The following is a 72,089-nucleotide window of genomic DNA, read 5'->3' on the forward strand; positions in this document are numbered from 1 at the left end:
TACAGATTTACCAATCTATAGATCACTACAGTATACCAACATCCTACACACAAGGACACATACTACAGTACAAAGTATAGTTAGAAAACTCACATTGTAGCCTAGAAGATAACAAAACTGATCACAGATCCAATAATCAGTCCTACAGGTCACCTATACAACAGATAGAGACCAAAACTCAACTACAACCCAAAACCCTCAATTTGACCTAAATTCAAACTAGGTTAACCAGTCAACGGTCAAGGTCAAGGTCAACATTCAAAGGTCTCTACAGTCGCTCGCCACATCGTGACCATCCTTTGGTCACATCATGGCAGGGAGAGGAAAAATAATCGCAAATCAGACCACGACGTAACAACCAACCTTTCACGTAATGGGGTTCGCTCTGTATAGCTTAAGTCTTTAAGCTCTTAATCCTTCCAGCCAAGCAACCAAACTTTCCAGAAGACCTTCTACATCTCAAAATACCATAAAAATCATTAATTTTTAGACATGCATGTCGAATTAATGTCTTAAACACCAACTAGGTCAAAATGAAGGGAAAATGAGATCAAATCCCATGCATGGAACCCAAATCTCACTAATAATCCAGATCTGGGACAAAGGGGTACAAAGGAATCTCAAGAACTCATAAAGTTGCCAAGTTTATGATATTACAACACTCAAACTTCCAAAAATGATGAGAAAAATTGACTCAAACTCTAGATCTAACGTTCTTCAGCTAAAAAGGCAGGAACTTGAGGACTTACAAGAGTCCTAATGCAAATCAAGATGATGAGGGGGTAGCTTGCTAGCTGGGACGATGCACCAAATGTCTTCTCTTCTTCTTCAAGGATTAAGATCACCAAAAAGGAGCTCAAAGATCAATAATGGAGGATTAGGGTTTTCTTGAGGGTGAAGGGAAGTGATGGAGGCTAAAGGTGTGCAAACCCTAGCCCTTACTTCCTTGAAATAGGGGCATAATCCCTAAAATTAGGGTCTTGCTCGCAGGGGCTGTCACGTCGTGACCAACTTAGTGTCACATCGTGACGGCCAACGGAATGCGCATTTTTCCCTGGTCGTTACCATGTCGTGACACACACATGGTCACATCTTGGCCAAGTATTTATCCATTAATATTTAATTGATAATTAGGAGTGATGCTTACCTGGAACTGGGTGTTATACCTTAGTCCATTCACATATGTATAATATGTATGTAACATGTGCATATAAAATTTAGGGGTTGTTTGATTTCTTGATGACTGGGTCCGGTCAGTGTGTTTGATACCATCTATTTTGCCAGAGTTCAGACTCTGATATTTCATACAAATTGCCAGGAGCCTCCTCCTGGTCTTTCATACAAAATGCCAAGGGTCACCCCCACCCCCAGGTCTTCCTACCATCCAGAAACCAAATGGGCCAGCATTGGTGCCTTCGACGCATAGAACAATGAGGAGACTCACCTCGAATGCAGAAGTTCACTGAAAGAAATCCTTAGCTGCTGCCCTGACGACTTCCCGAGCTATCAATACCAAAATATCACCCATTTAGAAATTGGGTTCCAAACTATGATCTATAATCCATATTTGGGGTAAAATGACCATTTTACCCCTGACCCAACATGAACCAAAACTGAGGCCCATGCTCGAAACCAAAAAGGCCCAAAACTATAAGATCCATAAAAGCCCACTAATGGGGAAAATTGGGCCCAACCCCATATGGGCCTTATCCTAAAGCCCAACAATTTCTGGTCCAATAATAAATCTCTGATGGCCCAAAGGCCCAAGCCCATTGGGCCCACTAAAGTCCAAAACCATTGGGCCCACCAAGGCCCAATACAAAACCTTGGCCCAACTAGACATGCCCAAACAAGAGTCCAAGACTATAAAATTCCTCTGACCAATAAGCCCAACTCACAAGGCCCAAACCCAAGTCCGAAACCCAAACGAGAACAAGGTCAAAAGCCCAACTGACGATGAACGCGGGGCTTACGTTGGGTGTACACGACGAAATCTGGGTCGTGACCAAAAGAAGGTACGCTGGGCGTACCTCTAGTTACGCAGGGCGTAACCGCAGTTTCTCCAATACTCGATTTGTGACTTAACCAATTAATCACTTTACACCCAAACTTCAGGGAACCTCAAAATAAAGCTCTTAATGCATAAAGTCGGCACCTTTATGCTTTTGCATGACTCAAGGGGACCCAATGACCATCTTAATCCATAAATACCCAACTTAATCCATCTAGAACATGCATGGATGATTTTTAATCTAAAAAGTGGCAACTTTATGAACTTATATCCTCAGAAATGCTAAGAGTAGAAATTCCAAGCTCCTTGAGTGGTGTCCAACCACTAGATCTCACCTATGAGGTCAAAATGGGACCAAGACCCACATAATCTTAGATATCAACTTCTGATGAGCAAGTTTAGAACTTTTTATCTTTTATGAACTGAAAATGTAGCAAATAATCCAGATCCACAAGCCTTCCCCTTGATTCACCACCTTGCACAACACTTCCACTCTTGAATGTACACTAAAACCCACCAAATATGCACATAAAAAGGCTCACAACACTCTTGGATGAGGCTACAGCTCGAGATTAGGGTTTAAGACAATGGAGAATGAAAGAGAGGCTCACACCTAGGACTTAAGGTGTTTAAATAGTGAGCCAACCCTAAGATTTAGGGTTTTGGGATCCTGCACGTACGCTGGGCGTACAGCTCCAAACACCCGCGTTTCACTTTTCCAATATTACGATGGGCGTACTCACGCGCATGCCACCTTTGCATGCATGGGACCGAAATGCAAGCTTTTTCCACCAAGGGTCAAATCTGCCAATAACTTCAAAATACCATAACTCCCTTATCCTAGGTCCATTTCCAACGAACCTTATATCCACGAAAAGGTGGCGAGAAGCCCTACGCTCCTAACAACACACCCAAACCTTAAAACTTCCCGAACAAAACCCAAAATCCATAAAAGATCGAGATATCCAATTACAATTATACATTTGGCCTCCGAAGACACAATCAAACACTTGGATCACTTATACTATGACACCCACATCCGAATTAGACCAAATCCTTCCTTTCCCAAGGCTTTAAGCCTTTTGACAACTGATGGTTAGGCCGCAGCCCCGAGCAACGAAGCAAATCCAAAACCGAGTGTTACAGTATGGCACCTTGGCAATCAGAGCCACACCTGGAACGAAATCAATTCTGAACTCAACCTGCCTCTCGAGAGGCACATCAGGTAACTCCTCCGGGAACACAACTACAAACTCTCTAACAACAGGCACATCTTCAACTGAAACCTGCTTCCTATCTCGAGTATCAACCACATACGTAAGATAGCCCATACAACCATGTTGAATATACTGCTGAGCCCTTGCAGGAAAACAAAAGGCTGACCCAATCCAGGTACACTCTCCAAAAATTACCAGTTCTCCCCTACTTGGGGTTCTAACTACTACCCGCTGACCCTCGCAGTCAATCATAGCCCCAAACCTGATCAGCCAATCCATTCCTACTATCACGCACATATCCCCCGTGGGGATAGGAATCAGATCAATCGGATAAGGCATCCCAAAAATCTCTAGGACACAGACCTGGTAAATGCGCGATGTAGATATCCCATGCTCGTTGGCGATAGAAATCCGCAACGGAAACTCCGACTCTCCAAGAGTCATATAAAAACCCTTACTAAAAGACTGAGATACAAAGGACCGACTCGCACCCGAGTCAAAAGGCACAAGAGCAGACAAGGAATTCAGTAAGAATGTACCTAGCAGAATCATAAACATAAACATACCATAAAATAATTGATAGAAAAATAAGAGGAAACATACCAGTAACGACGTTCGGCGCCGCCCTGGCCTCCTCTGTAGTGAGCTGGAAAGTACGACCTTGAGCCCTCGAGGTCTTCATCCTACCCCGGCGTCCATCGGTGATCCTCAAAGTGGTTGGCGCTAGAACCTACATCAGCCTAGCTGCAAGAAATGGGCACTGGGTCTTCACATGGTCCACCTGATCACAATGATAACAAATCCTGGCACTCGGTACTGGGTCCTGCTGATGGCAATCCTTGGCAGAATGCTCCTCCTTGCCACATTTGTGACATCCAGATGATGATCAGCAAGCACCCTCATGAACCTTGCCGCACTTGCCACAAGTGCGGACCCTCTGTCCCCCATATCTCGAATCAGCGGGCTTGAACTGCTTCGCTGTAGGATGTGACTGAATAAGATTCTGCCTTAAATCCTTCGTTTGAATCTCAATCTCAATCTCCCTCCTTCTTGCGGCATCCTGAAGCTCGGCTAGGGTAGCATAACGTTGGGTGGACACGAACTGTCGAATATTCGTCTTGAGCATACTCAAGTACCGAGTCATCTGAGCCTGCACAAAAGCAACAAACTTAGGGCAGAAAGATCCCTTTCAGTAAACATCTTGGTGATCTTTGTCACCGTCTTAGTCGTATGTCGCAGATCCAAGTACTCCTGAGCCAACCTCTCACTCTCCACCAAGGGAACGTATCTCATACGGAACATCTCCGAGAACTGCTCCCAAGTAACAACAGCTCTCTGTTCAGGAGTGTAAGCACCACTCACCAATCTCCACCAATCTCTCACCCCTAACCGAAGAAGGTTTAGGGCGCACTTGACCTTCTGGTCAGCAGGGCAAGAGCATGTGTAGAAACAACCTTCCACATCATACAGCCACCTCATCGCCACAATCGGGTCCCTGACCCCATCAAACTTTCGGGGCTTCGTATCGTCGAATTCCCGATACTGGAAGGATCTCTCTTTTCGGATCCCCGCCGTAGAAACAGTCGCGGTAGCTACAACAACATCAGCCTCCGAAAGAGCAGGATAATGATCATCAAAGAGCTTAATCATAGTGGTCTTGATAGACCCAAACGTCTCTGGCATAGACCTCCGGACAACAGCAACCACCTCAGTGGCGATGATCTCTCGAATCTGATTATCAGTCAAACCGGGCCTATCCTGTCCACCCGCTTCAGATCCTGATCCTCTCATCTCCACCATTTGGAAATTAAACCAAGACACATCAGAAAAGCCACAATACACATTGCTACAATCACGAGACGAGACTAAACCCTTGGGATTTGTGACTTCCTTGCTACGCGTAAGGGTCATGTGCTTTTAGTAGTACGGGCCCATACTACTTTCCATACCTGTAACTATTGTAACTCTTTTAATGTAATAAAGATGAAATATTTGAGTATTTTGTGAATTATGTGAATTTATGTGCTTATTATTTAATTATAAATGTATAATTAATAAAGAATAAAAATAAGCGTCAAAATTAAAGTATGAGATAAGCCCGATATCTTTACATAAATGTGTAGTGGTCGAAACAAGGATTCCGGAGATATAAAGAACTCCGAAATACGAGTTATAACGAAGAAGTTATGACCCGTCAAAGTTTCGTGATGGAACCGACACGATACCGGGAAGCGTAAATAGTGAATTTACGATAGAGCGACTTTTAGCCTTAGCAATCTAAATGAAAGTCGTAGAATACATTAAACCGAGAGCGTCCATAAAAAGAACGCCCAAATCTGACTTCGTATGAGGAAGTTATGATTTTTCGAAGTTTCGGCTTAGCAGTGTACAACCCGAAGTTCGAATATTAGATCGAGCGGTTTTTAGCCAACACAACCTAAACGAGAATCGAAGATCTCGTTAATAGTAGAATAACGATAAAAAGACAGACGAAAACGGACGTTGAATGAAGAAGTTATGAATTTTTAACGGACCAATCATGTTCCGGCCTGTTAAAAATATAACTTTTAAAATAAAGTCAAAGTTAGCCGACGGAGTCTAAATGAAAGTTATAGAGTACGTTACCGCCTACGCGTGGATATAAAGAACGTCAAAAACGGAGCTCGTATGCAAAAGTTATGATTTTTAGAAGTTAAGTGTGCAATTTGCGAAACTGTGATGACGTGGCAAGATCCTAGCCGTTGCTTGCTCCCCACGGTCTCGCATCCGATGAACACCACGTCGCCTCGCGTTCAAGGCTGGTACGCCCTGCATCCAAGGCTCGTACGCCCAGCGTACCTTCGGACCTGATGCTCTTGCGAGTGCGAGCCAGCTGTGCGAAGCTGGCACCCTTATCCGAAGTTACGCCCCGCGTAACTTGCTGAACGCCCCGCGTAACTTGCTGAACGCCCCGCGTAGATCCGAAGTTCCGACCCTATAAATACCCTGCGAGGGCTGCCGAGGAAATCACACATTTTCACAACTCTTTCTCTCTCTACTTTCTCTCACTACCCCCTTTAACCCCCCCGCCCCCTAAACCCTAGGAAAAATCACTAGCACCCAAAGGAAGCCCCGAGGCTCCCGGAATCCCGAGAAAAATGGTCTTTCGATTCGGAAACGCTGCTCCGAGCAAGGCCCGGTTTTCTTTAAAATTCGCTGTAAGTAAGCTACGCCTACGCAATTTTTAATATAACTTTTAAATAATTATAGTAATGTTATTAGGTCCTTAAAATAATTATTTGGGCTATTATTATGAGTTATATTGGGTGTTATTTAACGCTTATATAATAATAATAATAACTAGACTATTAATTAGCCGCGGTTAACGTTAAAACTAAACTCTAGTGTTTGATCAAGGAAAATTTGTTTTGAGATAACGAAGTGCTGTTCGAGTACCGAGTCACCACCTAATCAGGTGAGTGCATAGTTACTTTCATCTTACACATAGATATGAAGTATTTTATATAAATTACGTGCTATGTGTGCATATTATCTGAATACTTGTTGTCTATGTTTGATGAATGATTTTCATACACGTTTTTCATGATTTAAACTGTATATGTGTTTTATATCTACAAAAATATTGGGGTAAAACATGGGTAGATGTAATAAGACGATGTGTGATAAAATGATGAGAGGCCTCGATGTTGTTGGTGATCCAGTCATCTAGCGGAGTATAGATGACGACCACGGACTCTTCTAGACAGTCCAGTGGAACGCTAACAGGCTCGCAACCTGTATGTGTTTGTGAACGATGTGTTCACCGGTGTACTCCATCCCCCTCATGGTTGCCTTTAGGACATTTATTGCTGAGGAACCCCCTTAGCAGTAGTGTCCATCCCGATGATGATCCTTAGGCTAGGTCCCTTATGATAGGTGTTTAGGGACGTAAAGTGAGGATAACGGGAACGGGTAATCGGGTTATTGTTGATTGATGAAATCAATAAACTTATTTATTGTGGGTTGAAAACCCTATGTGCTCACCAGGCTCCCAAGCCTGACCCACTCAGTTTCATGTATTACAGGTAGTGGCGCTCGAGCATAGATGTGATGTTTTGGATGAGGGATTACGGATATAGGCCTGTAGATATGAAATGATGTAGTAAGGCTTATGTTGTACTGTTTATGCTTTTGATCTGTATCGAACATGACATCCCGAGTCTTTTAATGAAATACATTTCCTTGGAAATGCTTTTGATAAATCTTTATCATATTTTGTTTTGGGACAAATTCCGCAACACTTTTATTTAAAATGTTACTCTAATTTTCAAAAAACCATAAACAAAATCGGTCTTTTCTGGCCGTGAAAATGGGGATGTCACAGTTGGTATCAGAGCATTAGTTTAAGCGAACTAGGAGTTTGTAGGATTTCTAGACTTAACCTTAGAATGCTAAGCGATGATTGTGAGGTGTGAGCACTAGCTTATTTTAGGAATTATGCCTAAAATGCTTTTATGTGCTAAATGCTTTGTGCCTGATATGCTGTTATTTGTTCGGATCTATGGTCTGTTGCCGACCGGATCTGGAAACCTTATGTGTTTAGGATTCTAAACGTACGACTACGATATTAGAACTAGCATGTGAACGTTTCGGAGAGATAAAGATGATTTAAACGTCTATCCTGAATAAAGATCTAAATTCACCTTATTCGGTGTATAGATCAAAATGGCAAGAGCCCGCAGTGGAGCTGGGAATGCAAATGGGAATAGGAATCAACCCTCAGTGATTCAGCAAAATACCTGTTGTAGCAGATGTTCCTGAGCCAATCACGATGGCCGGAGTGCAAGCGATGATCTAGATGATGTTGGATCGTCAAATGGAGGAAACCAGGCGTTTGCTCCAACAAAATTGCGAGGAAGCTACCATACCAATCGTAGAGCTCGAGCTGAATGATGGGCCATCTAAAGGAGGAAACTACATTGGGACTGTTGGTCAAGCCAACCCACCGATAGTTAGGCAAAACCACCAGGATGGAGGAAATGACGGACGTTGATGCAAATACAAGGATTTCATGGCATCTAAACCACCGTGTCTATCTGGAAGCCCGACGCCGGTGGAAGTCATGAACTGGATCTCCGAGATGGAAACGATGTTTGAAAGTTGCGAGTGTAGCAACAGGCAGAAGACCGCTCTCGCGGTTCCTCTGTTGAAATCTGGAGTACTAAGCTGGTGGAAGCTACTAGCTGATTCAATGCCCAAAGGAGAAGCGAGCAAGATGTCGTGGGAGGATTTTCTAGTGCAACTAAAGATGCAATACTGCTTTGAGCAGGATCTTCTGGAGATCAACAATGAGTTCCAGAATCTGAAGAAGGGAAGAATGAGCGTTACTGAATACGCTGCAAGCTTTACAGAGAAAATGAAGCTTGTTCCTCACCTCGTCCCAACTGAACTCTCCAAGGTTAACAAGTTTTCCCTCGGATTACCAGCGGACTTCGGTCCAATGGTCAAGCAAACAACCACTCTGAAAGCCGCCATCTGGGCTGCTAAGAATGTGGAGACCCAGATACGAGAGAAGGGTCTGGAGAGAGCGGAGGTAGGAGAGAAAAGGAAATTTGATGGGTCGTCGAAATTCAGTAAGAAAAGCAAGTTCTCAAGGTCTGGTACGCAGAAGTCTGGAGGAGGTGAAGCCAAATGGTGTGACAAGTGCAAGAAGAAGCACCAGGGGAAATGTGACGGAGAAGTCACTTGTTTCAAATGCGGAAAGCCTGGGCACTATGCCAATGAATGCACCCTCACCAAGAAAGTTTGTTATGGGTGTGGCGAGGAAGGGCACATTTCGAGAGACTGCCCGAAGAAGAAGGAAGCAGGAAGACCCAACATTCCACCGAAGCCGAAGGCAAGAGCCTTCCAGATGACGCTCGAGGCTGCAAAGGAGGCAGCAGACGTCGCTTCAGGTACCTTTCTTGTAAATGGATTGCCTGCCAATATACTGTTTGATTCCGGAGCAAATTACTCCTTTGTATCGCATAAATTTGGTGGGAAATTAGCATTGCCTGTAGAAAAACTTGATAATGCCCTAATTGTGGAAGTTGCCAGTGGCAAGTTCGTACCTGTTAGTAATCGTATTAAGAACGTCGTCATCGACCTAAATGGAAACGAATTCCACGAAGAGTTGTTGCCCATAGAGTTGAACGGTTTTGATATCGTTTTGGGAATGGATTGGCTTAGCGCCAACGATGCTGAGATTCAATGCCGAAAGAAGATAGTAAGAATAAACTCACCCGGAAAGGAGTCATTTATGGTGTACGGGGACAAACACAGAGTGAATTCTGGAATTATCTCCCTGATGAAAGCCAGAAAATATTTGTCCAAGGGATGTGCATCATACTTGGCATTCGTTATCGATGCTAAGAAGGAAAAGAAGGAGGTGCAGAGTATACCAGTCGTGTGTGATTATCCGGAAGTCTTTCCCGAAGATCTTCCCGGATTACCACTGATAGACAAGTGGAGTTTCGTATAAACTTGTTACCAGGAACGACACCGATAGCAAAGGCACCATACCGATTAGCACCGACGGAGATGAAGGAGCTTATGACTCAACTTCAGGAGTTGTTGGACAACGGTTTTATTCGACCTAGTTCATCACCATGGGGAGCTCCGATGCTATTCGTGAAGAAGAAAGACGGAAGCATGAGAATGTGTATAGACTACCGAGATCTGAACAAGGCAACAGTGAAGAACAAGTATCCATTGCCAATGATTGATGACCTATTCGATCAGCTGCAATGTTCGAGCTATTTCTCAAAGATCGATCTTAGGTCAGGATATCATCAGCTGAAGGTGAGAGATCAGGATATCGAGAAGACTGCGTTCAAAACGAGATATGGACACTACCAGTTCTTGGTTATGTCGTTTGGACTAACCAATGCTCCAGTAGCATTCATGGATCTGATGAACAGGGTTTGTAAACCATTCCTCGATAAGTCCGTGATAGTATTCATAGATTACATTCTCATCTACTCGAAAAGCCAGAAGGAGCATGGCCAGCATCTACGAGAAGTGTTGGAAGTCTTGAAGAAGGATAAATTGTATGCAAAGTTCTCCAAGTGTGATTTTTGGATCCGAGAAGTCCAATTCTTGGGTCATGTGGTTAACCAGGAGGGAATAATGGTTGACCCAGCAAAAATAGAAGCTGTAATGAAGTGGGAACGACCGAAGAGTCCCACAGAGATTCGAAGCTTTCTAGGATTAGCCGGATATTACCGACGATTTATCCAAGGATTTTCTTCGATAGCTGCTCCATTGACTGCTTTGACCCATAAAGGAGCTACTTATACATGGAGCGAGAAGCATGAAGAAGCATTCGAGAAGCTAAAGAAGAAGTTATGTGAAGCACCGATTCTTTCTCTACCCGATGGAGTTGAAGACTTCGCAGTCTATAGTGACGCACCTGGAGTCGGGTTGGGTTGTGTTCTGACCCAAAGAGAAAAGGTGATAGCATACGCATCTCGACAATTGAAGGAGCACGAAAAGAACTACCCCACTCATGATTTGGAGCTAGCAGTGGTAGTATTTGCCTTGAAAATATGGAGGCATTACCTCTATGGTACGAAGTGTAAACTTTTCACTGATCATAAGAGTCTCCAGTATCTCTTTAATCAGAAGGAATTGAACATGAGGCAACGACACTGGCTAGAGTTACTCAAGGACTACGATTGTGAGATACTTTACCACCCCGGTAAAGCAAATGTTGTTGCTGATGCTCTAAGTCGAAAAGTCAATCTTGAAAGAAAAAGGCCAAGAGCGTTGAGAATAAAAGTTGTCTCGACGATTGTGGAAAGTATCAAGAAAGCTCAAGAAGAAGCTTTGGAAAAGAATGACCGAAAAGAAGAACGTTTGGGAAAGACGTTGGTATTCGGTACAAACCGTCAAGGACTGAAGGTATTCCAAGATCGGATTTGGGTACCTAAGACGGGAGGAATAAGAGATCTTCTGATGGAAGAAGCTCACAAGACCATGTACTCGATTCATCCCGGTAGCACTAAAATGTATAGGGGCCTAAAACCCTACTTCTGGTGGCCGACGATGAAGCTCGATGTTGCGAAGTATGTGGCCGAGTGTGTAACATGTGCGAGAGTTAAGGCACAACATCAGAAACCGTATGGGAGTTTAGAACCTTTACCTGTACCCATGGGTAAATGGGAAGACATCACCATGGATTTTGTGACTAAACTACCCAGGACGAAGAACGGTCACGACATAATTTGGGTGGTCGTGGATCGTTTCACAAAGAGTGCACACTTCATAGCTGCCAACGAAAGGTGGTCTATGGATAAGCTTGCAAATGCTTACGTGAAGGAAATTGTGAGACTTCACGGTGTTCCTCTAACGATTGTATCGGATCTTGATAGTCGTTTCACGTCGAGGTTTTGGAGGAGTCTACAAGAGGAATTGGGTACGAAGTTGTGTTTAAGTACGGCATACCATCCGCAGACTGGTGGTCAGAGCGAAAGAACGATTCAAACGCTTGAAGATATGTTGAGAGCATGTACCCTCGAGTTCCAAGGTAACTGGGATGAGCACTTCCCTCTGGTAGAATTTTCCTACAACAACAGTTTCCACTCGAGCATCAAGATGGCACCTTATCAAGCCTTGTACGGATAAAAGTGTCGTACGCCGTCTTGTTGGCTTGAGGCTGAAGAAAAGCAGTTTATGGGCCCCGAGATAGTCCATGAGACTGCTGAGAAGCTGAAGGTGATTAGGGAAAGAATGTTAGCAGCTCAGGATCGTCAGAAGAGCTACGCTGATAAGAAGAGACGACCGATGACCTTCGAAGTTGGAGATTCGGTTTTGCTTAAAGTCTCACCGTGGAAGGGACTTATAAGATTCGGAAAACGAGGAAAGGTGAGTCCAAGGTTTATTGGACCGTTCAAAGTTCTTCAGAAGATTGGGAACCAAGCTTACAAGCTGGAATTGCCCGAAGAACTCGATGGTATTCATAACACCTTCCATGTGTGTTATCTGAGGAAATTCACGGGAGAAGTTCCCGACATAATTCCGATCTCAGAGTTAAGAATGGATGAAAACAAGAGGCTGATTGAAGAGCCCGATACAATTGTTGACCGTAAGACTAAGAAGTTACGGCGCAAAATGGTCGACTTAGTGTTAGTCCAGTGGAAACATTCGAATGGGCCGAATCTCACTTGGGAAACAGAGGATGACATGATGAGTCGCTATCCGCATCTGTTTGCTGACGCATGATTCCGGGACGGAATCATCCTAAGGGGGAGAGAATTGTAACGCCCGGGTTTCGAGGCTAAACATTTTAGACGATGTAATAGTCTAGGTCAACTATTGTAACTCTTTTAATGTAATAAAGATGAAATATTTGAGTATTTTGTGAATTATGTGAATTTATGTGCTTATTATTTAATTATAAATGTATAATTAATAAAGAATAAAAATAAGCGTCAAAATTAAAGTATGAGATAAGCCCGATATCTTTATATAAAGTTGTAGTGGTCGAAACAAGGATTCCGGAGATATAAAGAAAGCCGAAATCCGAGTTATAACGAAGAAGTTATGACCCGTCAAAGTTTCGTGATGGAACCGGCACGATACCGGGAAGCGTAAATAGTGAATTTACGATAGAGCGACTTTTAGCCTTAGCAATCTAAACGAAAGTCGTAGAATACGTTAAACCGAGAGCGTCCATAAAAAGAACGCCCAAATCTGACTTCGTATGAGGAAGTTATGATTTTTCGAAGTTTCGGCTTAGCAGTGTACAGCCCGAAGTTCGAATATTAGATCGAGCGGTTTTTAGCCAACATAACCTAAACGAGAATCGAAGATCTCGTTAATAGTAGGATAACGATAAAAAGACAGACGAAAACGGACGTCGGATGAAGAAGTTATGAATTTTTAACGGACCAATCCTGTTCCGGCCTGTTAAAAATATAATTTTTAAAATAAAGTCAAAATTAGCCGACGGAGTCTAAACGAAATTTGTAGAGTACGTTACCGCCTACACGTGGATATAAAGAACGTCGAAAATGGAGCTCGTATGCAAAAGTTATGATTTTTAGAAGTTAAGTGTGCAATTTGCGAAACTGTGATGACGTGGCAAGATCCTAGCCGTTGCTTGCTCCCCACGGTCTCGCATCCGATGAACGCCACATCGCCTCGTGTCCAAGGCTGGTACGCCCCGCGTCCAAGGCTGGTACGCCCAGCGTACCTTCGGACCTGATCCTCTTGCGAGTGCGAGCCAGTTGTGCGAAGCTGGCACCCTTATCCGAAGTTACGGCCCGCGTAACTTGCAGAACGCCCCGCGTAGATCCGAAGTTCCGACCCTATAAATACCCTGCGAGGGCTGCCGAGGAAATCACACATTTTCACAACTCTTTCTCTCTCTACTTTCTCTCACTACCCCTTTAACCCCCCTAAACCCTAGGAAAAATCACTAGCACCCAAAGGAAGCCCCGAGGCTCCCGGAGTCCCGAGAAAAAGGGTCTTTCGGTTCGGAAACGCTGCTCCGAGCAAGACCCGGTTTTCTTTAAAATTCGCTGTAAGTAAGCTACGCCTACGCAATTTTTAATATAACTTTTAAATAATTATAGTAATGTTATTAGGTCCTTAAAATAATTATTTGGGCTATTATTATGAGTTATATTGGGTGTTATTTAACGCTTATATAATAATAATAATAACTAGACTATTAATTAGTTGCGGTTAACGTTAAAACTAAACTCTAGTGGTATTAATACTAGGTTTTGATCAAGGAAAATTTGTTTTGAGATAACGAAGTGTTGTTCGAGTACCGAGTCACCACCTAATCAGGTGAGTGCATAGTTACTTTCATCTTACACATAGATATGAAGTATTTTATATAAATTACGTGCTATGTGTGCATATTATCTGAATACTTGCTGTCTATGTTGGATGAATGATTTTCATACACGTTTTTCATGATTTAAACTGTATATGTGTTTTATATCTACAAAAATATTGGGGTAAAACATGGGTAGATGTAATAAGACGATGTGTGATAAAATGATGAGAGGCCTCGATGTTGTTGGTAATCCAGTCATCTAGCGGAGTATAGATGACGACCACGGACTCTTCTAGACAGTCCAGTGGAACGCTAACAGGCTCGCAACCTGTATGTGTTTGTGAACGATGTGTTCACCGGTGTAGTCCATCCCCCTCATGGTTGCCTTTAGGACATTTATTGCTGAGGAACCCTCTTAGCAGTAGTGTCCATCCCGATGATGATCCTTAGGCTAGGTCCCTTATGATAGGTGTTTAGGGACGTAAAGTGAGGATAACGGGAACGGGTAATCGGGTTATTGTTGATTGATGAAATTAATAAACTTATTTATTGTGGGTTGAAAACCCTATGTGCTCACCAGGCTCCCAAGCCTGACCCACTCAGTTTCATGTATTACAGGTAGTGGCGCTCGAGCATAGATGTGATGTTTTGGATGAGGGATTACGGATATAGGCCTGTAGATATGAAATGATGTAGTAAGGCTTATGTTGTATTGTTTATGCTTTTGATCTGTATCGAACATGACATCCCGAGTCTTTTAATGAAATACATTTCCTTGGAAATGCTTTTGATAAATCTTTATCATATTTTGTTTTGGGACAAATTCCGCAACACTTTTATTTAAAATGCTACTCTGATTTTCAAACAAGCATAAACAAAATCGGTATTTTCTGGCCGTGAAAATGGGGATGTCACAATACCTACCCGTATTTGTCTCAATGATCATCCCAAACGCCCAACACAAATACAACAACTAGGATATGCATACATCCTATCCTCACTCTCTCGAGAGTAGCTAAACATTCCTCATCTGGACGACTGCTCACATAAATACTCATCCATGAAACTTCCACCAACCCTGAAACACTTGTGTATGCTAATCATACATAACATTAGATCCTATAGAAATTCGAATACTTGATTCTACCCTAAGCCCACAACCAAACGAGGAACAGGAAATAAGGCTAAACTAAACATTCTTAGGCTATAAAATTTTAGTTATGTACAAATATGATGCATACAGTAAGCAACTACAGTAATTATGTCAATTTCATACAAGAAATAACCCTAGGCAATCATGCATCATACGTCAGGCAATTCTATCATGCAATTCCTGAAGATCCATAACCTATCACTAGCATGATGTTCTATCACAATAAATTTTAACTTTTCAAAAACAACCCAAAACCATAATTGTTTACAAAACCATTGTTTCAAAATTTTATTTCAGTAATCAGAGTATCCCAAAATCCAAATAACATAAAACCGAAGGATGTGCACGATCACGCCTTCGCCTTGCCACGACCATTTGAAGTACCTGAAACAATAAACTGAAACTGTAAGACAAATCTTAATGAGTTCCCCCAAAGTACCACCACACAAACTTATAATCAAACAGATATCGGGTCCACAACCTCCTGGTTGGATTACCCCTGGCCCACAACCTTTCGGTTGGCTTGACCAATACATAACGGGTCCACAACCTCCTGGTTGGATTACCCCCGACCCACAACCTCTTTGTTGGAATGCCCCGGTATGTTGACTGACAGCACAAAGTAGCACAATCTCAACCCCACATACTATGTCAACATATATATAACAATTAACATGTATCTAACAACAGATAATCATATAACCAGTCAGCAGACAAACAGGCAGATCTACAGATCACTGCCGCATAACAACATCCTATATACCAGGATACGATCTAATAGATCACTATAGCATAACAACATCCTATATACCAGGATACACAATTTAATGGGTCGGCATTGGTGCCTTCGACCCACGAGTACCGTGAGGAAAACTCACCTCTCAGTTCGAACAAGTAGTTGAATAGGTCTCTACTCCAAATATCAGCTCTACCCGTCACCTATTTATCAAATAGTGACTAATCTCATATACAAATCAAAATACCCTTAGGTCAAACTTGGTCAAATTCTGGTCAAGTAAAAAAGTCAAAAAGTCAAAAATGGTCAACACAATTGAGTACGGCCAGCGTACGGAGCTTGTACACTTGGTGTACATGAGCATTGACCAAAACGGGTCGAGTTGACCTCGAACGCTAAGCGTTCCAGGGCTACGCCCAGTGTTCGAGATGGACTTCTTTCCTTTCTTATTAAGAGCTTAATCGTTAAGCTCTTTTACCCATATTCCAAATCTAGCCGTAAAATAACGTCCTTAACCATAAAGTTTCCAACTTTATGGTCTTGCATGACCATTAAGTGCCCAATATCAAAAACTCTAACTATTTAACCCATTAAGACCTTGTAACTCATGCATGGAAGGAAACTAACAATCAAGATTATATTTTTATGCTTCTAAATGCTAAAAAAAAAGTCTGAAATGACAGCTTATATGGATTAGAGTAATCCGTACTCATAATACCAAGCTTATGGGACCAAAAGAACACCATTTCATAACTAAAAAAGATCTAAACACCTCTTAATCAAGTTCAGATCTTTTTACCTCCAAATGATGCCAAATGATGTTGTTGTTCTAGATCCAGAGAGTCTCACTCCTCGAATATGATCTTCTCTTATTCCTCTCCTTCAAGGTTACCAAAACACATACAAATGCTCAAGAATTATCTAAAATGGATTAGGGTTTGCTTGGGGACGAAGGTGAGTTGGAGGCTGATGAAAAAATGCAGGTTTGGGACTTAAGGATGCTTAAATAGGGTTCAAACCCTAAAAATTAGGGTTTGCACTCTGGCCACCTACGCCCAACGTTCCTAGGGGAACGCCCATCCTACGTACCAAACTCCTAAAATTATGAAAATGCCATTTTGGTCCAATTTTGCAAATAATTCACATCCAAGGTCTAAAATGAAATAAATTCTCATACTTAGGGTTTAAAATGAAAATACCTCAATATCAAGATGTTACATTGAGTGCTTATTTAAAATAAATGAATAGTAATAAGTTATAAAAAAGCCCCCATTTGACATGCCCTTAGTCCCAAATAAGTCGAATATCGAATAAGTCTCATTTTGTGGTAGAGTGTGAGATCAGAGTGGAGTGTAGTAGTCCTCCTCTTTTTGAATGAACATTAATGGTGGGTCTAGATCATCCAACTAGCAAGTTTGTTTGGGTTATCGACCAGAGTAGATGACAACATTTAACTATTCTAGGCTGCCCAGTGAATTACGTTGCTAATGTAGACTTATAACCTACAGACATAGATAAAATGGGATACCAGATTTATCAAATACTTTGTACATTGGTTGCCTTAATATAACTTACACGGGCCAAGGACTCCCCTAGTTATGTAGTCAAACAGTTGCTCAGACGATTCATCAGGTAAGGTGATTCTTCCATATGATCATCGAGTTAGGATTTGTGAGAATCGATTGGGCATGATAGGTGGTTTTACATCAGATTATATACACCTATAATATTTGTTTGTAGGAATGTTATTATGATTTATAACTATTAAAATATTATGTGCTTAAAAACCTTATGCATCTCACCAGGTTTCTCAAATCTTACCCACTCAGTTTATATGCATCACAGGTAGTGGAACTAAGACTATTGGAAACTAATTAGGATGCTGAGTGAAATAAGAAATGAGTCTGTAATAGTATTTCAGGACCTTTTTATTATTTACTTTATAACCTATGTTTGGATATTAATTGTGACACCATGGAATTTTAATATAATGACATAACTTATGTTATCTCAAATTGTTTTAATTAAACTGAGATTTTCCGTAACAATAACTTAAAGCGTAAAGAAAAAGTATTAATTGGTTATGAAAATATGGGGATGTCACAGTACACATGTGTCATCTCTTTAAAGATTTACAAGTTAAAAGGCTAAAGGAACCTAAGTAATTCATTCTTCTTCATTCCCAAAGCATAAGTCTTAGAGGTTAAGGAGGATTAGAGTTGCTAAGCAAGGTTTAAACAAGGGGAGTATGTTATATGCTTTACTAGGATACATATATGTTATATAAATGATTTATGTGTGAAGAAAGTTTTATGATAATTAATTGTCATGTTTTTTTAATAAAGTAATGCTATGATTATGTTTTTCTATATGGCAAATATGTAGATGTTATGACATGATATTAACATGTCGTTTACATTTACATGTTACACATAGAAATCATTTTTTTACATGATAAGTAAAGCCATTAAATATCGGGATAATATTACTATAGCCCTATAAAATCTTCACTTAGTTTTAAAAGGTCCCTAATATTTTTTTTGTTGTAGTTTAAGGACATAAACTCTATATTTACCTGTAAAAAAAGGACCATAACTTGTAATAGTGGATGTATATTGATATGTGGCTTAATCTTGCATATGTGTCCATTTTATTGATTTTTTATTTTTTAAAGTTTGACATGGTTAAAATATATGGACTTTCTTTTGTGCTTGTGTGCAGTGGCGGATCCAGCCTAGAACCCAAGTGGGGTGCCCTGTTGACTGTTGACCGGTCTATTGACTGTTGACTGTTGACCCAGTCTGTTGACCAATCTAATTCCATCCAATCTTTGGCAACGGAAGTAGAAGCATGGTAAATGAGCGACTATGTTTAAGGAAGATGAAAGAAGAGGGATAATATTGGTGAATATTAAACAACAAAATAAGCTGCTAAGCTTTTGAGTATTCAAATGGGAGGTAAGTGGGTGCAGCTGAATTTCCAGTGGGAACCATGCACTTGAAAATTTTCTATTTTTTTTTTTATGTATATAACTGGTAGGACCCACATTTAAGTGGGGTCCATGCACCCCACTAGTAATGCATTGGCTCCGCCACTGCTTGTGTGGACTGCATAGAAAGAAAGACTAGGGAAATAGAGAACACAGAGAATGAGATTACGAGTAGATGTTCTACGATTGCAACAAGGAAATAAGAAAGAAGGTGAATCCAAATAAAAGAATGAGTTTACTAGATACATCAGATGGAGAAAAAAACATCAGACATAGCCATGGCTGCGACTTATGGCATCAAGGTTGTTGTCAGAGGTGTGGCCATAAATCTATTACATATAATCGACTTTTCACCGGATCTGAGAAGACAATGATCATTTCTATTCATCTGTTTTGTTTTCCACAAATGGTCGAAGCAGGGAACACGATGATCTGAAACATTTTCGTTTTTTTTTCATTAGAGGGCCTGATCTGGAAAACCTTTAGTTTTTTTCGTGTGTGTTTGTGCTTGGTTCAAAACCAGTGGGGGGACAAAGAACAACAAAGATCTAGATTGGTTTTTAGATTTTATACATTTCGATTTTGTGTTAGTTTCGATTTTGTGATGTTCATCTTTAGGAGATCTGGTAACAAAGATCTGAAGACGATTCGTACAATGTTGGTTCTGTGATGTTCATCTTCAATAAAGCTGGATGATATTTTGTGATGTTCAACTTAGTCTCATGGGTGAGCGATTTTTTATTCTAAGTTTCTAGATTTCAATCCTTAGATGGTTGAAAGATTTGTTTAATGTTGGTTTTGGAATGATGATAACTACAAAATGATTGGTATCTGATACTACATTGATTGATTTTGGGATGCTTCATCTTGTCTCCATATTTTGATTTTGGGTTTGTTTTTTTAGCGTTTCTTGTGTTTTCTTTTTTCTTTTGACCTGGGTTCATGGGTGGGTGATCGATGGTGGTTGTTGGAGATAGATGATGGATAGTGGTTGTCGACGATGGTGTATAATGGTAATGGTTGAATATTCATCAAAGAACAACAAGAAGACATTGAATAATGATTCACGTTTCACATGAACACAGGATGAAAACCTGTTCTTTTTTAAAGTTAAAAAACAAACACAAAATACCAAAAAAAATCCATGTGGCTGCCATGTCAGCACCACACGGACCAATTCCACTGACAAAATACCAAACAAGGATGTAACTTGTTTACCCCTTCACATCTAAATGAATGGTGTTTTTGATAACTCAACAATGTAACGTACGACAAAGTATAAAAGACGGTCTTGCAAACGAACCTTTTTAGGTAGCCCTAATATGGACCCAAGATTAAAGAATCTCTATGCTTATCATGTAACAATGAGATCTCAAACAAATATTTTATTTATATTTATCCTTTGATAAAGTATTTGGAAATTTTGTTTTTGATCATGAAACAATAACTATGAAACCATAACTGCTCACGAACCTTAAAGCTTATATATATATATATATATATATATATATATATATATATATATATATATATATATATATATATATATATATATCAGTAAACAAAGAATATGGACCACAAAAATATAATTATCTTACTAAACTAGATGTTTTGTTTTTATACCATCTTCGGCTTATGTAAAATCTCTGGTTTAAGTTATGATGAAATAAAAGTTTTAATATAAGTTTTTCTTTTATTCACTTGTATTAAAGGCAAGAATAAGTTACCCCCAAAATTTGGACATAACAATAACTCTTTAATTATAAGAGTCGCTTATCAATAAAAAAATATATATTATGTAATTTTCTATCTTTAAAAACTGTTTTAAATATCTTAAAAGTAAAAGGATTTAAATTATTTTATCTAATTGGGCCAGTTGTAAAAACATTGCAAGCTAATTTTGAGTTGAGTTTTGTGCTTACAAAGTCTAAACCCGTTAACCCAATACAAACTTGATACAAAGGTTCAAGTAAGAGGTCATTTACACAATGCGACGAGAATTAAACAAATAAGTTCTTTCAACCAGTTTAATTTTCAACTTGACATGGTTGCCAAAGATTAGATATATATACTCCAAAAACAAATGGATGAATCTCTAAGAGCCTAAGCTTTAAGCCATTAATTATTTCAATGCATTCAAGCAATGGCATTCACAATTCAAATGAAAAAAGCATGCCCCAAAATCCACAAAGAAAAATCAAATCGTATGCATGCTCTGCTTCTCGACCAAAAACCAACATGTTTAAAAGTAAATTATATGAAACAAACATAACATAACAAAACAAAAGACAGGACCTGTTAAATCCTGATGCTGCAGTAATCTCACCAGATTTTTATTCCGGCATATTTTTTTAAAGGTGGAAAATTCAATCAGTGATGATGATGTTCATCCTCGTCTAGTCCATCTGGAAGTCCTCCTGGGCCCACTACTTCCAACTGCAAAATACATTTATAATGTATGAATAATTAAATACACAACAGTTTAATCAAATGTCACAATGTTTTTATAAAGAAATAATTTGCACTCACCTTGAAATATTGTGAGCAGACTGGGCATTCATGTGTTTCTCCTTTCTTTAGCCAAAACCAAACAACATCATGCTCATCCTCTTTAACAGAAAAATTATATAAAATGAGATATTATATGATACCACTGAAGTCTCTAAAATTACAGAAAAATAAGACTCACCCCCTTCTGCACCAGGGCAACCAACAATTCTTTGGTCATAGTAAGATTTCACAATAGCAGGAGCTTCCTACAGCCAAACACAAAACAAAACATGAGATCACAGCTTCACCAACACTTCTGATATAGGGCTTTCATGATACCTTTATACATGTTAGGGTTATGAATTGTGATATGTTAGGGTTAGGAAAGATATGGGGTAGAGCAAGAATACAATTCATAGCACGTTTATTAGAGTAGAGTATCCCCAAAGGCCAACACAGCTAAATCATAAACTAATTTTCATGTATATGTTGCAAAGTGCTAAAGTTATTTCTTAGATACCTGGCATTCAAAGCAGTATCCAGTATCCATAGAATAAACATAAATCTTTATGTGTACTGACATTATATATTGATGATATTAGGGATAGGTGTAACAAAAAGCTATAGTTCAATACAAGGTGTTGACATTGATTTGATGCTTAGACCAATTCAAAAAAATAGCAAATAGCTAAATTTCTGCAGTTATCTTTCTAATCAATATTATTGAAGCATATCATTATCATAAAAGTTAGGACTATCTGTATCCAATGAAAACAATTTCGCCTCTTTTGACAAAAGAAAAATATCATTTGAAATAAATTAAAGATGTACTTTACCTTGGTACCGAATGGACCTTCAGGAAAATTGATATCAAGAATATCCCGTCCCTAATCACACAAAATAACAATCAAGATTAATCTCAATGACTGAAATTTAACAAAAAGCTCGACAAATCGAGCACAGAAAACTGACCTCAAGCTCGGCTTCAAGCTCCTCACGCTCGTGACCAGTCGCAATAGGCATCACATCTTCGACTTTCTTAGAAACGCTTCCTACAATTAACAATCAACGCACATCAAAACCACAAATCTCGAAACAATTGCATCCACAACCAATAGACAGAGCTGTTAAACAAGAATTAAATTCAGATCTAAACGAAGACGATAGAAGAAAAAAAATACCTGAATAGTGACGAGCGATAACAGTGGCGGATGGCCGATGAGTCGCCGGCGATAGTGAAGAGGTAACGATACGATTAGGTCTGGCAACAAATCGGAGTGCTAAGATCTTAGCAGAGGCTCGTCTCCACATGGTTTCACCTTCACCGGAACCCTAGGTTTTCGGCTGTTGATCTGAATGGGCGACGGGAACTTTTCTTTTCCAACACTATGTAGATGAAAATTTTCGTACAACGTGAAACTGAAATATAAAATTGGGTGTGAAATAATACCTTTATGCGAGGAGTGTGGGATGATCCTCTACCCGAGGGTGCAGGGAGCTAGCTGCTTTCTTAAAATCAGTTGTCCTACATGCATACATACTTGTACATATCCCTCTAATTTAGCAAAGTCAACTTTTCGTATTTTCCAACCTAATTGGGCCTTCTCTTATAAAATCCGCCTATTTGTCTCAAAAGAACCCAATTGAATATCTAACATAAAAATATGTGAAGGGCCCAATTAATAGTCCTGATTAGCCTAGGCCCGGTTTTATTCCTGTCTTTTTTTTTTCTTTTTTTTTTTTTTTAATTTCTAGATTATGTAAAACTACTTTAAAAAATATTAAATTAGAAATCACTTGAGTTTTATTTCTGCAATATGTCGAGACTAAAATATAATATGAAACAATAACATAAACATGTAAAATAATACCTCGTTACAAATTTATAGATAATAAACAAAAAGGTATATAAAATAAAATTATGATCTAACTAAAAACATTGTTCTTTAAATAGAATTTTTCAATGTTTCATTGTGTACTTATGTCATACATATGTAAGTTTAATCCCTCAGACATTTTCAATGATTAACTTCTTAAACGTTTATTATTTTTGTTATATCAGATTTCCATTAACTTTTATTTAACAAAAACTTATTATCATAAACTATCTCAAATAATTTTTTTTTAAATGCTTTTTCTTTAATTTATTAAATTTATTTTGATTTTTCTTATATGTTATATGAAGTCCCCGTATAAAATTTGCATTTTTTTAATTATGTTAGATTTCAAAAAAAATATATTAATTTACATTTATATTTAATTAAAAAACAATAAAATATTATATTGTTATAACGTTTTTTAAAATTTGGTATTTGTTTTGTTTTTAAAGTTTGGACACGTGATAAATATCTATAAAATATATTTATTTTTATTTTGTATATTTTACCTATATATAGGGTGTAAAATTAAATTTCATTAGTTAAAAGATCCTCTATAATAAATGAAGTGTTTTTTTTAGGGGTGAGCAAAAACCGCACCGCAACTAAAGTTAACTGCAAAAACCGCATAAACCGCAACCGATAAACCACAACCGCAATAAAAACCAATGGTGAAGTTTTCTGTTTTTCAAAAATCGCAAATTTGCGGTGCGGTGCGGTTATTAGCTTTCAAAAAACCGCAAAAAAACTGCACCGCACCGCATATATTATATACATTTTTATTATTAATTATTAATATATTAAATGTTAAAAATAAGACAAGTTTCATGGAAGAAAAATGGATAAAATACTAGAAGACAAAAGTGTTGGTTTTTTGTTATGTTTAACTTTGAAAAATGATGAAATTAAACAATTTTAAGATATTTATTGTTAATTACTACCGATTTGACGTTTTTAGGATATTAGTTGTTTGTGATTTAAGTTAATTGTCTTATACCTTATGGTTTTTTTATTACAAGTAATATGTTTGAACTCTTAAAACCGTTTGAGCTCTAAACTGTGGTTAAGGATCACACAAAATAACTGCACCAAATCCATGCGGTTAATAACCGCAACACAGAAAAAACAAAATTGTACCGCAAAAATAACCGCCTAACCGCACCGCAAAAATAACCGCACCAAGCGGTTTTGAAAATGTATTAACCGCATTTGCGGTTAGTGGTGAGGTTTTAGCTAATAACCGCACCGCGCTCACCCCTAGTTTTTTTTGCCGTTTGTCACACTCTTATTCAATTTGAGAAATATCATTTTATGATTATTTTGAATTGATTTTTTTGCACATATCATTTTGAGCTTTTCTATTTTATCAAATTTCATATAATATTTTAATGTAATAATCATAATAAATGAAGTAATAAATTGATATCAATTTCATTAATGAACTTAACTTTTCATTTCAAAATTTCCAAAATTAAAGGTCATTAGTTTCTTTTATTTATTTAAATTACTAGTTTATAACCCGTGAGAACCACAGTTATAAAATTAATTAAACTTTCATAGTAAAAAATCAAAATTAGTAATCAATTATTTTACATAAATTATTACTTAAGAGATGTTTTTTTAGTTATATAAAATTATGATCGTTGATTTAAATAAATAGGTGAAGTTATATCACCTTATAATCTATATTAATTTTATTTTATTTTTTAATCTAATGTTATTAATTTAATATAATTAGAGTGAAAAGTTTTAAATTTTGAAATTTAAAATAGAGAATCAATTATTAATTTAATGTAATTAGAGTGAGAAATTTAAATTTTAAAATTTAAAATTTAAAATTAATAGGTTGACAAGTGGCATGATAGATGACATATAATATTAATGAGGAGTTCTAATAGTATGACATTTGTCAATAGAAGAATAAATCTATTCATTTAATAGAATAGGGAGATTTGTTTAAATTTAAAAATAAAAAACATTTTAATTATAATAATTCATTATTTTTCTTATTTTCATATATCTTAAAAGTTTTCAAATGTTTTGACATTTATATTTAATTTTTTTTTAAATAACTCATATAATACATGGGTCTCACAACTAGTTAAATATACAAAACATAAAAACAATACATTACATTATTTTTCTTATTTTCATATATCTTAAAAGTTTTCAAATGTTTTGACATTTATATTTAATTTTTTTTAAATAACTCATATAATACATGGGTCTCACAACTAGTTAAATATACAAAACATAAAAACAATACATTACGACAGTTGAAGTTTACATGTGTTGATTTCAAAAACCTCCACATTCCAATGGTAAAAAATATACAATATAACTTATTTAACTAGTAATAAGTTTTATAAAATCTACATGGAGATGATCTTATCAATTTCTGGTTTCCAATTTTGAAGTATAAAATAAATTGATAAATACAAACATCTTAAAATCAATAAATTAACTTACTAAAGATGATTGTTATAAGAATTACCTAAACTTGATCAAATTCCACATTGGTATATCTACCGATAACAAGGCAATGATACCAAATGTATCGAGTTTTTTCTTCAACTTCATTTGCATATATGTTTCTCCTTTAATTGCTTCTATTCCCTTTGTTGATGGTCGAGCCTTACAAACACACCTATACCACATGTTTTTCCTCTTTCTTTTCGTTTTAAGAGAGCCATTTTCAATCGTACTGCACAAACACCCTTGTACTACTTTCCCAAACATTTGTACTAGCTTATCCATTTTTATCATTCATCATTATTAATTATTATTAAATACAATTTGAGCCCAATATTTAGTCTCTAGATTATTATTTTCTTAAAGGACTGATATCGACAGCACTATTTCTTACTTTCATTGTTAAGATTTTTTTCAATATCCTCTTGTGTTAATTGACATGATTTTGACAACAAGATATTTGTCCTTTTCTAATTATATTGTTCACAAATAAGTTTACAAATAATATTAGTCGTCAAGATTCTTATACACAATTTTAACATTATCATGTAAAAGATTAATATTTCTATTGTAATAATGGGTATTAGAGAAATAAAAAAACTACAATTATCACATTATGACATTTACCATATAAATTGGTTAAAGACTAATGTTTATCTAAGATCGTATGGAGTACCGGCAACGAAGAGGCTCATGGTCTACGTGGCCACAAGCGTTGTGCGTGCACACCAGCTCGGACCTTCGTGGTCGGACATGATCGTGGTGATTTGTAGTGGGGAGGACGAACGAGCACGACCAATGAGAGGCCGTCTCTGTGTGTGTGTGTGTGTGGTCGTGGAGAGTACTTCATGGCTTTATGGTGGGTAGTGGTGATTGATCTGAAAGCTCTCCACGACCGTTGTCATGGAGAGTATTGCAGATGGTCTAATCAAACACTTTTAATAATTTTGTTTGAGGATTCGGGTTCTCCTTGATATGTTTACAAGATATTGCTCGATCATGTGTGACATTTAAGGTGAGTGGACATCACACGTATAAGACTAAGAGGTATGGTCAATACCAACCCATTAGAAAAAGTGTTGTCACATCTGTGTTACATCATCTCCACTACAAGTTCACTACCACACTACCACCCCTTGCAATGGTTACCATTCCACATTAATTATCTTTTCTTTTACATTAGATTAAATAAAAAAACATAACTACTAAGCATAAATAAATATTTTACATTGCTCAAAAACATAAAATTTTAAAACCTAAATTATTAAAAAAACATAAACGCATGGAAATTTAAATCTAAATTACTAAAGAAAACATTGAAAAAATAGAAATTTAAACCTAAATTGCTAAAAAAACATAGAAAATAAAATATAAATATTAAAAAACTTAGAACCTAATTTCATATTTGCCGCGGACTTGTTGTTGTTAAGTTATTAAAAACTTTGTTAGATTTTTCGGTTCGAGATCCGATTGGGGCTTTGTGTTTATAGTTATAAAACCGATAAGAGTTATTTTTCGGCGACAAACTTCCTCTATTGATTCATATTTTTTTCTAGAAAAAATAGAGTTTTGTCTATTTTTTTCGCAAGTATATATTCGCTACTCGCTTTTCTAGATAAATACCCCGCCGGCTTCGCTTTGTCCCTTCCCGGTGGTCGACGAAGTTGGACTTCCGGTGGACCCTCGCTTTTGGTGTCGTCGAAATCATCATTGAGGTCGAGACCACAACCCACATCCGACTCGGAAGTTCTCGGCCTTTTGTTGGAGCCGGTTGTCGATTCCGAATACGCGCTCTCCAGATTAAGGACCCATTTTGGACCCTTACGACAAATATCTCATGCTTTTTGGTGGCCGAATGGTTTACCATTGTTGGTAAGCTTTGTATTTGTAGCATGCAGTTGTAAGAATATTGAAATCGTTGCTACCACTTTTGTGCATATTTTTAAGATTCTCAAATATATCATTAAATTTAGTGCAAGTCGTTCGTAGGTCACTCCATTTTCCATTGACAACGTCGTCGGTCCATTCCGTTTGCCTTCCTAATAGCTTGTGAAAGTGGTCCAAAACACGATTCTAAAAACTTTCTCCCAATTATGAGTTGCCTCTTTTCGTGTCACACGATATGAAAATCCAAGCTTTCGATAAAACTTCCTCCTCTTCTTCACTCCAACCCCTAGCTCTTTTTTTTACCTTTTTCATTACGTTGTCTTCTTCTAGATGATGGTTGTGTTTCTGGTACCCTTTCTTCGTCGTCATTGTCGAGGTTTATAGGTTGGGATTGAGAAAGTGGGACTTATGATGGTTGTGCTTGAGATTGTTGAGGTTGAGAAGGTTGGGGTAGAAATTGTTGAGAATAATGTTGTTGATAAATTTGGGATTAGGGTTGATTAAATTGTTTTGGTCGTTGTTGTTAGTAGTAGTTTGGGTGGTATTGAAGGTTGGCGAATAGAGATTGTTGTTGGATTGAGATGTTAACAATTACATGTAATTAAGATGTGCATATAGATCATTTTGGGTGTTTGGGGTGTTTGAAGTGGGTGGGGTATTTTGATTTGGATCTATAATTTGAAGAAAATATGAGAAAAATAGAAAGATGTTGTGTGTTTTTGTAGCTTGAAAAATGTATATAAAATTGTTGGTATTTATAGTTGTAGAATGTATGGTTAAATTTAAAAAATAAATTTTTTTTTTTAAACACAAACGTTTACATGCATTGATTCAACCGACAAATTTTCAACCGTTTGCAAAGTTGCTCTCTTATTGGTTGTCTTCGTGCGTAGAGTCGGTCACGTCACAAAATATCTACGCCCATTAGGGGAGATGTTCAAGTGTAGCCTGGCTTGCCACATCGGACATCACACGTAGATTGACCTCCCATACCCAACAGCCTAACAATAACACTAAAAAAAGAAACAATAAATAACACAGAGACACGATAGTTATTCGTAGGACTTAATAGAACCAATAATAAACAAGCTCCAAACTAAAAGTCAAATTTAGCCACAAAGCGATATATTGTAATCAAAGTTCACAAAGGGAAGGCAGTAAGATTGGTGCACCCTTTTGGGTTCTACATGGATAAAACAAAAGCCATGAAAAAGGAAAGACAACCGATATCCATCATCTTCATCTGTCATTAAACTCCATACCTTCTAACATGCCATCGAAAAAAACCACAACTAAAGGAGTCCCTTGGCAAAATTTACTTAAACATCGTTAGAATTTTCCTCGTCTAGATTATCTTATGCCATCCAACCATATTATATTTGTTATTTATATTGTTTTCTAAAATCATATATATATATATATATATATATATATATATATATATATATATATATATATATATATATATTCTAATAAATAAAGGTTTTTTTTACATATGTCACATTCTCATTCCATTTGTCAAATGTCATTTTTTGATTATTTTGAATTAATTTTTTTCCACATGTCATTTTATGAGTTTTCTTATTTTATTAAATTTCACATAATCTTTTAATGTAATAATTATAATAGATGTAGTAATAAATGAATATCAATTTAATTAATGAACTTACCTTCTAATTTTAAAATTCCTAAATTAAAGCTCATTAATTGATTTTGTTTATTTATTTAAATTATTTGTTTAAGTTATTTGTTTAAATTTAAATTATAAAAAAACATTTCAATTTTAATAATTCATTATTATTTTTTTTTCTTATAAATTTAAAGTTTTCAAATATTTAGACTTTTATATCTAACTTTCTTTTTTAAATTAACTCATGTATTACATGAGTCTCACAACTAATATATATATATATATATATATATATATATATATATATATATATATATATATATATATATCTCCCTTAATAAATAAAGGTTTTCTGCCACATGTCACCTCCTTATTCAATATGCCACATGACATTTTTTTATTTTTTCAATTCAATTTAATTCCACTTGGCAAATTGTGGATTTTTTGGTTTTTTATCAAATTAAAAAATGTCAACTATTTACCGCACCGTATACAATTACTGCATCTTATACAAATAAAGGAAACCTGAATATCACTGAATATCTCCTCCCGATTTTTGTCAATGAATACATTAAATCCAAATATATCTTCTTAAATTACATACACAACTGTCGGAATCACCACTCAAATTGATTCTTATTTGCAGGAACTTATCAAATTTCAATTCATTCACAGCTATTCTTCATATCCTTTCCAAATTCAATTTTGAAAAATATATACAGCTACAATCTCATTCATATGTCGCCGTTTATTGAGAGATTGAAGATTTACAGCATCACCAAGTTCATCATCAGAGTCCATTATCAAAAGTATCTACTACATCATGTTAGCATATGTAATGATCGATACAATTAGTTTAAGCATCACGAAAATGATTTGATTCTTTTTTATTTGAACATTTCATGTTTTCCTCTTCTCCTTTCCATGATATGGTCGAATTGTATATACATTTATGTACTAATAATTTACTCATGTTTCATTGCATATAAGCTGTTCGATTAAATACCTCAAATAAGTTTTTTTTTTCCTTGCATATAAGCTGTTCGATTAAATGCCTCAAAGAAGTTTTTTTTTCCTGTCACACACCCTGCTACAACTGTGATATGGTCGAATTGTATGAAATTATTTTTGTTCTCTGTTTGGTTTTACATATCTTTCAAAAAAAATTAGAATGCAGTATAAAGGACTAAAATAGAAGCTCATAATTTTGTTCTCTGTTTGGTTTCACATATCTTTCAAAAAGTTCGATGGTTTTATGTAAATTGGAATTTGATTCAAAATTTATGCTAAACGGGGGGTTTGCAACACGTCAATAGTTATTTTTTATTAATTTATTGTGTAATTGCTTTTTTATTTTATAATAATAACATACTTGCTTTTTTATATTATAATAATACCAAATACTAGATTTTGTGCCTGTAGGATTTAATTTCAATGATTTGGGAATCCTAGACTTTATCCACTTTGTTTTGTATATTCTGAATGATTATGATTCCATTCCAGAGGATCTATATCCTACCTGTCACTGTGAATCTTTTTGATGATCTGGAAACCAGATTTTGTTATTGGATCAAAAGGAAATTCCAAGCCATTATTATATTATTTTGGATTTTATTGTGGAATTAAGGTTAATTACCATTGTCTGTAACTTTAATGTAGTTGGTCCCAAGACCTACTGCTACAATCACCTGAAAGAGCAATTGTTGACTTAATCAATTAAGTCGACTATATTATGCATAACATATCTCTATGAACTTGGATTACCTTTGTAGCACCAGCATCAAGGCTGTTGAACACCAGCTCTTCCAAGCCATTATTATATTATTTTGGATTTCGAAATTTTGTGTTTGGTAAACTATGAATATTCATTCCTGTTATCTTTTACTTTTTTAATTAAATAAGGGAATTGGGTTTTGGTTGTTTATTTGTGATAGCTTTTACTAAACAACAATATTGTTTTCTTTGTGTTTCTTTATAACATAATGTTAGTTGCTAATGCATCGTGGTAGTTGCTAATGGTCTGTTATCATCGTGTTTTTAACATTGTTTGTAGTAATCTTTATACTTTGTCATCATGCTTTTGAAAATTATTTTTATCATTTATTTATCATACTTTTGTGTTATATAACAACTGATCTTCGTTACTACATTTGGTTTACAGGTTAATGGGAAACACCAATCTTACCATGATCAATGACTTGACACTTGCACAAGATGACTACACGATCAAGGTTCGAATCATTCGTCTGTGGAAACAGATTCGTATGATTGGAATGATATTGATGGACGAAATGGTATTTTGGATTTTTTTTAGTTTTTTTTTTTAATATTATTAATTTATACAAGTTAAGTTATGATTATTTTTATGTGTGGTATAACTTATTATTATATTTTTTTCATCTATTTATAGGGCTCCAAAATTGAATGTAATGTGGATAAACCATTTGCATCATTGCAAGGAAAAACTTTGGAAGAATATGGTGATTACTACATTCAAAAACCCACAATAGGGTTAAATAATGGTGCTATAAAGTTTGTTGATGGACCACATAAACTCTATTTCCAATATAGCACTAAGGTTATTAGATGCAAAGACTTTTATGGGCCCCACAATTCCTTTGCTTTCATTGACTTCAAACAACTTCATTCTAATTCGATCCAACCCAATGTGTCATTTGGTTAGTGTATTCCCTCAAATCCATTTGCTAATGGATTGAATTATCTAAATTTAATTTTTTACACCATAACAGATACATCCTTACACTTTTCGTTGTCTATAATATAGATATTATAGGAAACGTTTTCCAATGTTTTCCATTGGAACCTCCAAAAGACAAACAGGAGCAGAAAATCACACTAAAAATGGAGGATTTAGAGTGAGTTTCATTCTTTATACATATTTTTATTATTCTAATGATGCTTTGTTTTTTAATTTTATTTCTTTTTACAGAGGACATGAAGTTTTTGTTACTCTATGGGGACGTTATGCTGATGAAATTGTTGCATATGTTTCAAAGCATCATGGTCATTTTGTAATGATTATTCAACTTGCTAAGTTCAAGAATATCCGACGTACGTATTTACCATGATACTAATTTGTAATATTTATATTCTTAAAATTTTGGTTTTATGAAATTATTAACATTCATACAAAAATTAAAATTTCCATTTCAGAGCGTCCATATGTCAACAACACGTACTTGGCTACAAAGCTTTTTATTGAGGATGACATTGAGGAGATAACTGAGTTCAAAAAAAGGTGTCATGAATTTTCCAAATGATTTCTCATTTCAATTTAATATTTCTCATTTCAATTCAATATTTTATTATTTCATATTTATTATATATAATAATTATTAAATGCTAAAATAATAGTTTACAAGCAAGAAAAAACTCTTCGTGTTCTTCGGTCTCACGTGCATCCGGATCATCGATCATGTATTCACTACATGATGATTTTGTTCAAAAGAACGCCTTTTACAAAATATCCGCGATTCACGAATTGAATGAGGTACATAATTGATCCCCCTATTAATTTAATTAATCAATACTAAAATATTAACCAACTCTAAATACACCTACTATCATAGGGAAGTTGTGCAGTAATTCTTGGAACAATAAAGATGTTTGAAGATATACGGAATTGGTACTATAATGCATGTACAAAATGCAAGTCAAAGGTTATTTTAATGGATGTTCCAAATGAGACGGTCAATGGCTTGGACCGGTTTGAAGAGAAAAAGATGATGTTTTCTCCAAAAAAAGATTGCAATGTCACACATGTTATTGCTGAACCAAGGTATGTAACAAATAAAAACTTAATATATTATTATTCAATAATTTTATATTTATTTTTAATGTTACAAATTTATATTTATATATATATATTTTTCAAGTTACATGATCAAAGTTCGAGTTCAAGGTTTAGTTGGAGTGGTGAGTCTTACAATGTTTGATCGTGAAGTAAGAAATCTTCTGAAAATATCTGTTGCTGAATTAATATCAAGATATAAAAGGGTATATGTATTTTATAATCAATACCATATTGCTAAATTAATGTTGTTTTTTAAACATTTATTTAATTCATATTGTTTACTAATAATTTTTTTAGTTCGACAATCCAAGTGACTTTCCAAATGAGTTGAATGCCATGCTCAATAAAAAATTGGCTTTTAAGATCGTTGTCAAGACTCTCAATTTCTCAAAATTTGGTCGTTCTTACAACGTTTCCAAGCTAACAGATAATGTCGACATTATTTCTGCTTTGGAGAACATTGAGAAGAAGAATATGATTGAACAGGTAAAAATACACCATACTAATTACTTTACTACATAATATTTCATAGAATCCTTAATGTAACAAACTTTTTTTACCCATAATATTATAGGACATGGATAATGATTCTGTTAATGTAATTGACTCAGAATTTGCATCTCAAGACATAGTGGGTTGTAAGGTAAACTACACTTTTATGTCTTTTTTTATATATATATCATCATTTTCATTAATAATTTATCATATTTTCTCTTTTTTAATTTTAGGATGTTAATTCCCACACTGCTGATAATACGCCTGGGTCAAATATTCCATCTGGCAATAGTACAAGTCCATCATCAGTAACCGCCACCAACAACCTCAATTCTCCACCTACAAGTGTCAAACGTAAACTCGTAGATATTTACGATCTTGATGATGACGTTTATGAATCGTCAACAAAACCTAATGCACCCCGTGTTGACAATGGCAAAGCTGGAATAACAACCAAATTGTTGATTCCTAAGGTGGAAAAATGATCGTAAACAACAATCTTTCTTTGCTACTCATTGCTTTCTTCTAAGATATATATATATATATTTTTATATTTCCTTCTTTTACTTGCATATTATTTTGGATTTCTAAATTTTGTGTTTGGTAAACTATGAATATTCATTTGTGTTATGTTTTACTATTTTAACTGAATAAGGGAATTGGGTTTTGGATGTTTGTTTGTGATAGCTTCTACTAAACACAAGTATTGTTTTCTTTGTGTTTGTTGTAAACAATATATGGTTTTGATCCATTTCTGTATATTGCTATGGTATAAAAATGGTCAAATGAAGGTTGAATTTTCGTGTAACAATACCTTTTGGTTTTGGTTTTTTCTCTGCCATCAAAATATAAAAAATAACTCATATAAATTTGCATATATAAACTGCGAAATTCTTAATATTATGACCTGCGATTTTTTTTTGGTAAATGTGAATATTCTTTTTTTTTTTTTTTTTGGAAAATGATAAATGAGATTACTCTTTATTGTCTTTTTTCTCTCTATTATTTATGTTATGATTTGAAGTTGTTGATATTTTTAAAAATTGGAATCTTATTAATTTTAGGATGACAATGTGATTAGATTTTAGGTAATAGAAATACCATAGTCTGATGATTATTTAAATTTAAGGAATATGTACAAGATTTAGGTAATAGAAATACCTCTGTTCCAATACTTCCTTTATAGGAATAAAACTGCATAATTCCCAAACAATTTCTAAATTTCTTCTACAAATTATATTCAACTAATAATAAATGACTCTTCCTACCTGCCCTTTTTTTTTTGTCGTTTATCAATATTACATCTTATACTAAGGTTCCTATCATTTCAATTTTCAAATTTCTAACTCCTTACATCTCCAATAATAGTCATCAACACAATTTTGCTTACTTTAAGAAGGAACCCATGAATGACTAAGATTTTGAAAGGTCATTATGTTTCAATTTCTGTAGCCCCTGAAATATTAACAATCACGAAACTTTATCACAATGACATATCCTTGTGGAAATAACACTTCACCCTACTCAGAAATGATCTATTGCATTACATTAACTGTTGTGAAAACATCTTGTCGTTCATCATCGATTCCTAGATATAAGCATTTGGAACACTGAAAATATAAAAAAGAATTAGGAAAAGCAAGCTGCCATGAAATGCTAATATAAGAAGGGAGGTGATTCTTCCACTCTGTATATATATATTAAAGGAAGTGATACCTTTATTCGTTGAATCATCCATTTGGCATTCCATGACCCTTTGTAACAACTTGCAACAATATATTGTTTAGAAACACAATGTGATGAACATACATTCATATGCATAATGTGGATGGAAAATATACTAATTTATGAGAGATTATTCTGATTACCGTATCTTTCTCCAAACAACACCAACCCATCCCTTGTAATGCCACAACCTGCATAAAATTATCCTTTTAGAATAAAAAGATAGAAACAAAGATGGGAGATACATCACACATACCACTCTTGTGGAATTAAGGTTGGTTACCATTGTCTATAACTTATCAGTAAAATCATTAAATACATACTTAAATCGACATTATTACTCACAAACCCTAGAACAAAGCCCTTTAACCCAAAAAAGTTTAGCCATACCGTGTATCTTTAAAGTCATCATCTAAGTATGTTATATGGTGCGACATAGACTTGATGGATTTTATTTTATTTCCTTCATTACCCTTCATTAATGACTCAGAAAATAAAGGTGGCTTGTATTTGGAGTTGTTTTCATCTTCGCACTGACAAAAATACACCGACGAATTAGCACCATCCTACATTTGTTGCTAACTTTATGGCCCCTCCATTTATCATTATCATTAATAAAAAGCAAATTATACAACTATGCAACACAATCTCATAAATTTACTGAAAAAATCATAACCAAATCGTGATTTTTAGAAACTAAATCTCTACAAATAAACCCAAAAAAATGTTCTATTTTACTTTCTATTAACGCAATACTTCATAAACTATTAAGCCCTCAACTTAACAATAATCGATGATCAGAAAAATTGAGAAGCTAATCTCGAAGAAAAAAGATGAAACCCTAATTAAACAAAAAATACCTTTTGTTTTCGTCACCGACGTTCTTGCTGAACCCATCTCCGCTCCGATTTCTTTGTCGGCACCACGTCGGTGCTCAACATCATCCTGCAGCTTGGTACACATCTCCTACACCTGACCAGTTCTTCCATTTCATTGGATCGGAGACGGCTTCCTCCTCCCGTGTCTCCTCCCGTGTCTTTTATTTTCAGGTCTTATTCTCACACTCTCATTTTCTCTCTCTTTTACTATTTAATCCTTTAATGTCTTCCTGGTAAAATAAACCAATTGTGTCTATAGCCTATTATCTATCGGTCAAAGTCTAGAAACTAAAATGTAATGTAGCAGTTTCGTAATTAACTAGACATATATACAAACAATATTTTCTGACTTTTGATCGATCAACAAATTTTATGTTATGTGATTTTAGAATTTAATTATTTACTTTGGAGTAAAATAGTTAGAATAAACAATTTAAATTAGTATCAAAATGTAAATATTTTATTGATTTAGTTTGTATATGATGTTAGCTGTTTATAATCTCGTTTATTTAGCAATTAAAGTTGGGTGATAATTAGGAGTATGTGCTTGCAAGACATTTACTAGAATATATTAATTTTTTCTATCATTGTTATATTATAGTTGCATTAAGTTGATTATTGACAACCCGATTACATCACCAAAATTTTATAAGTCGTTTATTTTGATACGTCGTTCAATTTTGGACACATGTGAGTTTCAATCCTAATATCGCCACTGTCACCAACGGAGTCCTGAAATTCATTGGAATTGTCACCGGTTAAAAGCGCTGCTACCACCGGAGTGCTCATCAATCCCTCTATCCTCTTTGCCCTTGCCGAATCTGTTCTTTGTCGAATATTATTAGTAAAGTTTTTCTATCTTTCTTGCTCTCATTATCACTCTGGCTAACTATCTTTCTATTTCTATCTTTTTGTCGAATATTATGGTCAATATAATTTTTTATTACATAAATTGCTTTTTGTTCTTAAGCTACACAGACGATATGGATTCAAATGAGCATAAAGACAAACACAGACATAGAAAATTATATTCGGAAAAAAGAAGATCCAATCTTATGTCCACCACGTTAATTGGTAATTTTTTATATACAATCCAATTTACTTTTATTTTCAATCATGTTTTATATTTGACTTATGTTATGCAAATATTATTTTATATCTTATGACGTATTATGTCACATAATCATCACATCATGTAATAACGCATTCTTAATATTATATATTCATTGTAGGTATTCTTCAACAACATTCACCATCTTCAACCAATTCTACATATATTCGCATTGATAATGAAAATGTCAATTCAAATATATCATCTGCATATCAACATACGACTTTCCAATCTACTTCAACTTTTAATATTAAAACTCCATTGTGTGTTGCTGCCAAAGAGAACAGAAAACTTAGAAAATTATATTTGGATAAGAAAAGATCCAATCATTTGTCCACAACGCCTTCTGGTATGTCTTTTTATTCCTATGTCACCAGTTTTTATTGCATTTTAAAGATAGAAAATTATATTTGGAAAAAAGAAGATCCAATCTTATGTCCACCACGTCAATTGGTAATTTTTTATATACAACCCAAATTACTTTTATTTTCAATCATGTTTTATATTTGACTTATGTTATGCAAATATTATTTTATATCTTATGACGTATTATGTCACATAATCTTCACATCATGTAATAACGCATTCTTAATATTATATATTCATTGTAGGTATTCCTCAACAACATTCACCATCTTCAACCAATTCTACATATATTCGCATTGATAATGAAAATGTCAATCCAAATATATCATCTGCATATCAACATATGACTTTCCAATCTACTTCAACTTTTAATATTAAAACTCAATTGTCTGTTGCTGCCAAAGAAAACAGAAAACTTAGAAAATTATATTTGGATAACAAAAGATCCAATCATTTGTCCACAACGCCTTCTAGTATGTCTTTTTATTCCTATGACACCAGTTTTTATTGCATTTTAAAGATATTTTATTTTATCCACAATCCTCTGAATCTGAAATAGTTTTCTCTTTTACCTAGACTCTTTTATACATTACAATTTATATTTAATTAAGATATTGTTATAATTTCACACCTAATACCTAGCACGGTCAACATTTATTTCAAATTTTTTTACATTGGTATTTCATAAATCCCTTGTATAGTAGGTGTAATTATATCATTACATTTATTTTTTTATATTTTTCTTATTGTATCTTAACTTAAAATAAATGTTATGTGTACTATAACTTACATATTCTTTATTTTTTTTACAGTCATTTCTAATATAACTACCAACATTCAAACACCAACATCAAACAAGTTTGCATATCATGGTGGTAACAATCAAAATGTCACCCCAACTTCTTCATATGGATATCAACAAACACGTGTTCAATCTATTTCCAATATTTCTATCGATAGTCCATTATCATACAACGCCAAAGACAAACGAAAAGAAAGGAAAATTTATTTGGATAAAAGAAAATCCAATCACATGTCCACCATACCAATCGGTATATAATATATATCATCTTAATTCTTTTATTTTATCCATCTACAGTTATTATAAATATTTTAATAAATATTATGTTCTTATATGTGTTTCTTTATTGTTCCATAATTAATACATATTTATATTAACATATATTACAATTATAGGTAATAATGGTCGTCATCAAGAACGTTTTGAACATGCTTCTAATTTTACTACAAGAACTCCGTTGTCCAACATTTCCAATGGTATAACTACGTTTTTATCCGGCATATTGTTTCTTACTATATATGGTATACATATTATTATAATATGTATGCATTTTTTTATTTTTTTATTTTTATCTATTTACTTTATAAATTTAATACTAAATATCATACTTTTAATTTTAGTAAATGGAGAATGTTCAGTCTTGTGTCGTGACATGAGACCTACGACTTCATCTTCAATCACTCGAGACTATTCCAACCATTTATTGTGCAAAAATATAAATAAAAAAAAGGAAGTTTCTAAATACAGCTCGCATACCCATTTTCGACCTAACATCAGAAGAAGAGTTACGTGATCAACAAATCCATAAACAATTAACTTTAACTTCAGGTGCCACAAAAGGTAAGTTTTAATTTCAATTTATCATCCACCTTTCTTTATGAACTATTACTCATCTCAACATTAATTTATTTCAAACTTTAACATACATTTTTATTAAACAGATTACTTGGACCATGGTGATCAGACTTTTGTGTGTATGATGTGTCATGCACAGTTATGGAGGGATGAAGCACTTAAAGGCAATACTTCTGGAAAGAAAACTTCTTTTTCCCTTTGTTGTGGCAATGGAAAGGTCGAGCTTACTCAACTAAAAGAACCGCCTAAAAATTATGAAAATCTCTTTCGTGATGTTGATCCAAAAGGAAAAAATTTCATGAAGAACATTCGTCGATTCAATTCGATGTTTTCGTTTACTTCAATGGGTGGAAAAGTTGATTCTTCAATTAATAAAGGCAATGCTCCATATGTTTTTAGACTTAGTGGTCAAAATTATCATTGCATGGGAAGTCTTCTACCTATAGATGGATCGAAACCAAAGTTTTCGCAATTATACATATATGATACTGAAAATGAAGTTTCAAATCGACAACAAGCTTTCAAGTATTTCTTTATACGTTTTTTATACACCATTAATTTTATATATTTCATATAATTATTTAGTTGCTAAATTTTACATATAACCGTTATTGTTAACAGTACACAAAAAGAAGGGTGCACATCAACTTCTCATTCTTTTGATGTCGAACTTATACGCTTTTTGAAGGACATGTTGGATTCAACAAATGAGTTGGTTAAGTGTTATAGAATGGTCAGAGATTGTTTTGATGAAAATCCTCATATAGATGTAAAGTTACGTCTTATAGGAAGAAGGCAACAAGATGGAAGGATATATAACTTACCTTCTGCTTCTGAAGTTGCTGCTTTAATTGTTGGTGATATTGGTGATGCAATTGATAACAGAGATATCATCGTAACAACTAAATCAGGAAGTCTACAACGTATAAACGAATTACATCCTTCGTACCTTGCTCTTCAGTACCCACTACTCTTTCCATATGGGGATGATGGGTATAGAGTTGACATCCCTCACAGAGATTTTTGATGATTCAACGAATAGCAAACGTCGTAACTGTATAATGAGAGAATTCTTTGCTTATAGAATTCAAGATAGAGTTAATGTTTTTTCATTAATTCTTAATTCATGAAGGCTTTTTCAACAATTTTTGGTTGATGCTTATACGATGATTGAAACTGAGAGACTATATTACATACGCAATCAACAAAAAGTTCTTAGATGTGAATCGTATGAAACATTACGAAACGTACAAAGTGATGGTGGTACTGATATTTCCAACATCGGAAAACGTGTTATCTTGCCTTCTTCATTTACGGGTGGTGCGCGCTACATGATGCAAAATTATTTAGATGCAATGTCGCTTTGTAAGTGGTTTGGATACCCAGATTTTTTCATAACCGTAACATGCAATCCAAAGTGGCCTGAAATTAAAAGGTTTCTTGCTGACACCACACTTAATCCCGAAGATAGGCCCGATGTCCTTTCCAGATTATTCAAAATCAAGTTGAATTCTTTGATTAAAGACTTAAAGAAAAATGCGTTATTGGGTCGGGTCCAAGCAGGTACCTTATAATCCAATAATACTTTTATCATTATGTTTTTTATTATATTATAATATTATATTTATTTTAATAATTTACAGTTGTTTATACTGTGAAGTTTCAAAAGCGCGGTCTGCCTCATGCACATATATGTTTATTCATGCATTCTGATTACAAACTCCCAACTGTTGAACATATTGATCGAGTTATTTCGGCTGAAATTCCAAACAAAGAAGATGATCCAGAATTGTATGCACTTGTCAGTGAGTTTATGATGCATGGTCCATGTGGTTCTGATAATCCTAAATGCCCATGCATGAGTGACAACAAGTGTTCAAAAAATTTCCCAAAGTCATTCTTAGAAAATACCTCAGTCGATTCAGATGGTTATCCTATATATAGGAGACGTAATGATGGATCTTTTGTTGAAAAGTCTGGTGTTAGGTTAGACAACAGAAGTGTCGTTCCATATCACAAAGCCCTTTTGAAAAGATATCAGGCTCACATTAATGTTGAGTGGTGCAATCAAGCGGCTTCCATCAAATATTTGTTTAAATATATTAACAAGGGTCCTGATCGGGCTACTGTTGCAGTTGTACAAAACAACGGAGATGATAATGATGATGTTTCCGTTGATGAAATACAAAACTACTATGATTGTAGGTATTTGTCTGCATGTGAAGCTTCATGGCGTATATTTGCATTTGATGTTCATTACAGATATCCTTCTGTTGTAAGGCTTCCATTCCATCTTCCTGGAAAACAAAATGTTGTATATGGAGCAGACGATGATATTGAAGATGTCCTCAACAAACAATCTGTTTCTTCTTCGATGTTCTTATCTTGGATGAGCTGTAATGAACATAATGCTGATGCACGAAAACTTTCTTATGTTGAGTTTCCTACAAAATTTGTATGGAAACAGGAAGATCGTTGTTGGGAGCCAAGAAAACAAGGGTTTTCTATTGGGAGAATTCACACAGTCTCGCCTAATCTAGGTGAAGCATATTTTTTGAGAATTCTTTTAAATAAAGTCAAAGGGCCGAAATCATTTGAAGATATTCGTAAGGTTAATGGACAAGTTTGTCCTACTTTTAGAGATGCATGTTATGCGCTTGGACTTTTAGAAGATGATAGAGAATATATTGATGCCATCGAGGAAGCAAGTCACTCAGGATCTGGTTATTATTTACGGTTTCTATTTGCAACTATGCTAAAGTCTAATAGTTTGTCTAGACCATATTATGTCTGGGAAAATACTTGGCAATACTTATCTGATGGAATTCTCTACAATCAACGAATAAGATTAAAGACTCCAGGTATTATTATTTTTTCCATTATTTACATTAGACACATTATATATATATTTTTAACATGAATAATTATACAATTATTTTTAAATTAACTTTACTATTGTACAGGTTTATCACTTAATGACGATCAGATTAAAAACTTGACGCTATATGAGATTGAAAAAATTCTACTCCAAAATAGTTCAAGCATAAGAGATTTTGTTGGGATGCCTTACCCTGATCATGATTTGGTATCTTCTACAAACAATCGTTTAATTACTGAGGAGTTAGATTTTGATATAACGATTCTATAAAAAGAATCTCATCGGCTACTTGAATCATTAACAGTTGAACAACGCTCAATTTTTGATGAAATCATGACAGCTGTTAGACAGAAAAAAGGAGGAGTGTTTTTTGTTTATGGCTATGGAGGTACTGGTAAAACTTTCCTTTGGAAGACTTTATCTGCATCTTTAAGATCTAAAGGTGATATCGTCCTAAATGTTGCTTCAAGTGGTATTGCTTCGTTGTTACTAACTGGAGGTAGAACAGCACACTCACGCTTTATAATTCCTCTAAATCTTACAGAGGATTCTTTTTGTTCTTTTGGGAAAGACAGTGATGTAGCCGAATTGTTAAAAAAAAAACATCATTGATTATATGGGACGAGACACCTATGATTCATAAGCATGCATTTGAAGCCTTGGATCGTTCTATGAAAGATATATTCACTTGTGATCTTCGTACCAACTCAAAGTTGCCATTTGGAGGAAAAACAATTGTTTTTGGAGGAGATTTTAGACAAATTCTACCTGTTATTCCTAACAGAAGCAGGCAAGAGATTGTTAATGCTTCTTTATGTTCCTCTTACATTTGGTCAAATTGCAAAGTGTTAACATTGACAAAAAACATGAGGTTAAGTGTTCTCGCATCCAATATTCAAGAAACGACAACTTTTGCAAAAATGGATTTTGGATATAGGAGAAGGAAAGGTTGGTGGTTTAAATGATGGAGATGCAATTATTGATATTCCTGATGATCTTCTCATTGTTGATTCTACTGATCCTATTGGTTCATTAATTGAATTTGTCTATCCTTCTATCGTTGAAAATGCCAAGAATCCGATTTATTTTCAAGAAAGAGCAATCATTGCACCGAAGAATGAAGTCGTTCAAGAGATTAACGAGCGTTTGTTAAAATTATTTCCGGGAGCCCAACAGGAGTATTTAAGTTCAGATAGTCTTTCACATGCAGATTTTGTTTATGATAACATTGATGAAACTTTATACTCCCCTGATGTTCTAAATGGTCTTAGACCTTCAGGTATGCCAATTTATAAGTTGGTATTAAAAGTCAGCGTTCCAGTTATGTTACTAAGAAATATTGATCAAAAATCTGGATTGTGCAATGGAACAAGGCTACGGGTTATTGCATTGGGCAAATGTGTTATAGAAGCTGAGATAATATCTGGAAGTAATATCGGAAATCGTACGTTTATTCCAAGAATGTCTTTGACGCCTTCGGATAAAAGGATTCCTTTCATATTTCAAAGACGACAATTCCCGCTGGCTGTATGTTTTGCGATGACAATAAATAAAAGTCAAGGACAGTCACTATCAAAGGTGGGGTTGTTTTTGAGACAACCAGTATTTACTCATGGGCAGTTGTATGTTGCATTGTCGAGAGTGAAGAGTAAAGATGGATTAAAAATATTAATTTGAGATAAAGATGGTAAACTTACCAATAAGACATCTAATGTTGTATTCAAAGAAGTCTTTGGAAATTTGTAATTCATAAAAATAAGTCTCAATATTTCAATGTTTGTTTTTATTATTATACATTATCTTACCTACTTATTCATCATTTTGTTTTTATATAATTAGCAATTTTTATTTAATTAATGTTTAATGTTTATAACATTATTGTCATCATCATTTTATAAATACGTACGTTTTTATTTTATTTATTTATATTTCGAAATAGTTAATTTATTCTTTATATATTTTTGTCTTTATGTTAAATTAATACTAAAAAAACATGTAATGTTTAACAAAATATATTAATTTTTTTTTTTAAAAACCCGTGTATTACACGGGTCTCACACCTAGTGTATATATATATATATATATATATATATATATATATATATATATATAGAGAGAGAGAGAGAGAGAGAGATGTATGTTCCGTTGAAATTCAAAATAAATAGAGATCTCGAGATTCAACATCAGCCACATAATTCACATTTGCCGCTCTAAGCCTCCAGCGTACCGGCGCGGCTGGTCAGTAATAATCATAAATGATTATGTAGCACCGCTCTTTCCTTTCACCTCCACCACCTCCCCCTACCACCATAGCCGCCACCGCCACCACCATTACCACCACCTTTGCCACCAGCCGACCCCATCACTGTCACATCCGTCACTTATACCACTTCCACCTCTATCATCACCACCTCTTCTGCCACCAACTACTATAATCATATATGATTACTCAATATGTGAACAGACATATATGTATAATCATTTATGATTAAGCATACCCTACTGCTGTCGGTGCGTTGGAACGTTAAAACAGCAAATGAGAATCATGTGGCTGAGGTTGAATCTCAAGATCTTTATTTTTTTTAAATCTCAAGTGAATCGTCCATATATATATATATATATATATATATATATATATATATATATATATATATATATATATATATATGCTTAGGTTATTTATTCTAACTAATTATTGTGCGAGCGTATACAATGCTATTATTTGATAATGATAAAGAAAATATTTGTTTGATAATATAAATACGTTCAATCTTACATAACTATTGTCATTAACACACATTCTCACTAATTAAATCGTCTATAAGGTTATTATACACTAATTATTATTATTCTCATTTATGTCAGAATGTTGTCAGAATGTGTATTGGGTCGTATTCTGTCAGAATGAAAATGACTGAAAAGCGATGTGTGAGAACAAAAATAAATAATAATTAGCGAGAATGCATGAAAATGACGATATTTTTGTAAGGTTGAACGTATTCGCATTGCTAAACAACTTATTCTCTTAGTAATTCTCATAGAATAACATTGTCCTCACATCCGCACAATAATTAGTTAGAATACTTGAACCTAGCTATATATATATATATATATATATATATATATATATATATATATATATATATATATATATGTGTGTGTGTGTGTGTTCAAGAAAATAAAGAAGGTTGCAAATAAAAGAATTAATCTCAATTCATCATTTATTTTTGCCATAAAATGTTCCATCGTACTGACACGACGAATGATGAGCAATATGAATATATGAATATAAATGTAAGTGTGTTCATATATGAATCCACCACCTACACTCCGCCACCAACCACCACCACCTCTGCCATCAACCACCACAACCATCGCCACCTCCACCATATTCATATGAAAAACCACTTTCTCTATATTTATTTATATATGAATACACTTATTCATATATATAAATATATGAACATAATATTCATATATGTATTCAAATATGATCTATTCTGTCGGTACGGTATGCTGGAGCATTTAAGCAGTAGATTCGAAATGAGTGACTCAGATTCATTCTCTTATTCTCAACTTTTTTTTTTCAATCGAACCTCTCTCTTTATATATATATATATATATATATATATATATATATATATATATATATATATATATATATATATATATATATTCGTTTCTTTTTATAAAAGAAATTTCCAAGGATTGCTAATAAAATAATGGAAATAAAATTTTCTCATTTTCATCCGTTTAATTGACATGTCTAATGCATTATTATTATTTCTCATCTTATCTTTTAATTTTAACATCTTTTTTTAATTGTCTTTTTCTTAAAAGTAATGTTAACCGTAAAACTTGACTAAAATACAATACATGTTACTTAAAATATCTCGTTCCTCATATTATGCATTCATGGCAAGATTCTTGTTGTTCTGTACACTGCAACCGCGAGAATGGTATTTGTATTCCCAAGAGGGTCTTAGTATGCAATTGTCTATTTCTAACTTTAAATAATTATAATAATGCCTCTTTATTTTTTTCATTATCTGAAAAATATTTTTAAATTAATAGAATATTTGTATTGCTTATCACTTACTAGAAAGATAAGAGACTCAATATCCTTCTATTATATACTACCCGTTTACCCGCGCTAAGCGACGGGTATGAATAGAGGGGAGGGAGGGGTGAGTAATCTTGTTTTCGACGAATTGTTTCATTTTGACGGGAATACATTGTTATATAAGTGGCCTAGGGAAATAGTTTCCTTTTAGCAATTAGATTCTTTTCGGCATGCAGACGGTGGGTGGTAAAAATTTCGTTTAAGTGAATAGTTTTCTTTGGTAAACCTGGTTTTAAAGCACAAATAATTTAGTAGTCTAAGCGACGGTTGGGAATTGTTTTTTTCAAAAATTAGTTTGAAGAGTTATTATTTATATTCTGCAATGAATGTTTAGAAAACCTTCTATCATCTTTTAATTAAATCAACAACATTTTGATTTATTCCATTAAGTACTGGATTTTTTTTGCCATTAATGTTTTAGATTTATTCCATTATTTTAAAAATAAACTTTTATACCCTAAATAGTTAAAAGGTAAAAAATAATAATTTTAGCGATTGAAGAATTGGCTTACCAAAATGCATGTAAATTCCATTTTCTTTTCTCATCTTGATGTTATACACCACTTTGTGAAATTAAATGGTTGAAGTGGTAACACGATGAACAATCCTTACAACCATTATTAAAACCATATAACTAACCGGAGCATATCACCACAAAATATAGAACACTCTAATTCTTTTTTTTTATTGTTATTTTTCGTGTATATAAGCTAACCGAAGCATATCACCATAAAAGATAGTATAAGGAACTAAAAAGACCACATACACAAAAAAAAACATTACTAAAACCATATAACTTTTTTTGTGTGTGTGTGTGTGGGGGGGGGGGGGTTGTGATATGCAAATTGGCAACAACCTCCACCATAAATAAGTTTTTTAACATGGAAGGACATAGTGAACACAACACCTTTTAAAAAGACATATATTTATCATGCAACCACCCCATCAGAAGAAAGGTCCCAAATGGTCTCCAATTGAGTGAGGCAAAGTAACAGAAGAATGAAATTAACCAACTTTAACATCAGGGACAGCAAAAATCGTCCGGTTCATTGTCAAGGTCAACATCATTTTGATTAACACATACCTAAAAAGAGAAATAAACATTAATCCATGAAATTAAAAAAATCATATGTACCCAATTCTTTATAAATGATTTAGTAAATTTTAGTAGATGTTTCTACTCTATTACTTTATAGCCCAAGGCTACCATAGGATTTGTGTGTGCAAGATAAAAGCAAAATACTTTCATTTCTCCGATGAGGTCAAATGCAACAAAAATTAATGTATTGAGGGTTAAACAATATCAGTTTTAGTTCGATTCTTGTTGATTAAAACCCAAATTGAAAAGAAGAAAGCATTTTGACCAGAATCCCTATCAGGATTGAAAGCTTTGATATCCTTGAAATATATAGCAGCGGGGAAAAAAACCACCAACATGATTGAATATGAAACCTAGAATTGATGGGAAATGCGAATTATATCGACTTTGAGTAAATTGAGAAAGGAGAATAATTAACCTGGATAACGCTAAGCCTCATTTACATTTCTCATTAATGGGGATAAATGTAAGCACCAGAAGACGACAGTGGTGGTCGTCGAATTCCATTCGTCTCCTCTGGAGAGAGAGAGAGAGAGAGAGAGAGAGAGAGAGAGAGAGAGAGAGAGAGAGAGAGAGAGAGAGAGAGAGAGAGAGAAGAATATGCCGTCAACTTGCATCTTCATTACCATTTCCTTGAGCAGAGACACAAGTGTAACATCTGTACATTGTAGTTTCTTATTGGTCAGGTGGCGATGGTGATTTAGACTAAAGAAATTGAGGAAGAGAGATCGAGAGATTGAGAGAGAGAAGAAGTTGGTGACTGATGAATGGTGCGATGACGGTGGCTAGATTAGGGTTTGAAAAGTAGGATATTTGTTACCTTTTTCTTAAGCAGAGACACATGTTCGGTTGTAGTTTTGTGAAGAGAAACAGAGGTAGAGAAGGTTAACGGAGGAAGGAATGGTCGGTTACCTATTCTAGGATGTTGCGGAAGCGTAAGGAGGGTGGTGATACCGGAGGGCTGCCAGAAACTTGAGAGAGCAAGGAGAGCGACAAAAGAGGTGTGTGTTTTGACGGCTAGAGGAAGTTAGGGTTTAGGGGGTGTTTGGATAAATAGTTTTTTTTAGCTTATTAGCTTATTGCTTATTTGCTTATTGCGGTGGGAATAAACATTTGTTTAAAATGTGTTTGGATTAGCTTATTGCGGTGGGAATAAGCAATAAGCAATAAGCATTTTAAGTGTTTGGCAAACAAAACAACTTATATGAGTAAAATGACCAATAAGCAATAAGCATTCCCCCTCCCCTTGCTTATTAAAATCAGCTTATTTAGCTTATTCCTACCGCAATAAGCTGATTTTTAACGACTCCTATCCAAACACTTAAATTTGCTTATTGCGGTGGGATTAAGCAATAAGCAGCATATTTTTTCCCTATCCAAACACCCCCTTAGTGTTTTCAAGATCTAGAGACAGCATAAAGATACAATGAGGTATACTGTTAGAATGGAAGCTTGATAAGATTGTACTTTATGTTGTAACGGTTATACCTCTTAATTTTCAAGAAATGAGTAATATGTTTAATAAGATAGTAAGATTATTATTTATTCTCCTATTAGTTACATCATGAAAAATGTTAAAACTAAAAAGATAAAAAATAATGATGCATTACATATGTCAATAGAAATATGAAATATGAGAATTTTATTTTCCATTATTTTATTAACATCCTTAGAAATTCTTTGATACCAAGAAATGACTATATGAGAAATCAAATATATGTATATATTTTTTTCACCCCCAACTTCCTATATTTAAGATTGTGATACTTGTCGTATTTAATAAAATTAATAAACACTTCTCATCATTTAAAATTGGTAGGGGATATGTAGGAAAAACAAATAGGAGGATATTTATTTTTTCTTAAAAAAATCTTCAATTTCATATAAATCTGAAAAAAAAAATTAAAAAGGTAATGAATTCATAGTAAAAGTTACATGTTTATTAAGTTCTTACATATTACAAATGCAAAGTTGGAGTTACTATGCAACTCAAGGGCAACACCCAAACAATTTAAAAACTGTAATGTTTCGAGTTTCAACCAAAAAATTTCAATTTTATTGACTCAAAACATTCAATTACATTAGAGTATTTATTACATTAGACGGAAACATGATTTTAAATACGTGCATGTACAGTCGAGCCTTACCCTTCTCAAGAACCGAGGAAGTGTCTGAAAAACATTCATAAACAACTGGGTAAACGCTAGGCTTAGTGAGTTCCCACAATATACCATATCCTACAATACATATACAATGCAAACAAATAATGGCTCACGGCCTCTTTTGTCGATCCACCAATAATACACATAATGACCTTCAACATAAAGATGATCCGCACCTTTTGCCTATAGCATATAGCTGGTTCGCACCTTAGCCTTCAGCATATAGCTGGTCCGCCCCTTTTTCCTATAACATATAGTTGGTTTGCACCTTGGCCTTTAGCATAAAGCTAGTCCGCCCGCAACTCCCCACATAATATATTAACACATATAGCACTACATTTAATAACTACAGGCAACTAACTAATCTAGTCTAACTGTTTAAGTGTATACTACAGGGTAACTATATCCTAACATACAGAGGATACATACTAGAGTATACAATATAGTGAAATGAACTCACCTCGACAAATACTTCGAATATTAACAGCTATTCGGACGATCGCACTGACGAGAAACGAGCCTAACGAGTATTAACCTATAATACTATAACTTATTAGATCCTAAGGGAATCTGGTAATACAGGATAGACCTATCACTAATCCCAATAAATACTGATAGTTCTATCAAGTAAGGAGCATCCAGGTAGGACAGTTGGGAGGCAGGATCATTTCGGCATATAGCTTTTCTGAAATCCAACAACCAAGCCAACATGACCATTCTAGACACCTCTCCCGTAGGTAGATCAATCAGTATTATAACTTGGAGTTGCTGATAGTTCTTATTTATAAGTTCATAACAACAACGTATGACTATAAATATAAGTTACACTGAAAAGACTAGAGTGTAGCTTAACTTACAGAGATTCTTGATGATAACCAAAATCTAAACGGGCAGAATACTGACTCGGGATCTCCTACTCGAAGGCTACTACTCAGATGAATATTCAGGGGCTTCGCCGCAGACCAGAAACAAAAGAAAAGGGGTTTACATGAGGGAGAACCGAGAGAGATAGATGAGCTTTAGGGGTTGGATGTGAGGACTGTATATAGAATGAACTCTATTTATAGGAACTAGGAAATACGCATTGGGCAAGGCATGGTGCGTGTCGGGCACGTCAACCTTGTTGGCTCCTCTAGTTGTTTGCCACATGTCGCGATACTAGTGGTCCCCCTCATCGCTTTCTAGAACATGACATGTGTCACAAAACTATGATGCCATGTGTCCGATTTTCGTGGTTCCATGTCACCTTGACTCTTAGAGTAGGGGAATGGTCGACTTGCCATGTGGCGCTCTCAGGTGCTGCCACATCATCAGTGTGCGTCAGGCTCTTTGCGCGCCCGGTTTTCTAGATTTGCGAAATGGCCTAACTTATTCATACGAACTTTGTTTTCGACGTTATTTATATTTTTGGAAAGCCATCGACGAGATCTACAACTTTTCTTTAGACCCTAACAGCTAAGTTTTACTCTATCAAAAATTTATATTTTTGATAGGCTTAGAGTGTTAGAGATTATTGCAGAGAGCATAACTCCTACATACGAACTCTATTCCCGATGTTCTTTATATCGACGGACTCCTACAGACAAGATCTTCAACTCTCATTTAGATTACTTTTCCTAATAATCTACCATTCTAAAATTCGATTTTTGTGCACACGTTGTTGCATTGAATCTTAGAAAAATCATAACTTCCTCTAAGGAAGTCAGATTTGGACATTCTTTATATGTATAGATTCGCTTTTCCGATTACTACGAACTTTGTTTAGATTATTTATCATAAATATCTTCTATCTAAAATGTCTATTTTAGATTATACTGTAAAGAGAAAACGGGGTGTTACAAAAGCCAAGTCACGAATCGATGTTCTCGGTCTCTATTATAGCGTATGCCAAGACCCCAAATACAAATATTAAGTTAGGAATTAAAAACAATAAAAATAGATTTACAAAAAAAAGTATAATCTTACGACTGCTGTGAGGACTATTCCTGGATAAGGACCCTTCATATAAGTCTCATCCAAGCCAAGATAATCTCATTTTCCAGCTACAAAACCTTTCTTCAACGACCCTAAGCAGATGTAAATCCTCTTGAATATTATTGATTTACAGTGGGGATTGGGTTCAGTTTCAACTTTGATTTCACGGTGGTTTGTGGGTTTCGTGTTTGAAGTTCTAAAATATAGTCTCTTAGTATAGAGTATTAGCCTACATAATCACCCCTCACATGATTGTTTTCTCTGTTTTTGCCTGAAATACCTTCATCTTCGAAATGTTAATATGGTATTGACGTTGGAGTTGTTCTTGTAAAGCTTTTTTAGGGATTGTGGGGTTACTTTCCACCTGTGGCACAATTTGGTTAGATAAAAACTTGTAAGTACAAGATTTCACAATCCTTGTTTGTAGACATATATGTTTTTTCATAGGTACGAACCTCCCAATCTACATCATTTTCCCACTTGTTTGCATATAGGACCAACGGGAACTTCCTTTCTTCACCGGGTTCACCAACACCTATGTAAGACTGCGATGGGATCGTAGCAATCACCAGATCGAGGAAAACTATTATTAGAAATGATCGAGTGTGATGGGGAATCAGTTCGTACCTTGGGCACATCGATCAGGGTTGTCGAGGACTATTCTCTGTTTTGGGTTGAGGACCGTTGGGTCCAGGTCAGAGTCGGGCCTATATAGCTTTAGATGAGTAGGACCCATGGGCGAGGCCCATATGATTATGATAGATCAGGCAGGTCCTGGTAGAGACCGTTGGGTCAGATCTTGAGTTGCAGGATCATGTGGGGGATCAGTGTGTGACGCAGAGGGTTTTAGGCTGGGTAGCCTTGCTGTTTGGAATCTTGGAACTTGGTGGTTGGGCTAGGTACGAGATTGGTAGTCTCAAAAATGGTTTGGGGGTAATTATTTATCGGTCAGGTGAGGGTTCATCGGGAATCGGAAGGGTGTGGTATGAAATGCAAGTGTAGATTTGTGAATCTCGGGTTATAAGTGGAGTATTAAATTGGTTTTGGGTAAGAACTCGATGTTGGGTATCGCGCGTGATTTGCGCATGAATTTCGTTTCAATGGAATAAGAATTGGGGTATCTATATGCCAAAGGCATCAATCGCAGAGTTCAAGGGTAATGAATGAGTTTAATTTTGATAGCAATTGAGCCGGTGTGTTGTGTTTTGCGTTGGTTCTGTCTGCGAGAGGGCCTCAACATGTTTGGAATCAAGAGAAGGTAGGTCGTTGGAGACCGGGTGTGTTTTGAGACTACAGTTGGTCTCGTGGTATTCTTTTAGCAGTAGGTTTGGTGTCAATGTGGTTTGGGGTATTATCGCCAGATAAGGTTGCTCTCGGAAGTCGTGCAGGGCTACTGTGTGTTTGTGTGCCTTTTGGCTCAGCAAATGGGTAGGAGTCCGGTGATTCAGATAGTTGGCAGACAAGTTGGGATCAGGGAGGTCTCAGCTGCCTTTGGGAAGCAGTTAGGTGGAAACAAGACGATTCATAGTGGTTTCAGTGATTTGAGCTTCGTGTGAGGAGTCGCTTGTATTTCGGGGTGCATGTTAAGTCGCTCGCAGTTGAATTAAATAATCTCAGAAAGGCTGATTGGAACCTGTCGTGCAGCTCTCATATGAGTCCAACCGTTGCAGGGAGGAATCTTCTGCTCGAAGGATTATCTGAGCCTTCTGTCAAGCGTAAGTATTTTGCAGCTGTATATGATCATTGGTTTTGTTCCAATGGAAGCATCAAGATAATCAGGGTTGGGATAATTTTGTTTAGTATGGTATTTATGAGGAAATGGTATGATAGTTGTTCAGTGTGGGCGGTTTGTCGGGAAGTTAGATCAATTTGAGGTTTTGAGTTTCGGGAAAGATAGAGGTGGTTTTCTGCAAGGGGTTTAAGGTTCGCTCCTTTTCAGGTTTGGTAAGTTCTGCTAGGGTTGGTTTCGGTTGCCTTGGGAAAGCTGTACTATTCTCGGGTTGTGGTGGTGTTGACCAGATTATTGGATGTGCTGGGAAAGGTAAGGACGGATTTCGAGGACGAAATCTAATTTAAGTGGGGGAGAGTTGTAACATCCTGTTTTGTATTGTTCCTATTTTGAGTTGGTGATCAAAGGACTGGTTATTAATAGGCTTCGGACCCTCGAGAAGTTGGGTTCTGGACTCAGTTGGAGTGGTTAAGGTATTTCGGATAGTTCGGGTATTCGGTTTGTGTTTCGGAATCAAAATGGCATTTTGGTTATTTGTCAGCTCAGGTTTTTATGGAAAGCGGATGTTCGTTCGGTATATCTTATGGTGAGTATGAAGTGATATCAGTATTGAGCGTCTCGGTACCTTTATATGGATATAAGGATCGTCGGAATCGAGTTTATAACAAAGGAGTATTGATCTTCGGAGTATTTAGGATTAAGGGGTTGAGAAGTACGCGGGGCGTACAACAAGGTACGCTTAGCGTACAAGCAGTGAAGCGAGTACGCGGGGAGTATCAAGTGGTACGCTTAGCGTACTCATGTGACGGTATTGATCAGGAATCCGATTGTGTACGTTGGGCGTACAAAAGTGTACGCGGGGCGTACGGTCAAACCTTGAAAACCCTATTTTTCGGGATTGGACACTATTTAAGCGTTCTTATGGACTTGAAACCCTCATTTTATCAGCCTCCTTTCCCTCCTTACCCTACACTGGAACCCTAACTCCATGATTGTGTGTTTTGAGCCTAGAAGGTCTTTCTAAGGTGGATTTTGGTGCTTTGAAGGAAGGTGGTCATCCTTGAAGCTTCACTAGAGGAGTGAAGGCTTATAGATACAGAATCACATCAGCATTTGGCACTCATTTAAGGTATAAAGTCTTGAACTTGATGCTTCTTAGCTTATATCTCTTTTGCTTTGGGTTTATGAACCTTTTTGGTTCCATTGATGAGATCTTATGAGTTTATATCGTTTCTGAAGCTTAGAGTTGCCACTCTTGGTGTTATTTTGGTCCTTGAGTCTTAAAGTTTCCATCTTTGCGAACTAAATCCATCCATGCATGAGTTAGAATCATTTTCATGATAGAAGACTATTATATTTTGAGGTTGGGTCCATTTGGGGCATGCAAAGTCACCAAGTCAGTGACTTTATGGGTCTTGACGTTGATTGGGACTCAGATCTGTGGTTTGGACCTATGGGCTAAGCATTAAGTGCTTAATGGAAAAAGTGGGATTGAGAGGGGAGTACGTTGGGCGTACAAGCCATTAAGCGAGTACGTGCAGCGTACAGCTGAGTACACCCTGCGTACTCAGTCAGATTGGTCTTTGCAATTGTGGGCCTCGGGTTGGGCCATTTCTTGGACTTAGTTGCTATGGACCTTCGTGGACCATCTGGAAAACAGGTTTTTGGACCAAAGAAATTATTGGGCTTTAGGATAAGGCCCATTGGAGAGGTTTGGGCCCAATTTGGAAAATTGGGCCACAAGTGGGCCATAATTGGGCTTTGGATGATTATGGGATAATGGGTCATCGGAATGCCAAGTGTTTTGGACTAGAAAGATGGTTGGGCCTTAAGGTAAGGCCCATGTATAAGGGTTGGGACCAATTTGGAAAATTGGGCCATTGATTGATTAGTTGGCCTTTGGGCCTTTCATATTACAGTTAGGGTCATAGTTTGGACAAGGCTAGGTTAGGGGTAAAATGGTCTTTTTACCCCAGGTTTGAAGTTATCATTATGGATTAGAACCCAATTTTTAATTGGGTATTGTTTTGTTATTGGTAGTTGAGGATCTGTCAGCCAGCAACCAAGGGTTTTCTGTATGTTTCAGCAGTGCGAGGTGAGTCTTCTCACTATATCCATGGGTCGAAGGCACTAATGTCGGTCCATTATGTGTTATGTGGTATGCTAGTTGTCTCTGTGATACTTTCATGGAAGACCCCTGGTGGAGCCTATGGCAATTGGATGTCAGACCATGAGGGGAAAGCCCATGCCATTCCAGGTAAAGACCATAGGGGAGCCCATGGCACCTATATGTATGTACGTGATAATATGTGATTGTATGCGGTATGGTATCTTGGGGAACTCACTAAGCTTTGTGTTTACGGTTTTCAGTTTATGTTTCAGGTACTCCGGTTTTCAAATGGAAGAGCTCGGGATGATTGCAGAGCACGCACCATATGGTTCTGCATTCCGTGAATTACTCTGGTTAAAATATGTTTTGCTAAATATTGGTTACTCTGGTTTTATAGAAACAATCTGTATTAACGATTTATTAATCTAAAAACAAAAAAATTTATGTCGTGATTTTCGGGTCTTTACAACCTACTTCAGTAACATATGGTATACTGGCTTTACAAACAACCCTTACTTTTTCTTTTTCATTTTAATTATCTCTATCTTTCATCGAGTGTCGACAGCATGTTGTTTTATTCTATTTTTCAACTCTTCAGATGAACCAAAAGTCTAATACACGCAAAAGGGATCAATAACATGTGCTTCACCGTTTTCTTGTTCCTTCCGTATTGCTCTAATTGACTTTCTTCTACTTTTCTCCCCCCTCGTCAGATGACGAATAAGATATCAATATATCATTGTTAAGAACCTCAATTTCTTCATCTTCCATGTCATCTCATACATTCACACGTGACCCTCCATTGTCACCCATCCATTGCACATTTTGGTCAACATGCATGAAAAATTCTTTCACATCTATTTCAGGTTCCTCAATGATGTTATCCTCATCTAATAAGAAGTCACTATCATCATTATCAATCAACTCGTCACTATATCCTCCAATGTCCTCATTTTGATTGGCCTTATCTTTTACAAATTCAGTAAAGTCATTATCAAAGTATTGATCAAAGTCGTGTGCTTCAATGTGAGGGTCATTTGGGGGGTTTCATAAATATCAATTGCTTGTACAAATCAACAAAGTCTTGATCAAAACCTTTTGTTTCAAATTGAGGCTCAATTGGGGGTTTTCACAATGACCAACTACTGGTATGGTAGAACCATTACATTCCCCTATTTTTGATCCCTTCTATTCTAAGAAAATCCTTTTAGAACAGGCAAGGGGTTCAATAATTTCTTTTATTATAACTTTACTAGGGTTAGGGGACATTAAATATGTATTCAACATTGTCTTACCATACTCTTTATATACTTTAATAAGTTTATGTTTCCCCACATATGTTCTCAAGTGGTTAATATCAATATCATAAGCCAAAGCGAACAAACCAGTATCCAAATCTGATAATGGTCTTTTAACGTGATAATAGAGTATCTTACCTTCCTCCATACAGCCAAGGATGTCCATTGTTTCGTCAATGTCATGAATAGAGAACTTGTCAATGTCCACCAGACCAACATACTTTTATTTCGTCAATATCATGAATAGGAATCTCGTAGGGATTTTGTGAATAGATTTGGTAGGGAGGCTCTAAGTATCCCTAACATCGATATGGCAACTGCCGTATAAGCCTTCAAAATGGGCTTAAAGAAGGAATATCCTTTCTATGAAGACCTTGTAATGACTCCATGCAAAAGAATGGACGAAGTAAGAAACAGATCACTAAGGTTCATAAGGATCGAAGAAGATAAGGACATACATGAAGGAGACTATGGCAATCACACTGGGGAAGATCCTTATGCTCCAAGGTAATGAGAACAGGATACTACTGGCCAACCATGAAGAGAGATTCTTTTCTACATGCTCAAAAGTGTGATGCTTGCCAAAGACATAACAATATCCTACATCAACCGGCGGAACCTCTACATCCTATTATCTCTCCATGGCCATTCATGAAATGGGGAATGGGTATAGTAGGAAAATTATTAATAGATCCAGGAGGAAAAGTCTTTATGTTGGTGATGACTGATTACTTCTCGAAGTGGATCGAAGCTGAAGCCTTCGTTCAGGTTGGAGACAAAGAGGTAGTCTCATTTATTAAACATAATATCTTGACTAGGTTTGGGATCCCTGCTAAAATCATATGCGACAATGGATCCCAATTCATAAGCAAGAGGACAAGAGACTTTTGCACGAGTTGGGGAATCAAAATGATAATGTCCACTCATGTTCATCCCCAAGCTAATGGTCAAGCAGAATCTAGCAACAAGATCATAGTAAACAACTTGAAGAAAAAGCTAGATGAAAAGAAATGAAGATGGGCAGAAGAGTTCCCATTCGTCCTATGGGCAGATAGGACTACTTCCAAAGTAGCCACATTTCAGACCCTCTACTCCTTGGTGTTTGGGACAGAAGCAATGATCCTTATCTAAGTGGTGATCCCAACAACAAGATACTTGCTCCAAAATCTAGAAAACAATGGCAGGATCCTAGTCCAGGATCTTGACACTATTGACGAATTCAGAGATCTTGCCAAGATACGCATTGCTTCTCATCAAAAAAGGATCACCAAGGCTTACAACAAGAACATAAAATTTAGAAGATTCCAAATAGGAGACTTGGTATTAAGGAAAAAATTCCAAAACACCAAGGATCCTAGTGTAGGTAAATTAGCTCCTAAGTGGGAAGGACCATATCTCATTGATGCTGAAGCAGGAAAAGGAGCATATTGGCTAGCAACACTCGAAGGAGACATTTTGCCAAGATCCTGGAATGCTATACATCTCAAAGCATACTATATGTAAATAAGATCAATTGATCTTCAACAAAACCGAGGTGCACATGTTCTTTACCTTAAAATTTTCATCATTACTTATTTTCTCCTCGAATACTTTACTAACTTAAGCATCGGAGGGGCGTTAGCTAGACTAATGCCCACCCATAGCTAACGTTTGCTATGCAGAACAACATACAACTAAGGATCTCCATAAGCAATGATCCTAAAACATAAGGATCCTGAAACATAAGGATATTGACACACGAATATCTCAGCATCTTAACACTTGGACAATTCCATTATATCAACGGTATGATATTTAAACTATCATATACACAAGCTAGAGACTGATCATCTATCCTACGCTTAAGGGTACTTAATCCCCTCTAAGGTTTAAAGAGCTAATTACCACTTTCACACGAACGAAGGTTTATACAGCTCGCTTGAACACACAATATCTAACTATGAGATATGAATAATGTCACACCCCCGGACCAGAACGGCGGAAACGTCCGGAGGCGGGTGACTTCATTGTGTTGTATCATAACAATTGCATATAAATGAAACATAGCAAATCCAAACATCATACATCAATATAAAAAGCTTACATTGTTTTACATCATGTTTATGTTCTCAAATTTTACACAAAAGAGACATCAGTAAGCAAATCCAAAATATAGCAAAACAATCTTGAGTCCGCGATCCACAACCTGCTTATTGGTTTCCTGAGAATACAAGTCGTTTGAAAAGCGTCAACATAAAATATGTTGGTGAGTTCATAAGCATTTTTGTATAAAACTTTGATGATAGTTTAGAAATCCAGAAAATCCAATATTTTCTTATCAAAATAGTTGTATGTCTTGTTTCAACTCGAGTATAGTTGCACGTGTGTCTTAGTTAGTCGTTTTCGAAATCGTATATAGTTGTTTCCTCCAGAAAATCCTATATTTTTTGATGTATAAAATAGTAGCTTTGAAAACCATAATACTTGTGTAGAAAAGTTTCATTTGAACCAACCAAAACATAGTTGTTTGTAAACCAAAAGTGAAATTTGTATAAGTACATTTCTGATATATTCTAGTGAGTCGTTATAACCATACTAATATGACGGAGTGCCCGTTATGAGGTTCTTCAGGCGTCGGTTTCGTTTAAGACATTTGTCACCCTAGACTGGCCGGTCTAGCTGTAGCGAACAGCGAAGGTGCGGGGTGTCAATCCCGTATAGATCTATACACAAATTTCCGTTCCCCCTCCAGGAGACTCTGCTTATAACTCTTACAGGACTTTAGGCGTACACTATTTATATAAATATATGTACTGTGAAGATTTGTCTGACTAGAATACTAACATATTTTTGAACAATTGTGAAATCCATTATTTACTAATTAAATAATAGTAGTTGTACTCGTTGATTAGATATTTCGTTTCGTTTCGCTTCGTTTTGTTGCATTTCGTTTGTTGAAAATAATCCGCTTTGCTTATTTATCAATCGACCCAACATTAGAAAAGTCAACAAAAAGGCTCTTCCCTTTAATATTTACTAAGTGAGACCCCATTTGTCGAAAGGTGTCTAGTTATGATTTGTGTAAACTAGGACTTGTGTGAAGTTATGACAACAGCTTTATGACATGCAAGTTTTTCTGTCATAAAGGCTCTATTTGTAAATTTTCATGGCGAAATTATTTATTTCAAATATTCATAAATAATCTCTAATAGTTTGCAAAAAGTCACTAATATGAAAAAAAGTTTCGATTTTTAAAAGAGTTATAGAAACAGTGTCAACATATCAAGATATATTTTAACAACCTTTATTTCTAGGCAAGAAGTCATGGATAAAAGGGGGTATGTTGGACATATTCAAAAATTTGGGAGGCTTCTTTTGTAAACAAGATATTCCTTATTGGGGGGGGGGGGGGTAATGAGAATATTTTCTGAACTTCATGAGATTTGTGAAATCTCACGTTCATGAAAAGTTAAAATAAAATAATAATATTTCTACACACACATCTCAACATACATATACATGCAATATTTCAAGAATTTAGAACAAGAGTTGACTTGTACTCTCCCCCAAAAACAATAAAAATTTAGGAAAAAGGTGGGGTATGAAGCTCAACTTGGTTTAGCTTGTTGGGTGTCTTGAAGAGATGTAAGGAGTTTCCAAATTCCAACACTTGGAAGTTTCTTTGAACTTAGAAATATCCTAAGAATAATTTTTGTGTAAATATAATGAAGCCTTAGGAATATTGTGAAAAATCACTAGTCAAAGAAGATGAATACTTACAAAAATATGGGAATTTTCCTTGAAGGGATGAAACTTGGAGCTTGAAGGAGTTGAGAGCACTCTTAGGAGTTTGCTAGAGATGAAAATGAGAAGTGGGGAAATGGGAGAAAAGGAGTTCACGTATTCTAAGTGGAGGGATAAGAAGTGACTTGACATTTGCTTGGAGGACTGGTGTACAAGGCTTAGTTCTCTTTGGATAATGCATGTTTTACTGAGATTTGCATGGGAAATGAGGGATTTGCATCACATCACAAAGTCAAACCTCCTTATCTACTTAGAACCCCTTTAAAAATATTGGGTATTATTTTATATAAATATGTTTAAAATAATCAATTTTGGCATAACATAAGGGTTTAAGGGGTTTAGGATATGAAAATCACGAGTTTGGAAGGATTTCTGACGTCAAAATGCCTTAAAATGAAGAAAAAGTCCGAAATGGACAAAAATCCGGAGTGGAGTCTTGTTCCTGCGAGGGTCCGAAGCCAAGTCCAAAGTTTTGGAGTCATTCTCAAGGATCCGGAGTCAACAGACGAGTTCCGGAGTGTTTTCTCGGATTCCGAAAACCATGCGAAGTCCGGAGTGAAGCCAGCAGTCCGGACCGAGGTGCGAAGCCGGCCAGGAGGTTCCGAAGCAAAACAGGTCTTCCGGTGTGAGGTTCCGAAGCAAACATGGGCATTTCAGATTCCATCAGAAGCTCCGAAGTAGGGAGGGGTTCCGGCCTAAGAGGATTCCGGACCAAGAGGGTTCCGGACCAAGAGGGTCCTTTTGGGTTTTCTCCTTCGGTTTTGGGGCTGTTTTCGGCTGAGGAAGGTACATAGAGAGATTTGGGAGAGATTCCACATACTTGGAGAGAATTGGGAGAGATTTAATATTCTTGGAGAGATTTGGGAGAGATTTTACATACTTGGAGAGATTTGGGAGAGATTTCACATACTTGGAGAGATTTCACATACTTGGAGAGATTTCATATTCTTGGAGAGATTTGGGAGAGATTTCACATACTTGGAGAGATTTGGGAGAGATTTCACATACTTGGAGAGATTTGGGAGAGAGATAGATACAATGGGAGAGATTGAGATAGACTTTTCCGGGGGACTTTATTAATGTTTTTCTTCGTAGTGCAAGGTCCTTAGACTTAGCTACATTCTATTTTGAGTGTTATACACCCACGAAGGGTACATAATAGTGTTTTATAGAGTTGTTACTTCCCTCAATCTGATTAGGGTTTAGAATTTTTGAACATTTGAAACTTTCAAGTGTTACTTTGCACTAAGATTTAGAGTCATACATTAGTAAACATAAAGTAATCCCTAACATATTAGCACTAGTTGAGTTGATCAGTTAACCCGTTGACCTTGACTTGACTTTTACTTGACCAGGAGTTTGCCGGTTGTCACAAATAAGGGGATCATTTCACGATGTAGTGGCTTGGAAAACCTCTTATCTTTGAACATAAGTTAAGATCCTTAAGGTTTATAACATTTTCATGTTATCTAAAATTGGGATCTTACCCCAGAAATTACATAAGGTTTATAACATCTTCATGTTATCACACGTTGGGATCTTTCCCCAGAAAATACACACGAATCATAACATTTTCATGTTATCATAAGTAGGGATATTTCCCATGAAATATGTCAAAAGTTGGAATCCTCCCCAGTATATAACATTAACATGCTATCAATTGAACTTATGGTGTTACCCAAGAATTTTGTCAAGGTTTATAACCTAAACATGTTATCCTAAGAAGGGAATTCCCCCGTATGATCTCATCATTAAGGATCCTCATCCTTAAGGATCCTCATCATTAAGGATCCTCATCGGTAAGGATCATCATCAGTAAGAATCTTATCATCAGAACTCAACATCGATCCTAAGTTCTTTCCTAAGTTGAGATTTATCCTCACTAAATTCTTAACTTTGAAAATTTTTAAGTAAAATTAAGGATCTTAAACTTTTCAGAATCCTAAACCAATTGCTGATTTATAAACTTTCATCAATTCAGAGTCATTTACTATTTTAAATTGATATCTTTAAAGAAGTTTTAAAGCACTTATATTTACGGAAATTAGTTCTTAACAAATTCTTTTATACTTGTTTTATTATAAAAATTATTTGAAACTCTTAAGGATTAGAAGTCAGTTATCAAACTTTTAAAGAAACTTTTAACATTCTAAATTGCTTAACAAAGTCAGTTCTTATTATTTTAAGTTATTACTTTTAGTTGTTTAACTAATTCAATCCTTATCAAATAATTTTATCTATTATTTTCTAAAAGAACTTTATCTTGAAAATTATTCACTATTTTCAGGATCCTAACTACTTAAAAATCCTAGTACTATATTCGACACACAGATTGAACATGACAAGGAAATAAAGACAGATAAAAGGGAAATACTACCATGTCATTCAAAAAATTACACACCAACCTACTAAGGCAAAAGCTAAATGTCTTACATAAAGCAAAAACTACTTAATTTATCTTTTGCAGGCCTAGACCTTAGTATGATCATCATTGGCCCCTTATTTCTCTCCTCCCTCCAACGACTGCGACGCAGGATTCTTAGTGACAGGAGCAGGCTTACCAGTCAGCTAGGCTTAATGCCTCACGCCAACCAACCACATTCCAGGATCCCGAATTTTTAAGATCTTCAGCAAGCCTGATCTTAGCTTCCCAAATAGCTATCACAATGCTACTCTTCACCTCAACAATCACCTCCTCAATCTCCGCATCATGCTCATCCTCTTTCTCGGCCTTCTCCGTACTCAAAAGTTCCACTCGCTTCAGAAGATCCTCATTGGTCGCCTTCTACATCTTTTCCTGTTCCTGAAGAGCTTGTTCAGCTCTCTCAGCCTGGAGCCTCAAATCGGAAGAGATATGGTTGGAAACCTGAAAAAGATCAAATGAAAATAAGAAATAGAAAAAAAACAAAGAATGAAAGAAAAACTTACGGCTTGAGTAAAAGTGGTCAACTTCCTGAGAGCATCCTCAATGCCAAGATTCTCTAAACCAAAATCCACAACTTCAGAAGGCTTCAGCTTCCGGGATCCTAAAGCCTTAATTGTAAGGTCCACGTGAGATCTCTTGGGAGGAAGAAGAGTGACACCTTTTTCTTGCTTAAGCTTAATAAAAACGTTGGTCATATCGTCTTCAAGATCTGCCAAACCAAAACGAGCCTTGGACCGAGTAGTCTTGGAACCTGCCAAAGATTCGTATCAACTCTGGATCCTTATCAATCAAAAAGAAGTATCCAAGCAAAATAATGTTACCAGTAGCCATAGAAGCAGTAGTAGAAGAACCCTGTTGGAGATTGGAATATTCGAACCTGAGCGACCTCTCAAGTGCAGGAAGTGCAAGAAATTTGGAAACCTTGTCCTCGGAATCACAAGTAGCAGGAACAAGCTCCTCAAATTTGAATGTTGCATCAAAACAAACAAAATAAAGGAAGTAAATTTCAAGATCCTTAAAATCTAAATTCAAATCCTACCCTTTTTAATCCATGTTTTTGGCAGGGAATCCCCATCAGGAATCGAATCACGTCTCACGAAGAAGTATTTTTCCTTCCAAGAACCGTCATTTTGTTTAGATTTTAGAATGAGGTGGGGTTTGTTTGTCTTAACTCTTAGCAGGAAGCAAGAATTGCCAAAAGTAGAAAGATCATAAACGAGAGCCAGCTCAGGTAACCGGATTTCCATATTCTTGGACTGATTCAAGCGATCAATCCAAAACAGGATCCTCCAAACCACAAGCATAAGTTGGATATAAGAAATTTGGGTAGTCGAAAAGAAATCACGAACGATACCAGTAAAAGGATAAGTTAAACCTAGAGTAAATGGGTATCCAGGAAAGCAAACCCACGCCGGAGAAACAAAATCCGGTTGAATGGTGGCCTCAAAAGGTCAAAAAACTACATCGGAAAGAAAAGCCCCAACGGCTTTCAACGATTCCATATCCTCATCGTCGAAGGAGCAAACCTCATCATAAGATAAGATTGCTTGATCACAGAAGTCATTCTCGGGATAAGTAACAACGCTAGCTCGAGAACGACTAGTTTTCTTAACCATGACGAGGAAAATCGGAGGAACAAAAGAAAACAAGTAAGAGGAAAATTTACCTTCGCAATAAGACGATGAGGACTGAAGAGAGTAAAGAAGAAACTACCGGAAGCCCACATTTATAGCAAAGAAGAGATAAGAAAGATGATTTGACTGCTTCTCCGTTACCTCGAGATGGATAAAACTTATCCATTAAGGAACAATTTTTAAACTCTTCTTTATCTCCTCTTTTTAATTTATTTTTAAGTTATCCCTTTAATATTCTCGAAATGAACTCCTATATTTTCAGGAATAACTTGGGGGCAATTGTTAGGGCCAGGATCCTCAAAGCATTCAAGATCCTCAAACCACATCAGATATTTCGGATCCTCAACTATCTCAGGATCCCGACTATTAGCGTTATTATTATTTACTAACATTTATAACAGTTATATTTCGTTCTTAATTAACACATGTGCAGAAATAGTCAAGAGAATACTTATTCTCAACAGAGAGTCGTCTCAACTATGCTAAAGACCCGGAATACCAAGTCAAACAACGTTCACAAAGCCGGTCATAGAGGATCCCGGGAATATCAGATATCTTGTTAGCTAGTTTAGACTATAAAATGACACATGTATCTCGCACACGACACAATCTACCTACTTTTAGATTACTCTACGAACATTTTCACTTGTTCTTACTGAAATACTCTCTGTAATCATCATTTTATGTTAATAAAATCATCAAGGCAGGTGATCATTATCACCTCCCAAGGTTTTGTGTCGGAGATCCTAGCAAGGATCAAGGGCTTTCCTTGTAAACAATCGTGTCATTCTCTTTACCTTTCTCTATTGCACAATTCGAACATCACAACCTCTCATTCAATTTGGTTGATTTATACTTGTGTAATTTTTGACCAAAACAGGAATAACATAAAAAAATGAAATGTGAAATACAAAAATCAAAGTTACACTAATACTCACAGTTGAGAAAAGGAAACCAACTTCAGGAGCGTGTCTTCAGCCCTAAGATTCTCCAAGCTTAAGTCTGTGACCTTAGTGGTTTTTCTCTTTCGGGATCCCAGAGTGTTCGCCGTAAAATCTATGTAGATTCTTTTGGGAGGGAGAGAAGATGAGGTCTTATCCTTCTTCACTACCAACTGGCCACTAGACATGGCCACTTCAAGATCAGCGAGGGTAAAGCGGGCACCGGAGCGTGTGACCTTGGATCATAAACATAAAAAACCTCTATGAGTGCATGATCCTTTATAGAAAGATGAACTTAGGATCCTTAACTTTTGACATCAGGGTAATAGCAGAAGAAATTTCCTGAAGACTAGGTGGTTCGAATTGAAAAGATATAACGCTCTCAGACAAAGCAAGAAAGTTTGTTATTTTATCTTCCTTATCTTCAGCGTCAAGAGTCAGATCCTCAAACTTGAACACTGCATCACAACTAATAAAATAAGAAAGTAAATTACAGGATCCCTAAAGAATAACAAAAAATCCTACTCTTTTTAACCCATCTATCTGGCAAAGAACTTCCATTAGGAATGGAATCACGTCTCACAAAGAAAAACCTCTATTTTCAAGTGTTGTCGTTATGCTTGGATTTTAGAATAAGTATTGGTCTGTCTGGTTTGATCTTGAGCAAGAAACGAGAAGAGCCAAAGGTAGAAAGATCATATATAAAACAAACTCGGATAAACCAATGCCCAAATTCTTGGACAACTCGGATAAACCAATGCCCAAATTCTCGGACTGATTTAGGTAATTGAACCAATAAAGGATCCTCCAAACTGTGGGCAAAACCTGAACGTAGGAGAGTTGTGTAACCACAAAAAAATCAGAGATGATACCGAAGAAAGGATAAGTTAGACCTAGAGAAAAGGGGTATTCCGGGAAGCAAACCCAGGTGGGTGAGACAAAGTCTTACTGGACCAAAGCATCAAAGGGTTTGAAGACAACGTCATCAGGAAAAGCACCTTTATTCTTCAAAGATTGAATGTCCTCATTGTTGAAAGAACATGAGTCATCGTGAGCTAGTAACTTTTGATCAGTAAAATCATCGTCAGAAGGACGAAGAATGCTAGCAAGAGAGCGAACAATTTTCTTTCCGGTGATCGGAAAAAAAGGAAAAAGAAGGGAAGAAAGGAAGAAAAAAATACATTTGAAAGTAATCAGAGATGATCAAGAGTAAAGCTAGGAAGGTAAAGGAAATTTTGAACATATTACCCTATTTATTTTGGTGACAGAGGAGACTGAATGTGATTTGACTGCATAAGGATGGTTATGGAACGGATAAATTTTATCCGTTAGGGTTCGAAATTCAAACTCCTTTTCTTTATTTACTTAAAAGTATACCTTTAATATTTAATAATAACCTAAATATCTTTTAGGATAATTTGGGGAATATTTTTAGGGCCAAGATCCTCAACTCTATTCAGGATCCCAAATCTTCAAGATCTTTCAGGATCCCGACCCATTCTCAGGATCCTGACCATTATTATTTTTATTTCTCAACACCCCTAACGGTCATATTTCTATCACTTTTTCTCACATGTGTAGAAATGGTCAATATGAGACTTATTTTCAATGGATAATTGTTTCAACCAGGCTTAAGACTCGAGAATACCAAGTCAAACAACATGCATAAGCTCATTCAAGAGGATCCCAGAAATATCGGACTTATTGTTATTTAGTCTAGACTATAAATACAACTGTATTACACACACTACACAAACAATTAGCTCTTATATTACCTTTGTATCCGTATTACCTTCAACATTTCTGTAATCTCACATTCGAATCAATAAAAACATCAAAGGCAGGTGATCATTATCACTTCCCAAGGTTTTATGTCATAGATCCTAAAAAGGATCAAGGGCTTTCCTTGAAACTCACTTGTCTTACTTTGATTAATGTTCGCTATTTAAATCACCTTAAACACCACAACCTCTCATAAAACTTGGTTGAATAATAATGATTTTTTTTTACCAAAATAGCCATGTTCCATGAGAGGGCCTTATTGGTTCCGTAGTATGTGGCGGGTGAGGAGATGAAGCGGGCTCAATACCATGATATGTTGAAGGATGAGATACGGGAGTTTGTGAGTATGTATAACATCAAGACATTGGATGACATGATAGCTCAGGATCGCGAGTAGGAGATTGATCTGGAGATTGTGAGGAAAAGGAAGCCAGTTCAGGCGCAAGTATTGGAGGGCTCGGGGAAGAAGCCCAAGGTTGTGGATTCGAGATTTAGGGGTCATCAGGGTGGGGTCGGTGTGGACGGATGCACGAGAGATCTTGTAGGTGTTGGGTTTTGAGCATTCTAATACTCCTATGGTGTACATGCAACCCTATAAACCTTGGATCTATGTTTTCTCTATTATACATGCAAATATTAACTATTCCAAGGTTTCATCCTAACTAGCATATTATGAAGCACCTATACTACAAAGTTCTAGTTAGATGACATACCTTTTGATGTAGCTTGATGTCTTCAAGCTTTAAGAGCTTAGCTCCAATAGTGTGGAAGCCTCAAATGGAATCACAAATCACCAAAACACCTTGGAAGAACTTGAGAGAATATGTATGCACACTCAAATCGGCCCACTCTTATTTTCACACACTTGTCCCAATTTTGTGAGCCAAGGACCCCTTTATATATTATGGAGGATTAGGGTTACATCTATGTAAACCCTAATACCCATGACCTTTCATTTACATAGGATCCATGGGTTAAAAGCTCCATGGACCATCCATGAAAGCTTAACCCAACCTACATGAACTTGGCCCATTCCATATATATAAGAGTCCATATTTAATTAGTTCTTTTTGATCACTTAATTAATTCTAAATTAATTCTTGATCAATACTAATTAAATAATATGATTCCATATTAATATATTAGAACTTATAATATATTAATATAAATCATAAATATACTATTCTCAAAAGACTATCCATATAAATTATGCCGGTGAAGTGCAACCCAAATGGACCATGCCGGGTCGGGTCAAGTACATACCAAATATAGTTATGGACTTAGACATTAATCCAACAGTCTCCCACTTGGATAAGTCTAAAACTATTATTGAGTATGACTTCAAAACCTAACTGGCAATCGTAGCTCTTAAAGCCGCTGTCGAACTCTGACCTTGTCAATGACTTGTCCATTAGATAAGGGATCATATATTCCTCCATTCTAGATATCATATGGACTGAGACATGGATTATAATCATTCTCTCTGTCCATTTGTTGTTTCCCGATTTTCGATTTATGATGACTGACTGATTGAACAAATCAAATCAGTCCTGGCTTGGCCAAGCACTCACATGTGTCATCGCTAAATCATGAGGGGCCCACAGATATCGCTTTTATCCTGAAGGTAAAAGGAATGGATAAACTTCGACTCATATGGCTTGTTCTACTACTTGTTGAATCATACACAAAGGCACGTTTTTTAACATCGAGTTACCAAATGCGTTTTCGTGCAATCAATGTATAACCAACTCATAGTAACAACTCATATCTCTAGGTTTGAAGAATATAAGATATTATCGTCTCATGATCACTCGTGATAAAATCCATGAAGTGATTCAAATGAGCGCGGGTTGAATCCAATACTCAGACTTTATGAGCACTCATGAGTGTTGTAGCACCACTTTGTCCACCAACTTGGACCTCTACAAACCAACCCATGACAGTCTTGATTCATATCTACTTCCAACATATGACCGACTGTGGATGGTTTGAATAACTTAATCATTCAGGAAGAGCGACTTAGTTATTCTGGAAGTCAAAACATGCAAAGTGAAACACAAGAATAAATGAATCAAATATGGTATCAAACCCTATGAATATAAATAAACACTTTTATTTATCACCATACTGATTACTCATTATTCATTGTTTCGGTTTTATCAACTTTATACTTGAATTAAAAACACTAGTTGTCCCATGCTCCAAGCATGTACACTATGTTTTTCTTAAACAATAGCTTTGCCATACACCAAGTATGCACTCTATGTTTGTCTATGATCCTTACTTTGTGAAATAAACCAATTGAACATAATTTCAATGATTCTAATTTCACACTCCCAAATCCTTATCGAAAAATGTGAGAATTTCAAATTCCTATCATTTATCGAAATCTGTTTAGATTTTAAACTTATATGCACTGACCCTCCTGTAATGAATATGTACAAAGTCACAAAGACTTGTCAACAGTCATTATAAGGTATTCCAATGGAGATCAACTCCATGGAAACTAAGTCTCATATTCAAAGTACATTGCTTTGGACATGCTTCTTGCATTAAGTTTTCTAATCTTACACAGATAACTTCCACCTATGGAGACAACTCCATATTCTCATTTTGACTATCACTTCTGAATAAGAGATGCCTCTTTTCAGAATATGTCAATATGGTCCTTCCAAAATTAGCACTATAATTCCAACTGTCCCTGAGCAACCAATCTTTGGTAAACCTCAGATTGTCCTCGACAATTGCTTAATCATTTTAGTCATATCCAATTCTAGACCTTTTCCCTTCTTAATGCCTCTGGGCATTTGGAAAAATTTAGAAATGACAAATATTATAGCACATGCAATCGATCCTGTACCCAAAGCAAACGGTACACGATTCATGATGTCTCACATAAAGACATGATTCTAGACCAGTCTTTTGCTACAATATTTTTATTTGCCATGTTTTCAAAATTTGACTATGAAGAGGGATGCCGTAATCATAATCGAATTTTGAGAACGCAATATATAGAATTTCCTTAAGTTGAACCAATCCAACATGAAATTCATATATATATATATATATATATATATATATATATATATATATATATATATATATTCTTGACTAAAGATGATTAAGGTCTCAATCTAAGCCTTTAGAACTGAAATGAAGTATATCCTCTCCTTTAATTATAGCAAAACAACTTTTTCAATCCCTGCAGCCTCACGAATTGAAACTTTTGTTTTCTATAATTAACATTGCTAACTTGCAACACTAACAATAATCATCATGCTCCCACTAACATGATGATTATTAGCATAACACTTATGCTCCCACTAGCTTTGACATGTACTCAAAAATCAGCTGGACTTCTAGAAATCAATACTTTATTGACTTTCTTACCAAAGTTCAGATTTCTGATACGAGATGCTTTGATAAAACTTTATCAAAATCATACACCTTTCCTTAGATAGCATGCATGTGTGTCTAAACAATTTCAGAACTATCAAAAGGGATGCCGTAATCATAGTCTCAATTGTTTAGACCTTTTGCCATCTGCTTCAAATCTACTTGGTGGAAGTGTTTCCTCACCATCATTTTCATGAACCGGAGAGAAACCTTATGACCCTTAGATTTTATGGTGTATGTGTTCTTATCCATGTGAATCGTCAAAACCATAGTCACAAGACAAGGATAATGACAAATCCAAACTCATATGGACTAAACTTATGCAATCTTAACTTCTTGCCACCTGGCAGTACAGGGTCTGCTATTGCTTCCAAGTTGTTATGCAACCAATTGAGAACTTTCAGAACTCCTATGCAAAGCCAACTTTAACTGGAATGGGCACAGAATATGTCAACACGATAGGTTATATACCTCAAGTCGTGTGCTAGTGAAGAACCTCAGGTTTTATTCTTGATTAGTTCTTGAAATTCTTTTTAGGATCTTTAAGACTCCCACTATCCTCTTGACATATAAGACTATCTTGCCAAATATTCAAGAGATAGTGCGGATTCTTTATCAATACAAACACTTCACACAATTGGCCTTAGTTGGTCTTTGTTTTATCCAAAACATCACAACTTACCAATTTCAAATGTACAAGAGTAGTACACTTTTACTCTTACATTTGACAAGTGTTTTAAACCTTTCTTTAAGATATGTCACTCAAGTTACAATCTTGGAGTATGACTCTAAGAATTGTTTTGGAACGAAGTATGACTCATCTTCCTGATCTTAACCATTTCAACAATTCATGACTCCTCTTCTTAGTCATAAGAATGCACTAAGATGACCTTTAGAGGACTAATTGTGATATGATTTCTAAATCATTAAGATGATCACAAACATGATACTAAAGTACTCTCCCATCTTTTCAGATTTGAGAAACTTTTATCTTTCTGCCTAATTTGATTCTTCCCATTCGTTCTGCCATACATTGAGACTTTTCCAATGTTTCAGAATTATACTTAAACTTGTAAGTATAACCATATTTACTAAACTTTAGTAAATCAAATAGTCTTAACGAGCTTTGTGGTGGACATGACCAGTGCACAAGAATGTGTACTCGATCCCTTTAGTCCTTCACTTGACTCACACATCCATGTGAACAAGTAATTAGTCTTGATTTTCCAATGCTTGAAAGTTCTCATTCATCATACTATTCAACTTGCATGATTCCAAGTTTCGGTCCAATTGAAACTTGGGTGATGAGGAACTTTCCTGATTTGGTAAATTTAGACACTACCACAAATGAAAGAATCAAATCCATTTTCCAATATTGCTGTCAGTGGAATCATATAAGCAACAATTTTCCACAAATGCCATTGTAAGGATACTTCAAAT

The 72,089-nt window shown here is 35.7% G+C and overlaps 3 protein-coding genes and 2 long non-coding RNA genes across 8 annotated transcripts; 3 read left to right on the forward strand and 2 right to left on the reverse strand.

Annotated features, from left to right (window-relative positions):
• Positions 1 to 21,022: 21,022 nt before the first annotated feature.
• Positions 21,023 to 25,903, reverse strand: LOC145116595 (cytochrome c oxidase subunit 5b-1, mitochondrial-like). 2 transcript variants are annotated; one of them, XM_079052929.1, is made up of 7 exons: positions 25,775 to 25,903; positions 22,585 to 22,822; positions 22,376 to 22,455; positions 22,240 to 22,290; positions 21,603 to 21,669; positions 21,443 to 21,522; positions 21,023 to 21,349 (listed from the first exon to the last, which is right to left on the reverse strand). In XM_079052929.1, the coding sequence occupies exons 2-7, from the start codon at positions 22,712 to 22,714 to the stop codon at positions 21,284 to 21,286; spliced, it is 474 nt and encodes a 157-aa protein (XP_078909055.1). In that variant the 5' UTR covers positions 22,715 to 22,822; positions 25,775 to 25,903; the 3' UTR covers positions 21,023 to 21,283. The 2 variants fall into 2 exon arrangements, with proteins under 2 accessions (XP_078909055.1, XP_078909054.1); XM_079052928.1 differs by lacking the exon at positions 25,775 to 25,903 and having other exon boundaries at positions 22,585 to 23,180.
• Positions 25,904 to 31,434: 5,531 nt separating this feature from the next.
• Positions 31,435 to 34,063, forward strand: LOC145113485 (uncharacterized). Its single transcript, XM_079049563.1, has 11 exons — positions 31,435 to 31,563; positions 31,680 to 31,801; positions 32,020 to 32,145; positions 32,220 to 32,341; positions 32,444 to 32,528; positions 32,645 to 32,780; positions 32,860 to 33,068; positions 33,166 to 33,286; positions 33,381 to 33,569; positions 33,658 to 33,726; positions 33,812 to 34,063. Exons 1-11 carry the CDS (start codon positions 31,435 to 31,437, stop codon positions 34,061 to 34,063), a joined length of 1,560 nt encoding a protein of 519 aa, XP_078905689.1.
• Positions 34,064 to 34,984: 921 nt separating this feature from the next.
• On the reverse strand, positions 34,985 to 36,440 carry LOC145112887 (uncharacterized). 3 transcript variants are annotated; one of them, XR_013710672.1, is made up of 5 exons: positions 36,164 to 36,440; positions 35,447 to 35,494; positions 35,295 to 35,332; positions 35,126 to 35,188; positions 34,985 to 35,033 (listed from the first exon to the last, which is right to left on the reverse strand). It is a non-coding gene; the product is annotated as an uncharacterized LOC145112887 (long non-coding RNA). The 3 variants fall into 3 exon arrangements; XR_013710674.1 differs by having other exon boundaries at positions 35,295 to 35,343; positions 36,164 to 36,439; XR_013710673.1 differs by having other exon boundaries at positions 34,985 to 35,188; positions 35,295 to 35,343; positions 36,164 to 36,437.
• A 2,090-nt stretch (positions 36,441 to 38,530) lies between these two features.
• LOC145111082 (uncharacterized) lies at positions 38,531 to 39,820 on the forward strand. Its single transcript, XR_013710165.1, has 4 exons — positions 38,531 to 38,710; positions 38,856 to 38,936; positions 39,081 to 39,300; positions 39,402 to 39,820. It is a non-coding gene; the product is annotated as an uncharacterized LOC145111082 (long non-coding RNA).
• Positions 39,821 to 40,045: 225 nt separating this feature from the next.
• Positions 40,046 to 43,870, forward strand: LOC145113486 (uncharacterized). The gene is made up of 6 exons (XM_079049565.1): positions 40,046 to 40,308; positions 40,448 to 40,878; positions 40,959 to 42,176; positions 42,279 to 42,419; positions 42,534 to 42,692; positions 43,071 to 43,870. The coding sequence occupies exons 1-6, from the start codon at positions 40,046 to 40,048 to the stop codon at positions 43,868 to 43,870; spliced, it is 3,012 nt and encodes a 1,003-aa protein (XP_078905691.1).
• Positions 43,871 to 72,089: the final 28,219 nt, after the last annotated feature.

Source organism: Lactuca virosa, chromosome 5 (assembly GCF_052849685.1).
Source record: "Lactuca virosa cultivar CGN04683 chromosome 5, Lactuca_virosa_CGN04683_v6, whole genome shotgun sequence".
Taxonomy (NCBI): Eukaryota; Viridiplantae; Streptophyta; class Magnoliopsida; order Asterales; family Asteraceae; genus Lactuca; species Lactuca virosa.

What these genes read in the sequence shown, in the direction of transcription:
- LOC145116595 (XM_079052929.1), bottom strand. Translation starts at nt 22,714, where the DNA reads ATGTGGAGACGAGCCTCTGCTAAGATCTTAGCACTCCGATTTGTTGCC. An exon ending in AGCTTGAAGCCGAGCTTGAG is followed by an intron (nt 22,291 to 22,375) that starts GTCAGTTTTCTG and finishes TTGTGTGATTAG; the next exon opens with GGACGGGATATTCTTGATAT. An exon ending in TCTGCTCACAATATTTCAAG is followed by an intron (nt 21,350 to 21,442) that starts GTGAGTGCAAAT and finishes TGTATTTTGCAG; the next exon opens with TTGGAAGTAGTGGGCCCAGG.
- LOC145113486 (XM_079049565.1), top strand. Translation starts at nt 40,046, where the DNA reads ATGGTCAGAGATTGTTTTGATGAAAATCCTCATATAGATGTAAAGTTA. An exon ending in TTTCCATATGGGGATGATGG is followed by an intron (nt 40,309 to 40,447) that starts GTATAGAGTTGA and finishes TAATTCATGAAG; the next exon opens with GCTTTTTCAACAATTTTTGG. An exon ending in ATTGGGTCGGGTCCAAGCAG is followed by an intron (nt 40,879 to 40,958) that starts GTACCTTATAAT and finishes AATAATTTACAG; the next exon opens with TTGTTTATACTGTGAAGTTT.
- LOC145113485 (XM_079049563.1), top strand. Translation starts at nt 31,435, where the DNA reads ATGGGAAACACCAATCTTACCATGATCAATGACTTGACACTTGCACAA. An exon ending in CGATTCACGAATTGAATGAG is followed by an intron (nt 32,781 to 32,859) that starts GTACATAATTGA and finishes CTACTATCATAG; the next exon opens with GGAAGTTGTGCAGTAATTCT. An exon ending in CATGTTATTGCTGAACCAAG is followed by an intron (nt 33,069 to 33,165) that starts GTATGTAACAAA and finishes ATATTTTTCAAG; the next exon opens with TTACATGATCAAAGTTCGAG.